General features: G+C 41.2%; 1 protein-coding gene across 1 annotated transcript; it reads right to left on the bottom strand.

Annotated features, from left to right (window-relative positions):
• Positions 1 to 3,607: 3,607 nt before the first annotated feature.
• On the bottom strand, positions 3,608 to 42,920 carry LOC133953180 (FERM and PDZ domain-containing protein 1). The gene is made up of 15 exons (XM_062386976.1): positions 42,808 to 42,920; positions 35,141 to 35,263; positions 34,135 to 34,298; positions 30,624 to 30,726; positions 30,444 to 30,489; positions 28,983 to 29,087; positions 19,027 to 19,122; positions 18,585 to 18,710; positions 18,325 to 18,444; positions 16,261 to 16,397; positions 14,670 to 14,889; positions 14,366 to 14,548; positions 13,669 to 13,813; positions 11,611 to 12,915; positions 3,608 to 9,551 (listed from the first exon to the last, which is right to left on the bottom strand). Exons 2-15 carry the CDS (start codon positions 35,257 to 35,259, stop codon positions 6,070 to 6,072), a joined length of 6,351 nt encoding a protein of 2,116 aa, XP_062242960.1. The 5' UTR covers positions 35,260 to 35,263; positions 42,808 to 42,920; the 3' UTR covers positions 3,608 to 6,069.
• Positions 42,921 to 60,948: the final 18,028 nt, after the last annotated feature.

The raw sequence follows: 60,948 nt of genomic DNA, 5'->3' as shown, positions 1-60,948 counted from the left end.
CAAACGAATTGAAGTTATTCAAACGATCCCAAAGCCGGAAACAAAGAAACAAGTCATGAGTTTTTTAGGGATGACTTCGTATTGTCGGCAGTGGATTCCACATTATGCTGAAATAGAGGCACCATTAGCAGCAATTGTGTATGGAAAAGGCCTCACTGCAAATAACAGAGTCACTTGGACACCTGAAGCTGAGAAAGCGTTTGTTGATTTGAAGTTAGCTATGCAATCTCCTCCAACATTAGGCCTACCAGACTGTACCAGGAGTTTTACACAGACTGTGGACGAAAGAGGTGGGTATATGACATCTGTGCTGCTGCAAGACCATGGGGGACGACTGAGACCGGTAGCTTATTTCTCCTCACGACTTGACTCTGTAGCAGCAGGACTCCCAACTTGTCTCAGAGCTGTAGCAGCTGCTGAGAAAGCTGTGATTGCATCACGTGATATCTTGGGTTATGCTGATTTGACGTTACTGGTGCCACATGCTGTTTCAATGATTTTGCTTGAACAGAAAACTTCTCACCTTTCAACAGCTAGATGGCTCAGATATAATACAGTGTTACCTGAGATGCCAAACATCACTATTAAGAGGTGCACTGTTCTTAACCCTGCTACTCTCCTCCCTACACCAGGTGATGGAGAGCCACATGATTGTGTTGCAGTAATAACTGAAATTTGTTCTCCCAGACCAGATTTACAGGATGTACCGCTGATAAATGCAGACATGGAGCTGTTTGTTGACGGCTCAGCATCAAGGGATCCAGCAACTGGTAGAAACCAAGTGGGTTATGCAGTAACTACTTTGTATGATACAATAATAGCTGAACCACTCCCATCACAGTATTCTGCACAGGCTGCAGAATTAGTTGCATTGACTGAAGCATGCAAATATGCAAGAGACAAGAGTGTCAACATATTTACTGATAGTAGATATGCATGGGGGGTGGCACATGATTTTGGCAGACTTTGGGCTAATAGGAAGTTTTTGACCTCTACAGGTAAACCCATCACACACCATACCCTAGTTGCTGCTCTTCTGGATGCTGTGTTGCTACCTAGACTGATTGCAATCTGTAAATGTGAAGCGCACACTAAGGAACTTGACTCAGTTTCACAGGGAAATGCAAGGGCAGATAGTAGCCTACCGGTGAATGATGTTTTTGTTTTGGATGTGCCTGTGACACCTAATGCTGATTTACAGGAGCTGCAAGCAAGAGCAACACCAGGGGAGAAACTTGTTTGGAAGAAAGCAGGCTGTTCTGTTTCTGACCAAATTTGGTGTGGCCCAGATGGAAAACCTTGTTTACCAAAATATCTGTTTCCTCATTATGCTAAGTTGATACACGGTAAGGACCATGTATCAAAAGGGGGAATGCAAGCAGATATACAGAAGTATTGGTTTACAAAAGGATTTTCAAACTACTCAAAACAATTCTGTCAGAAATGTGTAATTTGTGCTACAAATAACATAGGTAGAGGTATCCAGACTGCACAAAGTGCACATCCAGCACCGAACGAACCATTTGATCATTTACAAATGGATTTTATCGAGCTAACACAAAGCGAGGGAAAGAAGTATTGTCTTGTTGTGGTTGACATGTTTTCCAAATGGGTGGAGGCTTTCCCCACATCGAAACAGGATTCTTCAGCAGTGGCAAAGGCGCTACTTGGGGAACTCATTCCTCGGTGGAGAATTCCAAGAAAGATATCCAGTGATAATGGCACACCATTTGTAAGCGCAGCTTTAAAGAGTGTTGGTGAGTATTTGGGTATCGATATGAGACAACATTGTGCCTACCATCCGGCCAGTGGAGGGGCAGTCGAAAGAGAAAACGGCATATTGAAAAACAAACTGGTAAAGTGCTGTGAGGAAACAGGGCTGACCTGGACGAAAGCGTTGCCAATTTTTTTAATGTACATGAGGTCCAGGGTGAGAAGTAAGAATGGTTTGAGTCCTTTCGAGATTCTCTTTGCACGTCCAATGGAGACAGGAATTGGTCCTGTTAAAAGGCAGCTTCCTCAGACCAGTCAATGTGAAGATGAAATGTTGCGATATTGTGTAAATCTTTCCTCTGTTCTCTTTAAAATCCACAGGCAGATGAAGGAGAATCTATTGGAAATCCATGGAAAGGGAGCTGCATGCGAAGGAACCAGGAGACTGGATTGTACTGAAGGACGTCAGGAGAAAAGATTGAAAGAGGACGTCGATGGAACGAGTGCAAGCCAAATGCCTCTCACCAGAAGGATGACAAGTGAAGGTCGCTGAGAGGACAACCTGGAGACATGCGAGCCAACGCACGAGGATTTCGATAGCCACGGGTGGATTCTACAGGACGGATAGTGCTTTGTGCCAGTGTGTGAGCCTTCAATTGATAGGTGTTGCAATGTGAGGAAAACACATAGAAGAGGGTCACTGCTGGTACAACCGCACAGAAAGGGGAACAACGACAGATGATTTGGACGACTGAGGAGCAGTTCAGGGAAAAATGGTTTCCCTACTACGAATGTTTCATCATCGTCTTGCCACCAACAGTTTAAAATGTGTTACTTTGGCAGGAGGAATAATAAAATTCCTGAGCATCTAAGTTAGAGCAAATAGAACTTATGTTTGACTTTCCTGATGAACTGACAGAGCCTGAGAGCTTCATGGTGTGTGACCATGATGATAACAGACCAGAGATCTTTTACAAGATTCAACTCATTGTGTGCGAGATAGGTATTCCATAGTGTGAGAGTCTCCACAAGGAAGGGCCTGGGGAGCTCGTCCCTGAAATGTGGAAATAAATAAATGTGGAAATAAATAAAAGTTGGAATAAAAGTGGAAATAAATAAATAAATGTGGAAATAAGTTTAAGTCATTGATTCATTTAATTCTGCATTTATTTCCACATTTATTTATTTATTTCCACATTTATTCCAACTTTTATTTTTCGATTTCAGTGTCCTTATGCTAATGAGAAAGGCGGGCCTAACCTCAGTCTCGGGCAGGATTGGTCAACTGAGCTACACACACTCACTCAGGGACACAGGCAGTAACTGAGACTTGAGCTCTTCACAATGAAACAGCCGCTCAGTGACTTTGTAGAACAGTGGAAACACAGAGCTTCTCTGGTCACATCTGCTCAGAGATCAGCGGCTTGATGATCAGAGCAGAGGCTGCAGGTGGTTTGTACCGAGCTGGAGTTTCTGTTTCCTCCTCCTCCTCTCGGCTCGCTCCTTGTGCTCAGTACAACATGAGACGTGACGCTCACAGTCAGGACTACTGACACCTAAATCATCCCAATAAAAAACGCTGCAAACAGCTACTGGACACCAGTCAGAATTGAGAGGCAGAAGTAGTAGGGCTGGATCATTACACTCCTGTGACCAATCCTGCATGAGTCTGCGGTTAGGCCCGCCTTTCTCATTAGCATAAGGACACTGCAAATGAAAAGGAAATGTATCAGGGAATAAATAAATGTGCAAATATATTTAAGACATTTATTTTGACATTTATCTTGGTATTAACATATTTATTTATTTATTTCTGTATTTATTTATTTATTTCCTTTTTTGTTTATTCATTTATTTCTGTATTTATTTATACATTTATTTATTTATTTATTTTTACTTAGGTCATGTATGGTCCTCCATAGTTATGGTAGTTTTAAAGTGGAAAAAGTAAGTGGACCACTTTACCCCGTAGATGGGGTAAAGTGGGACACAAGACCACATTTTTTAAAACAGTCATATTGTCACTGTCCTGTGTCCTGAAGACCAGATAATTTCCATTGCTAGAAAACATCCTGAATTAATGGGAAATGGGTAAATTTTACTGGTATATCATTTTAGCTCGCCTAGAGGGGAGAAAATGTAAAAAATGTCCCACATTACCCCGCTCTCCCCTACAAGTCTATTTTTGAGTAACATACTGTGTAAATTGTGTAAAGATTTTCTGTCTGCTGACTGTAAATGAACTTGTCCTTGAGGGTTTTCGGCGGTGTTAGCAAAAGTGGCACAAATAGATGAAGTAATAAAGGAACCGCAAAAAGAAAATATTGAAGTTTTTAATGGTGACATGAGCATTACAAAGCAGGAGTAGACATCATCATTGATTCATTCACATATAAAGTCCCTGATGAAACAATGCATTGTATGGCTTATAAAAGCATGCTTTGTGAGCACAGATGATTAAAAAAAGAAGAAAGAAAATTTTCTATAATGTCTTTGGGGCAATTTCCACATTGAGATTGTGGTTAAAGGAATTCACATTTTCTCTGGTGCAAATCAGGAATAAAGTAGAGGAAATCGTATTCATTTAAAACCAAGGGAACACATCATTACACATTAACCAATAAAAGTCTTTCAATTTCTGTAGAAAATATAATTAGAAACACTCAAAAACATATTGTGTTCCCTGTATTGTAGAGGTGAAATTATTTCTGACTTTAATCCCTCCATTTAACATGCCGGTCCAGTGTGCGTCAATCCTTATCATTTTAAGATTCTCAGTGAAAACGCTCCAATACAACAGCTTTTCCACTACAATACGCTTCAGGTTAATCAGGTAAAACATGGTTTTGTGACCTAAGATCTGGTGAGAAGCTTTCGACCAATGATTGCATCAGTCCAACAGATACTTTCTGACACTGACCCCTCCACTCAATATGTCACTCAAAGTCTAAATAAGGAACATACAGATAGCCAAGAGTACTGCATACCTGACTCCTGCACTGCTTAAGGTATCTGTTCCCATATTCAGTTACAGTGTTAATATTATTTGTGGCTATACTGGTAAATCTGTAGTTATAATGCACTTTGTGCAAGCAACAGTGTAGTCTAAGTCAGCAGATGTGAGCTTCCCTCCTGGCTGATCAAAAAGCTTAGACACAAGTGTGAAATGTGAAACTTAAAATTCTTAAATTCTCACAAAACCATACAGAATATCATAAATAGCTGTTGGATATCATCTTCACACGGTCTCTTTTAGACTTTTCTTGTTCTCAATGGACAAATGTTAGTGCCAAATAGAAAAAACTTAAACAAATGTATTAAAAGGATCAACAGTTGTATTAGCATGCACTGGAGGATCGAGGGTTTCATCTGGAGGTGGAGAAAGTGCTGACAAACCAATGGGAGAAAAGCTAGGAAAATGCATTACATTTAGATAAATCATACCAAATGTCAAAAGGACAATAAACTGAATATGTGAAGGACTGCACCTCATTCAAATTATTGTTTTATAAAGTCATATAATGTGCATACTCAGCATTCTGCTACTATATTTATAAAATGGCAAACTTCAGGCTTGATTTGAGTGAATCCATCAAATAATGTCTCACTCCATTTTTTTGGTTTTGTAAACAGTAACATTCAAAGAAGTCCTGGCTGTCCGCCTATAGAGACTATAAAGATACAGTATGTAAGCATCAGTAAACTGCAGTGTTTCTAACCAGAAGATGAGAGGACAAAACGTTCACAGTCAGTGAGCCTGTTAATGAATGCATGAATCTAAGACGGATTCACTTCCTGTATATGAGGATGAATGTGCTTGCAAAAGGCCCATGACTTTCACACACCACTGTTCCTCTTTCCAAAGGTATGCCTTAAAACATTTCTAAACGTCTTGCATCCTTATCTTTACTTTCCTCGCTTGCACAGACACTCATTAATCAGATGAAATAAAAAATAAATAAACATGTTAGACTACATAGAATACATTCAAGTACATCACTTCCTCAATACTGGAATGCAAGCAGGGTCTGCTTAAGGAGCTTGCACCACTCTACAGTCTAGTTGTTGGCTGACTGTGTGGTTTGTGGGCTACAGTACTTGCATATAGGAATTTGGAAGTCACCACATGCATCTCAAACACCTCTGGCCTGATCAGTGCAAACTGACTCTATGGTGTTGAGAGTTTCTGTGGTAGTTTGAACAGTCGTGGAGCTCCCTGGTAATCTCATCTCCTACTTATCTGCCCTTCTAAACCCATTGACTGTCCCAGGTCACACTTGTGGTGACCCCCATCTATCTCAGGTGACACAGCGGTTGCTAGAAGGTCCCTTCAATATCTTCAGAGGCTGTAGTCCACTATAGTGCAGTGAGGGTGCGGAACAGCTGAGTGAAGCAGAAGACGGAAGCGGTGAGCGCCGTGCACTGTTTGGCGAGCAGCTTGGTGCTCAGGTCCTGGCAGCTGCGCTTGCTGCTGGCTCGTTCTGCTGCCAGACAGAAGTCCCTGAATGAGCGTGACACATCTACCAGCCCGGCAACTGCCTCCGCATTCCTCCGGTCACACCTGTCGCAACCAGAGAACCACAGGCATATGCTCGCCAACTTCACAAGGGCTCGGAAGCTGTCCCCCAGGGAGTGAAGCATTTCGACAGGGCTCTCCTCAATCCCCACTACCTTCTGGCAGCTTGACATCAGACTCCGGGCCTCCATCTGGAGCACCCGCTTGTTCTCTGTAAAGTGAGCAGGACAGTTGTCCCGGGAGTGACGACTTCCGTGACCAGTCGCTGATCGGTCACTACCGCTACTCTCTAGAATTGAGAGGAGCTGGTCCACTTCCACACGGAGTTCTTGAAAACCTGCAGGGGGTTCTAGATGGCGCTGCCGACCTAAACGACTGATGATTTCCTTGTGCGTTTGAGAAGGGAAACAGTCAGAGGTGTCGGACAGTGGGGAGAGGAGAGGGCTGAGCTCAGAGGTAGAGGAGGAGAAGAGGATTGAGCGTGGAAAGGAGGGAGAGTGGTTGGAGGAAGGGGAGAGAAAGGAGGGAACACAGGGAGAAGTCATGAGAGGAAGAACTGCTCCTGAAGTCTGAGTCACACTAGTGCTCTGTGTGCGGCAAGAGAACTCGTAGACAGTCAGCTCATCGTCAAAGCTGTCACCTCCACTAAAGCAGTTGGTATAGACCACTGGGCAGCCACAAGTGTCCAGTGGTACCTGCAACCCATCCACGACAGACTCACATCCAGATGATAGCACAGAACTGCAGCCAAACTCAGACTTTAAGGGCACGGTAGTCCCAAGCTCGTCTGGAATCTTTGTCTCAGATGGACCCTCACAGATCCTAAACACTCTGCAGCCTGAGGAAAGGATTTTTGCTGAGTCTGAACTCTGCTTTGAAGGCCTACAAAGACCCATCAAGGGCCTGTCGCTGCTGGTCCATCCTACTGTCTGTGACTGATTATGAAAAGGAAGTCCTGCCCTATTTAAATTCTGTGTGGTCACCACAATTGGAGGGGGAAAGGAAGGTGACTGATAGTTCATTTTATATCCTGAATTGTCTTCCCCTGGAGTTGCGACCATGTTCTTTTCAGAAGTGAGTTTTATAGGGCCAGGGGTGTCTACCGTCATGCCTGAAGTATCCCTCTGGAGGCTGTTCACAATGGAGGCTGGAGGCTCGGTTATTGGTCCTGGTGTGTGCTGGATACTGTGCAGGAAATGATGATGGTATTTTGGTTTGGGCTCGGTCAGGACAGGCAATGAAGAGTTTACATCTTTGATCTCTAAACCTGAATGACAAGTGTCTATTAGGGTTGTTTCAACGAAAAACTCACCGTCCACCTCTGATCCTGTAACTGTTGTATCTGAATCGTCTGAATCTACTGTTTCTGATATTGTGCCCAGTTCACTATCTATAGTTTGGGTATCATCATGAACGTCTGTAACTATGATGGCAATCTCAACATTGTTGCTGCTGCTGTCCTCAGGACTCTGGGCTTGATTCCCCAAACCAGTCTGGTGGAGGGTTTCCTGGGAGCGCGATAAATATAGGGGCAAATTCTGAATCTTCCCCCTAAGTGTTGAGGCAGATAAGCGGCCCATGATGCTTTGGGAACAGGCCTGGAAGCGGAAGTGAGTTGGAGAGGGAGGCTCTTTGGAGAGATCATTGATCATGTCTGTGTTTGCCTTTACTAAATTAGGACTAGCTAAACTGTTGTTGGCGTCAGCACTTGGCAAGGTTGTACCACTATGGGGTTTATCCACTTTTTGGTTTGAGCATGTAGCATTTTTATGTTTGACAGCACTTTGCGATCCAATAGCTGAATTAAATGTTGGAGATGTAATGCTAGTTGCAGCTCCAAGCTTTGCTGTGATGGAGTTTATAGTACGAGTGTAATCAGACTTAACTGAATGCATGCTTGTATGAGCTTCAGTGTTGGTTGGAGACTTTTTCCTCATTTGTGACTCGCCTGTCCCTGCAGTGACATACTTAGATATGAGGCAATGCTTTGAAGCCAAACTGCAGTCATCTTTCTTGTCACTTAAACTAGAATTTAAAGAATTACTCATCTCATCATCGTCAAACACATTGTCAGAATTGTTGCTGTCGCTTACTTCATCGCTTGTAGTCATAGCAGAACTTACAACACCAATTATATCATCTTCATTAACACTGGTTGTGACCTGTAATTCTAATTGTGCTTTGTTAGTGGGATTTTGTTTGCTAAATGGTGTCTCCTCAGAAGATGCTTTGCTCGAGGTCTCCACATTTTTACGTCTGTCTTCGTCACTCACCAAACAGTCACTTTGGGATTCGTGAAAAACTGCGAGTGGAGGTAGAGGAGAAGAAGGAGGAGGGGGTGGTGGTGAGTATGACATGTCACGCACAACTTCAAGCATATTTCCCTCTACACTTGAGTTTAGTTCTTGTGTAGTTAGATGAGATCCCAAAAAGCCATTACTACCTTCTATCAAATATTTTGGCAGTGTGTTGGCTTCTAACTGTTTATCAGGGCATACGAGTGGTTTCTGTGAACTGTACCCTCTCACAGCTTCCATCTTCTCCTCTCCCATGTTTTCGTCCTTCTGTAACTCATTAAAAATCTCTGGCAGAAACATATGACAAGTGAAAGGCCCCTTCCCGGTCATCTTCTCCTTTTCTTCCTCCTCTTTCCCCTCACCCATCGCCTGCTGTCCCTCCCCTTCCTCCTTTCCATCACCCCTCCGATCAGCACTTTCCTTCCCATCTGGATCCACCCGGCAGCGGACGACTGTAATACTTGGTGATGTAGCCAACTGATCTGTAACCGATTTGGATTCCATTGTGTCAGGTTCCATCTCCATTTCTTGCGTCTTGGTCCTGGAGGAGGGTTGTGCCTCTATGGCCGGTTCATGGGACCCAGAGGGAGAGCCTGATCCATTAGAACAGGCTTTTGAAAGGATGGGTTTTGACTCAAGCTGAGCTGGTTCACCTTCAGAGTGAGTCAGAGAGGAGACAGTCGGGCTGGGATTCTGGCTTTGCTCTGAAGGTTCAGGATCTGAACTCAACATCTGGGCATCACTATCTTCTGCTAAAAGGTTTACATGAACCCCATTAGAAACACAGTCCTGCTTAGATTCTGGATCTGGTTCTGGATATGACACCATGGAGGTATAAGCGGTTTCCATGAAGGAGCGACGCTTGCGCGATCTTTTTCTAAGCTGGAACAATGTTTCTCTGCCTCCTCCTTTTTCCTCCTCTCCTCTAGCGTCCTCTGGTGCTCTTCCAGCTTTGTCATGTGTCACTCTGATGTCACTGAGGCTGAATGTACTGAGCAAGTCCAGCTTCATCTCTGTGGAAATATCTGCAGGACAGCAAGAAAAGGCTCCGTCAGAAGGAAGTACGATGTGAATCCTAATAAGCTTTTTTTGTTAATTCGACAACAACAGAAAATAAGCTGAATTCTCTTAGTGAAAAAATGTATTGCATTTTGTTGGCTTTTTCAGTTTATTCCGCAGATTATATTGCTTTTTTTACGCATATGGCCTGACATTTTCCTAAGGTATGTAAATTTTTGTGGAAATTGAGTAGCTCTACCTTCCTCTGATATGTCTTTTTTCCACTGTGTATGAAACCCATTAAAACGTCATTTTACGATTTTGGCATATAGGTAAAATACATACTTTTTCCTGTATAATGGAACCCATAAACCAAATGAGTCTCATTTACCAATATATTCTTAAGACTTGAAGAGTATATAATCCTCGTGATGTTTTCACTAGTTTTTGATCCTCTAAATTCAAAGAGGATTTAGCATTTTGCACTTAACATTAAATACCTAGAAATGTACCTGACTAGTGGTTACAGAAGTGCAATACTTGGGACACTTCTAGGAACTTATCATTGAGGCAAAGTGCCTAGAAATGTCCCGACCAATCAGAATGAGCCGGACTCTTCTAGGCACTTATCATTGAGGCAAAAGGCCTAGAAAAGTCCAGACCAATCAGAATGAGCAGGACATTTCTAGACCCTTATCATTGACCAAACATTTTGTGAGATATCGGTGTATACATGAAAAAGTCACAACATTTAGTATTTAAGCTAACAATGCGAATTTCAAATAATACAGTATACCTTGAATTACACAAATTTATGAGACAATAGTTTGATTGAGGTCTTTGTCTGTTGTAACCCATGGCATGTACTTTTCCATTTGTAGCCAAGCATGGTTTACACTTCCCTGGCCTAGTGCATTATCCCGCCTGCTTCCCCACCGAACTTTTCAATTAGTATGAGAGAGTATGCCTGCTTATATTTTGAGCGTATTTCTTTTAAAAGCATATCTATTGTTTAAAACTTGGTGTAAATGAACGACATGAAAATATGAATATAACAAATTTCCATGACTTCTCCAAAACTTTTGGGATTACATTTTTTTCAAGCACTTATCCAGGCCTAGAAATAAACATTTAACAATTCCTTGACTTTTCCAGGTTTTTCATGACTGTAAGAACCCTGCTACTTAGCCACAGACGCGTAACATTGTAAATAAAAGCTGTAGCTGAAAAACTATGGACACATTTAATAAGTAAACACCAGTTTGTAAAACCTCAAGATGGCTGACTATAGTTGTGTCCAAAAAAATCTTCTCTTCAACGTGTTGGTGTTTCAAAAGCGTGATCTTTTGCAGCATAGGTCAAGTATTGTGTTGGTTAAAATTATAATGTGCACTGAAACTTCCATCGTGGCTGAGTGGAGCCTGCAGGCACTACTCTGGGCTTAAGAAGTACAGCTTCTCTGTCTTCTCTCCAGGTAAAAAACTGTTATTTCTGTTTTTATTTTCATTATATTTTCCCACTTGAACATTAAAACAGAAAATACAACATTTACCCTTTGTTATGAGGTATCAGGTCTCAATTAATACGTTAATATCATTGACATTGCCTATTTCACATGATTAGGGAGTGCACAATTAATTAATATATGATTTTAAGGTCATCGACCAGTCATTTAAATGAATTCCCTAAAACTGCTAAAGAACCTGGTAACTACATCAATAGTGGAGTAAATTTGTACCTGCAAAACTCAAGTATGTGCACCTAACACGGGGCAGTGGGTAAAAGATGAAGTGTTTTAGTAAATCTGGCAGGGGAGCATTGAGCTCTGAAAGCCGATTCTTGATAGTTATTTGGAACACATCCAACATCACTGTAACATCTGCTGCTTTCCTGGCAATGTTGCTACTTTAGTCTAAAATACAATGTTGTATCACTATTGAGAAGTAGATGATTTAGCCACTAGATGGTAGCAAAAGCTGATTTTTAAGCCTGTACTTTTTTTACCTTCAGGACAATGAAAGTACATCAGTAAATGTTTATGAATATTTGAATAAGAAGCTCAAACAGCAATGAAAGCTCAATCACCTTTTGGCAGGGCCCCTGAGGCTGGGTCTTCAGGCGAGGTGAAGCGATCTCTTGCATCAAAAAACTCTTCATCAGAGCTGCTGTCTCCAAAGCCTGGAGGTGGCTGGAGGATGGGGATTGGCTCCAGCTCTTGAGCCTTATCCACATCTCCCTCCACTTCTTCGCAGACCTCGCCCTCATTATGATACAGGGTGCGGGGTAGGCTACGGGCGCTGTCTGGGGTGATGCTGGAGCAGAGTTTGTAGTAGCAGCGAGCATCGCTCTTGTTGAAGTTAAACACAAAGTCCATGTGGGAGGAGTCAGAGGATGGGGAAAGGGACAATGGATATTCTTTACAACCATCCTCCCCACCTACACATCCTCCTTCACCTGCTCTTCTCACTGACTGGTCCATTTCTTTCAGCATATCCCTCCTCCTCCTCAAATCCTCTTCTTCATCTTCATCATCCTCACTGGCCTCAGGAGGGCTCGGCAAGAAGTCCACGAGGCGAGAGAGCTCAGCGAAGCACAGGGAACTCTCATTTTGGGCATTGTGAAGGTTCTGAGAGGTGGAGATAGGGGCGATGAGTTGAGGATCAGCTCCATCGCCTGACCTCCTGCAGCGTCCTCCTCCCCTGTCCTGACTTGTGAAGTTGATGAGGGGGTGGGAGTGAGCTGTTGGTGGGGCGAGGAGGTGAGGCTGGACATGTCTATGGAAATAAGGATTCAGCTGAAGGGGAGAGTTGCTGTGTGAATAAGTTCCTGAGGGATCATTTAGAAAGCTGGAGGAAGAGGAACACAACAGTAAATCATCTTCCTCCAAAGCATCAAGGGAATCGCTGGAGGGGCTGTTGAGGACACGAGAGTCAGTTTGACAAGAATCAGAGGGTTCGGATGGCTGCTCCTCTACTACTTGCACCTCTTCTCCAACCCCAACCTTCCCCTCTTCCCCGACTTTTTCCTGTTGTTCCTGTGAGTCATTGTCTGCTACTTCAATCTGTATTTGTCCAACATCCCACACTCCTTCGGTCTCCTCTATGTGTTCAGTGTTTTCAATCTTAGCCTTATTCGTATTTGGCAGATACATTTCCTTTTCCGTGTCAGCATCTTTTTCTTCATTTGGTTTGAGTTTTTTATCTTCCCAAGATTTAACTCCCTTTTCCCTATCTTTGTATCTCCTTTTGTCTTTTCTTTTTCTTCCATCTATATCAGAGGAGGATCTGACACGGGGGCACGGCCTCTCGTTGAAAGACACCAGGCTGACTAGTGGTTCCATGTCCAGGTCTGAGGAGTCATCTGAGTTGCTGCCACAGCGGGAGACATAACCTACGAAAATGATTGAACAAGAAGACAAACATCTGGATTAGAAACCAACTTTAATGATGATATAGTGTTTGGCAATGTATACAAAATTGGCAAATGACAAGGTGTCTACTGAAAAATCAATTGGACGATGGTATGGAAGGGAGGGTTTACTAACTTTTACACTGTGTCATGCGGTGACCAAGCTGTCTCACTCAAGTCCATGAACAGTAAAAAATGCTCAAGCCAGAACACAAATGCAAAAGCAACACAAAATATGTTGAGAATGAAATGAGCAGAGAGACCTGCTGCAGTCAATTTTTGGATGGTTGGGTCAATTGAGCCGTCCGCCCCTTTGGATGCTCCAAGCAGCTGTACGGTAACACCTCAAAATGGCAAGCATCTCATTTTAAGCGGTGACCGACTTGTCTGTTTTTTTACAAAAAATAGCTCACTGGTTGCATGAAGTAACTTTGCTCATTTCATGGTAAAAAATCGCTCAGTAGTAGTGTTGTTGTTTTTTTCATTTTATGTTTTTTTTGTTGTAGCCTTTGCAGTTGTTTTGTAGCTTTTGCGGTTGTGTGGCATTAATGTCACTGTCATTCTCCAAAGGTAACTTTCATTGATATCATGTCACAAGATTAATTTTGGGGTGGGCTCAACATAATGATGACTGTCACCATCTGCAACGATGATGGTATTGTCCATCTGCCCAACCGGAGAGGTAGGCATTCATTTATAACTGTATATTTCAGTGTAAAGGTGTTTTCCTTTTACCTTCCTCAGCAGACACTCTATGCTTCCTGGGGTCATCTATCCAGGGAAAGATGTTGAAGCTGGGGTCAACAAAAACTCGACAGTACCCTGCTATTAGGCAGGACATTTCTTTGGCTGCCACTGACTCCAGCAGCAATGTGATGGGCTTTGTGTAAGAGAGAGGAGACAAGATGACATGAGATAAGATGAGACATGGAAAAAGAGAAAATAGATAGATGATGTTGGCAGTGGAAAGACAATGAACATACAGTATTTATGTTGTCATACTGATGAAAAAGCAATTCTACCTTTGTATATACTGATGTTTCCACATCATGTACTCAAAATGAAATTTGCAGCCCATGAAAACAATTTAATGTCACTTAACAAGAGTAGGTCATTTTAAGGTGAAAAATAATTAGTGATTTTCTAAAGCTATTACAGACATCCGGCAGGTTTGATTAGTTAGCATTCAGACATCCATGAGGCAAAGTTTTCCTGCTATAGCTTCCAAACTGTAGGCGCATCACAAAAGCAACATTACACTTAATGATATGTAAAATTACCAACAGATACAAATACATACTGCACACAGGTGAATGAATAATGCTAATTGGTGCTCAACCTTATATGACCCATCTTTGCAGCAGTGTCTGGTTAAGTTACTTAAATGTAAAAGTGTTTAGTATTTTGTCTGTGTGTGTACTCCTGCTCTTACCTTGATGTCCTGCAGGTATATTTTGACCAGGCTGACCTTGTCTGATTCAGGCAGCAGCTCAATGCGTGTGATACAGGTGAACTCTGTAAGGGTAGACAGGATGCTAAGCTTGTGGTTGACCACCTGGCTAACCCCATACCGTGCCCCCACCAGCAGGGTCACCATCGACTCCCTGTCCTGGAGCTTCAGGGTGGGAGAGGGGTTGTTTAACAGAGGTAAGGAGGAGGAGAAATTATTGGGAACTTAATCAACCAAATCCCAACAAAATGAATATACATGTTCAAATAATAGTCTCAAAACCTACCATCATGGTGGCACTGAAGGATTTGCCTCCAAATGACTTGAGCTCTGCCAGCTCCTCCAGGTAGTTTATCCGTGCGTGATCGACTGCCACGCCCTTCTGCTTGGTATCGTGCTGCGATTGGCTCTTCTTCATGTGGTAGCCGATGGCCTTCCTAAGATCCTTCTCTCGCATGTTCCTCAACAATGTGGATGAGACAAAGTTCTCAATGCCCCACGTCTTCCTGGAACAAGCAAATACAGGTTTGAGTCTAAAAGACAGTGAGAGAGCTGGACCGGATGTAAGGATAGAGTAAATTGTAAGTTAAAAGTTGGAATTCTACCTGTATTTGTTGGGACTATATACAGCATGCAGCCTACAGTATTCCTCACAGGAAAAGGAGTTATTTGATTTGTTAAGACAGAAAGGAATTGCCTTTTGCAACTATATATTTTATACAGTAGGTTATTTAGTGGATGCCATGCCCTTAAAGGGATAGTTCACCAAAAAATGTAACTTCACTCATTATCTACTCACCACTATGACGATGGAGGGGTGGATGAAGTGTCCGAGTCCACAAAACAGTTTATGGAGCTTCAGGCGTAAACAGCATTGCAACCATCCAATAAAGTTGAATTAACTGGTAGTCAAGTTTTCAAATGTAAAATAACAAAAGAAACAATAGTGTAAACAACATTCTTTCTAGTCGAAATTTGAATGTCAGGGCTTCTGGACACTTGGATGACAACACAAGGGCAGTGTGGAGGTATTTCATGTTTTTTTTCTATTGTTTTTTACTCTTGTGGTTCCTTACAGTTTACGTGAATTGTATTGGATTTGGCTGCAATGCTGTTTAACCCTGAGACTCCACATGTGTTTTATTGGACTGAAAGAATTCACCCAGACCCCCATACTAGGTAGGATAAACACAGAGTTCTCCAACTTTACTCTGCACCATAGACTGTCTGTAAAAAACACTCTGAACAAAAATGTCCAACCAACAAACAATAAAAAGTGACAGTTTATTGTAGAATAATTCTGAAGTAGCTCGAGGAGGAGCATTAACAGTCTAAGCTAGAATGGTTAGGAAGGGGCACTGTACCAGAAATTCAAACTGTCACACATTGCTTCAGCCCCCTAATTATATCACACCTCTTACTCAGCGACTTCCTGGTCACCTGTGAACAATGCTGTGGAAACATGCCAAAAGTCCGCTTTGGTGACATAGTTGCTTTGAGGAAAGAAGCCAGGTATGCAAACATGACATTTCATTGGCAGTGTGTTATGGGGGAGTGGAGCACTACCTTTGGCACCTTTAGCAGACCTTTTATAAGAAAAACTAAAGGAAAGGGAAAAACATGAGAATTATATTATGGGCACTTAAATATTACCAGAGCTAGAAGTGTCTTATTGGATGAATGTTATAAATATGACCATTGCCTTGTATTACTTTAAATGTCCTAAAACACTGTCTGTGTTTTTACTTCATTAAATGTCCCCTAAACACAGTTGAACCAGCATGGAACCCCACTTTGTCCTGGGATCATGACAAGAGGAAAAACCTAGTTTCCCTGTAGTTTAAATTATGGGCTGTAAATATGTGTTTATGTCTCACGTGATGATTTTCAGGTTGGTCTTTGATGACTGTCCACAGCTTGCCAACCTCTCCTGGATATGCAGGGCAGCGAGTCGCAAGGCAGTGTTACACCTCATCTCTACAGCAAAGCGCTCCTGCAGCACATCATTCACCCCCTAATACAAAAAAGAAGTGACAAAAACAGTACAAGTAAATAAAAAATGGAAACATTATACTTTGAGGATATTGTTCTATCCATGTTTTTGAATCAACTGAAATCAAATGTTTCTTTCATACATCGTAGTGTATTTACAGTTCTTCACTTGTGAAGTGTGTATATAAGCACAACTAGAAGGGAATAACACTTTTTGGTATTTCATTAAATGTGTGTGTGTATGTGTGTGTGTGTGTGTGTATGACACAGGGAATTCAAAATGACTAAATCTGTCAATAAAAAAATAGTTAATTTAACCGCACTGCGGATGGTGTCCTTCATCTACCAATTATTTTTTCAGACTCTTATAAGGTCATCGTGACTTAGACAATTTCTAAAGTCCATTTAGAGACAATTAAGATTCGACATTCCAGAAAACCCATAGTCACACTTTGTGAGGCCACCTGGATCGTGACATTCGGCTATCAAAATCAAATCAATTATTCCCTGAGTCCAAGTTTGTGCCAAATGTGCAAGGATTCCCTCATGGCATTCCTGAGATATTGCATTCACTAGAATGTCCCAGCCCTGGAACCGCTGGTGCTTTGGCCCTAATAACCATTTCTAAAAGTTGAAGCTTATAGTCATAACATCAAACTGTTTTTTAATAATAATGTCACCTTTTTCTTTTTTTAATATCCCTCAACAAGCAGCTTGTAAGAGGTTCTGTACCCTCTACTGGAAGCATTGGAATTCCACACCCACTGCATATAATACCACATGCCATTTATGTAACAGTTCTACTGACCAAAGGCACATGCACGTGCGTACCAACATTCTGAAGACAAGAGATACTGGTGATGCAGACATGAGGTTGTGAATTGAAGCCAGATTAAAGATCCACTTAATTATGAACATTAAACTAGCAGCGTTATTTGTGGCTATATAGCTGATCCATTCCCCCTGCAGAACCCCACCAGCTGCAGCTTCCAAGTTACCAGATGAGGATCATACAGCTCCAGTAAAGTGCAGTCTTAACCTTTTAAAGCTCTGTATGGATAATCAGACATATAGTTACTATACTCTTCTGACATTTTTCGTACATTTAGTTTTTTCATGTTTTGCTGCAAATAAAATCTCAACCACTGTTCTTATATTGTTCTCTGTAGTTATTGAGCTAGATATACAGTATATACGGTGGTAGATTCCCCTTCTTACATTTACTTACACAGTAACTATAGGGTTTGCAGGGTGTACCCTAAAGCCCAGTTTTATTTCGCCTCGTTACATTTAAGTACCCCTTAGTTATAATGTGTACTAATATATTAGTTCCAGGTAGTGGCATTTATGACAAAGAACATACATTTTTTCCAAAATAAATGTAGCCTATTGACTTATTTACATCTTATAATTGTTCTAATGTGACCACATAAAAGCCTTGACCATATCTCAAACATTTATTATAAACAAGACATGAGCCACAGTTTAAAATATCAACATACAGTTCATTGAGTAAATAGAATAAAACCTCAGTATAAGACAAAAAAACTGATGTAATACAAATTAAGATTATATGTGATATATCTAGATGCCTTACACAGAAACAAAATGGCAAAATAAAGCTGATGGTTGAAATTGGTTGAAGTAGTCAGCAGGTGTAAAAATTTACGAAAAGCTGAACATTATGCTGAGTTTGAGAAAGAAAAAAGAGAGCAGCCATACTATGAAAGAGCTGTTTGATGTCTTAATGGTTGAAATCAAATTGTTGTAGGTATAACTTCAGTACACCGTCAACATTTTTCCATCACACTGTGCTATGTTAAACATTTCATTGCTCTGATTGGTTGTTATGCGACCAATGATGGAAATAAGAAATAAACAATAAGGTTTCAGAAACATTTAAAAATTTGAATTAGTCTGACAGTGCCAAACTAGTTTCATCTGTCTACCTGCAGGTAGAGGTATTCGAAGGCTGTGGGATCCTCCTGCAACAGTGTCTGGAAGTTTTTGGGCAGGAAACAAATGCGAAAGAGACACCTGTAGTCATGGGCCTGTTTCTTCTGGACCACCTGGACACACACACATACACTCTTTTCCTCAAATATCCTGTATTTTTCAATGCAGCTAAATACTGTCACAGATTATATTTGATGAAACATGTAAAATAATTGTTATTAGTGTGTGTGTGTGTATGTGTGCAAATGTGTACCTGCTGAATTCTCTCCTCGTCGTGTAGCAGCAGTAGTTTACTGATGCTGTGCTGCTGCTCCAGCACCAGGGAGAAGAGTTCAATACGGCTCAGAGAAAGCTTTTCCTTCAGTGTCATCACAATGTCCTGATGCACACAGAAGATGTTTTATTACATCATGAAAGATTTGCTGAGCAGTGGATGGAATTTGAATACTATTTTACAATATAATATGTTTTTATAATGTAATGTCTTTATTGTATAGTTTTAATTTAATATAGATTTGACAATAGTGCCTATAGTTTTTGACCTAGGTTGAATAAAGTTTTAAAATCGCTCTTCCACACCTCATAAGCACATTATGTATCTCACATGGAACCCCAGAAAGGAAAATGTTCAGGTATCTGTCAGTCTATGATAATTGTATGGATATCTGTATGGCAGACTGAACATTGTACAATACCTTGACCGTGGTGCTGGGTTCAAATTTAAAGGCCTTGGTCTGCCCGTTCTCCAGATAAACCTTCAGAACATTAGGCAGGAAGAACAGCGAATTACCCTGCAAACCAGATATGGGTCCAGGTCAGGGTCAGGGTTTAAAAGAAGGTGTCAGATAAAAATGTCTGCATCCTAAACCTGTTGGTTCAAGAGGATTATGGGTAACAGACTTACAGAGACAGATGACAATAAATGGATTTGTATATGTTAATGATAATTCTATCTTCATTATAATCCTGCTGACAAACAAACACATAAACCTGGAGAGGGGCAAAACAAAACTCTTTGGTTACCTGGGAGGTAAATATAAGATGCACAATCTACAGATTATAACATACTGTACTTGCAGTAAGTAACATGAGCACTGTCTAATTTTCAGCTCTTCTCACTGAGCATTTCTCTGCACCATATCATCTGGCCTGTTTCTGTCTACTGCGTTTGTTCTCTGTGGTGACTCATCTTTTCCTGCCTCATTCCTGTTCCCTTCAGTTTTTAGAAAGTGCTTTTATGTATTGACAGTGTCACTTTTAGACAACCCCCATCTTCCATCTTTCATTTCCATTCCTTTGTCTTCTTTTTAACGATGGTGACACAGCTCACCCCCTCTTTTATCTCTGTATCCCTCAGCCTCTCTCTCTCTCCCTAATCTGAGGTTTACTGCCTTGTAATCACAGACATAAGGACTGGAGGATGAGGCAGATATCGATCAGTGTTTTCCCTGTGATTAGTAATGGGCACTCCAGGCTCTGTGGTTTTCCTCATCCAGCTCATTTCACATCCGCTGAAAGGATCGGAACTCAGAGAAAACTGCATAAACATCACTCCTCACCTAAGTGAAAAGCTACACACTAAAAAAAATGAATGTCATTTCAAGCACTGTCTGTTAGACATTCGGATTCTATCAAAATCTAGGAAAGCTTAAGTTAGTGGTTTGTGAGAGGTTATAAGTCTTAGAACCTCCCACAAACCACTAACTTGACTAACACTAACTAACCCAGACAATGACTAACATGTTTGTCTTAGAATCTAAGACAACCAAGATATGTGAAAAGATGATTAAAGGAATAACAAAAAATGTATATGATTAACCTACACAACACAATATATTTCACTTCTATAGATCTGTCCGAATTCACTTCCTTCCTCTCTTCATCAAAAGCAATTGTTTTCCCAGCCAGTGTTTTACCATGAATTAACAGTTCCATATTATATCAATTCTGATCTGATTCAAACAGGCAACGTACCAAAGCCTACTCTTGACCCAAATGTTTCAGCTAATTAGAGACCCATATCAAGCTGTCCATCTTTTCTAAACAGCCTATTTAAACCTGTGCAATATTATGAACATTAGGGACATCCTGTATCAGAAGGATGCTGAGCAGCTCGTCCATGCATTTTTTTCCTCCAAACTGGATTACTGTTATTCTTTATGATCAGGATCTCCCAGTAAGTCTGTGAAAGGCCTGCAGCTGGTCCAAAATCCTGCAACACATGTGCTGACAGGAACTAGAATAAGAGATCATATTACACCTGTCTTTGCTTATCTACATTGGCTCCCTGTAAAAATACTCTTGTGGTTCCTGCAGCCAGCCAGAGCAGAATCAGAGGAAGAGCCTACAGTTGCCAGGCTTCTCTCCTGTGGAACCAGCTCTCAGTTTGGGGTCATTGTTCTCCATCTGGAGACAACTGCATCCTAAGGTTTATTTTGTTCTGCTAGAAGTGACATGTAATGATGCCATGCAGGGAGCATTCTGTCCTCAGCTGTGTTAATGTAGAATGGCACCATGAGCTGGACCTCAAGAGTCAGAAACAGAAAATTGGAAACAAGAAATAGATGGCAATTCTTCTGTGTGTTGTTTGTTTGTCCATAGATATATATATAAAGGCTAGATGTCTTCCAGCGGCGTCTAGAACGTCATCACAGGCAGCCATCTTGCCAGTGGGAAGCTTTCTGTATGGAAGTAAATCTGTGTCATCGGGATTTGAAACAAAAAAGACATTGAATTTCTAGCACTGAATATTTATGCATGGAAATTATGTATTTGAATGTTTTTCAACATTTAAAATTCAACCGCAAAAAATTCAACCTCAAAAAATTCAACCGCAAAAAATTCAACTGCAACATCCGGGGATCCAAGGAGGAGCAATCGATTCCAGATTCAAGATCGGGAGCGTGCGTGAGGTGCTTCGGTGAGTGTTTAAACTCTTCTATATGCCATCGGTGTAGTTTGTTTCTGTAAGTACATTCACGGACTTTATTGGACATAAACTAAGTGGAACTTAAACGAGATGACTTTCGGATTGTTTTTTCCGAACGGGCCAGTGACTGGCATGGGTAACGCCAGGATTTCAATTTTGGATGGGCCACTATTTAATAGGAAAAATAATACTTATTATATGATCCCTGCCTGACTTGTTTGTGTTTATCTGCTCAAGACGAGCTTTAACAGCGCGGTGCGCCGCTCTCTCTCCCGTTAAAAGTGAATGTCGCTCACCCAGCTCTCTCTCTCTCTCTCTCTCGCTCCACTGTCTCTCTCTCCTGTTACTACATGTGTTAAACCAAATGCACGAAAAGCCAAATCAAATCAGAAATACGTAGACCACTTCTTTTTAACTCGCATACATATTTATTTTCATCAATGCTGCCTACCACACAATCAAATCCGAACATCCCTTCCTCTCTTTTGAAAAGACGGTCGCTCGGTGTCGACGTCGGGACACAATATTGCTCTGATGTTGCATGTCGAAGGTGAGTTAGCTTCAGCGTTGTCAGAGCTGTCAAAGCGTCTTGGTGTAACGTGTCTCCCACATACCTGGGACACCGTTCTCCACCGGCGACGTGAGGGCGGAGGACGGGCACGGCTGGGCTGGGGAACTTTATTTTGAAAGGTTTCCCGGCCCTGTCAGCTGTTTTAAGATATAATATATTTTAATTTTTTGGCGCGGTTTTTGGCGCCCCCCTCTGAGTGGCTCCCTAGGCAACCGCCTATGTCGCCTGTAGGAAAGACCGGCCCTGTCCTTACTGTTTCGGCTGTAGCTTCAACGTTGTCAGAGCTGTCAAAGCGTCTTGGTGTGACGTGTCTTAAAACAGCTGAGGGTTACAGCTGACAGTGGAGCGAGAGAGAGAGAGCTGGGTGAGCGACATTCACTTTTAACGGGAGAGAGAGCGGCGGACCGCGCTGTTAAAGCTCGTCTACAGCAGATAAACACAAACAAGTCAGGCAGGGATCATATAATAAGTATTATTTTTCCTATTAAATAGTGGCCCATCCAAAATTGAAATCCTGGCGTTACCCATGCCAGTCACTGGCCCGTTCAGAAAAGAAATCCGAACGTCATCTCGTTTAAGTTCCACTTAGCTTATGTCCAATAAAGTACGTGAATGTACACATGTCAGCTGTCTATTACTACATCTTACAGAAACAAACTACACCGATGGCATATAGAAGAGTTTAAACACTCACCGAAGCACCTCACGCACGCTCCCGATCTTGAATCTGGAATCGATTGCTCCTCCTTGGATCCCTGGATGTTGCAGTTGAATTGTTTGAGGTTGAATTTTTGAGGTTGAATTTTTTGCGGTTGAATTTTTGAGGTTGAATTTTTTGCGGTTGAATTTTTTGAGGTTGAATTTTTTGCGGTTGAATTTTATACGTTGAAAAACATTCAAATACATAATTTCCATGCATAAATATTCAGTGCTAGAAATTCAATGTCTTTTTTGTTTCAAATCCCGATGACACAGATTAACTTCCATATTTCTGGAAGGAACTGTTGTTGTACCTGAGTTAGGGTCAGTGATCTGCACAAACGATAATACTCTTATCTCGCTGAAATCTTTTGACGGATTTACAAATGGTTTGGTTTCTTACAAACGTTATTAACGTGGTTAGAATTCTGGATGCTTGAACATGTTGAAATCGCAGCTTTTCTCTTCGAAAAATGACTTAATCGTGCAGCTTAGTTGTGTATCACGGCTAGGCTAGACTCGTTCCGAGTAATTTTACATTTATGGGAGAGGCAGAAAGAATTGTTCTTACTTTTCAATATTACCTAAGTTGTACATGATTAAACTGAAGTTTCACATGATTTCCGATCGAGTTGGTTTGTTAAAAACATCTTACATTATGATTTCTGACTTTATTGCCAATGAAGATGCCAGCCTTTTGTGCAGCCTACAGATGCTCCAATAGCCGTTGTCTCAAAATGAGAACCCGTGGGATCACCTTTCACCTGTAGGATATTGCAATATTATGATTTAATTTTAGGATAATCGTAAGTTACTCAGTGGAAGTATGTACAGGAACAGCGGGGCTATGACATAATAGTATTACTAGATTGTTGTTGACACAAGGCTTTTTAGAATATGTTTACACAATCACTGAATGTTTCTTTTGGACACCTTTTAATTTTTTTTTAGTGTGGTTATCTTATTCTTAATGTACATACATGCATGCATACATACATACATATACATACAATTACCCCAAAAATATGATAATTTAGGTGTGTATTTGTGTCCTTAACCTTAATGTAAATGGAAATACAGATTGAAAATGTTGACAACCATTTATATATCTGGGTACATTTCTCACTTTTTTAAGGTTTCCCAAAAACGGAGAGAGGAGGAGGATGTGGGAGGTTTCCCTAAGAAGGGACCGTTTTGCTGCCTCTGACAGTACTATGCTCTGCAGTGAGCACTTCAGGAGAGAGGACTTTGACAGGACGGGGCAGACTGTCCGGCTTAAAGATGGTGTTGTGACAACTATTTCTAACTTTCCAGCTCATCTTCAAAGAGTATGTGTATAATTAACCCTTACCCAACAATAATTTAAGGTGTATAAGATTGATGTATCAATATAAATATGTGATTAAATGTCACATTTTAGTTATATAAGTTATATGTGTTGTTTATTACATCACATTTAAGACTTTCAAAACTTCTTTACTGTTTATTTTAGTCGGTAGCAACAAGAACCACAACCACTTCTAGAAGGACGGATGACAACCTGCCAATGGACTTGATGCCTGATGTTGTGAGTATTTGCCTGTGGAATGTCACAAACTAATGAGAGCATCATATGGCTTGTTATATTAAATCCTTTATCTTGGTGGAACCCAGAAAGGTCTATGATGGTGTTAGTAGTCTAAGAGCCCAATATTATTTGAGGTGGTACACAGTGTAAAAAGTTTGAAAACCACTGGCTATCTCACGTTCCCTGTCACTCATACAGCGTTTTAGGCTAATCTCACCCGACACTTAAGAGGTTAATAAGTTTTATAGATTTTTGTTGATTTCACTTTTCTGGTCCTTTTTTATGTCTGTCCTCCGTGTCTAGTTCTCTCTAAAGGGTGGGGATTTTCAACATGCAGCATTTCTTTATGTATATTTGTAAATGGAAATCGTACACCTTTTTTTACTGCAAATAAATGTAACTTTTATAAAAAAATATTACTAATATAATACAATAATTTGAATTATTACTTGTTTAAACTAAACATGTAATAATTATAATTATTTTATTATATTAGTAATATTTTTTTATAAAAGTTGATTTGACATAAATACCTTGTGCATGTGTGTATTTATTGCACCTATCTGTTTTGTTTAATGTTATTTTCATATGAAAAGCCATGGTTATAATTATAATTATTCATAAGTATACATCTCTCTAAAGGGTGGGGATTTCAACATGCAGCATTTCTTGATGTATATTTGTAAAGGGAAATCTTGTACCTATTTTTAGAACATAAGAAATTTGTTTAGAACAAAACATAATTATTCATAACTATGCAGTGTCATAACTACATCTCTGATGTTTATAACAAACCAAACCTTTTAAAAATCGGTTGAAAATTGAGTGAGTTATAGTAAATTAATAAGTACATGTTCCAATACCAACACAATGTTATGGGTGGGCGAGCAACCTCTGGCAAGATGGCCGCCATGTGCGGACGTTTGACTCCGTTGGCCGGCAACGTGGATGAGACATCTAGCCTTTATATATATAGCAACAGCACATGCAGCATCACCAGTGCGGTCATCATCAAAGCAATCTTTCAATCCTGGTTTGAGGTTTTTGGAAGTTTCCTTGTTCAGTTTACAAGTTTAATTATCTATCTAGTTTCATATCCAGGCAAAATTGGTATTGTACAATGAAATATCCTGAAATCAATATTCGGTATTCAAAATCAAATTGAACCAAGCCCTAATTAAAGAATCAGTGTGTAAGATTTAGGTGAAAGGGATCTATTGGCGTAAATTGAATATTAAATAATACTGTTTTCACTTGTGTGGTTCATCTAAATTGTAAAAAAAATTATTTTCTTTACCCTAGAATCTCATCTCATCTCATTTTCATCCGCTTATCCGGGGTCGGGTCGCGGGGGGAGCAGCTCAAGCAGGGGGCCCCAGACTTCCCTTTCCCGGGCCACATTGACCAACTCTGACGGGGGGATCCCGAGGCGTTCCCAGGCCAGTGTTGAGATATAATCTCTCCACCTAGTCCTGGGTCTTCCCCGAGGTCTCCTCCCCACTGGACGTGCCTGAAACACCTCCCAAGGAAGGCGCCCAGTGGGCATCCTTACCAGATGCCCGAACCACCTCAGCTGACTCCTTTCTAAGTGAAGGAGCAGCGGCTCTAATCCGAGTTCCTCACGGATAGCTGAGCTTCTCACCCTATCCCTAAGGGAGACGCCAGCCACCCTTCTGAGAAAACTCATCTCGGCCGCTTGTACCCGTGATCTCGTCCTTTCGGTCATCACCCAGCCCTCATGACCATAGGTGAGGATAGGAACGAAGATCGACTGGTAGATCGAAAGCTTTGCCTTGCGGCTCAGCTCTCTTTTCATTACAACGGTGTGGTAAAGCGAACGCAATACCGCCCCCGCTGCTCCGATTCTCCGGCCAATCTCACGCTCCATAGTACCCTCACTCGCGAACAAGACCCCAAGGTACTTGAACTCCTTCACTTGGGCTAAGGACTCATTTCCTACCCGGAGTAAGCAATCCATCGGTTTCCTGCTAAGAGTCATGGCCTCAGATTTAGCGGTGCTGATCCTCATCCCAGCCGCTTCACACTCGGCCGCCAGCCGATCCAGTGAGTGCTGAAGGTCACAGGCCGAAGATCCAATGAGGACCACGTCATCTGCAAAAGCAGTGACGAGATCCTCAGACCACCGAACTGCAACCCCTCCCCACCACGACTACGCCTCGATATCCTGTCCATGTAAATCACAAACAGGATTGGTGACAAGGCGCAGCCCTGGCGGAGACCAGCATCCACTGAGAACGAAACTGACTGGCTGCCGAGGACGCGAACACAGCTCTCGCTTTGGGAGTACAGGGATTGGATGGCCCTGAGGATAGACCCCCTTACCCCATACTCCGGCAGCACCTCCCACAGTTTCTCCCGGGGGACCCGGTCATACGCCTTCTCCAGATCCACAAAACACATGTAGACCGGATGGGCATACTCCCAGGCCCCCTCCAGGATCCTTGCGAGAGTGAAGAGCTGGTCCGTAGTTCCACGTCCGGGGCGAAAACCGCATTGTTCCTCTTCAATCTGAGGTTCGACGATCGGCCGAACCCTCCTTTTCAGCACCTTGGAGTAGACTTTACCTGGGAGGCTGAGAAGTGTGATGTCCCGGTAATTGGCACACACTCTCTGGTCCCCCTTTTTGAACAGGGGAACCACCACCCCGGTTTGCCACTCCTTTGGCACTCTACCCGACTCCCACGCGATGTTGAATAGGCTTGTCAACCATGACAGCCCCTCAACACCCAGAGCCTTTAGCATTTCTGGCCGGATCTCATCAATCCCTGGGGCCTTGCCACTGCGGAGATGTTTGACCACCTCAGTGACCTCCACCAGGGAAATTGACGATGAAACACCATCAACCTCGAGCTCTGCCTCCAACATAGAGGGCGTGTTATTCGGATTCAGGAGTTCCTCAAAGTGTTCCTTCCAACGTCCGACAACCTCCTCAGTTGAGGTCAACAGAGTCCCATCCTTACTGTACACAGCTTGGATGGTTCCCCGTTTCCCCCTCCTGAGGTGCCGGATAGTCTTCCAGAAACACTTTGGTGCCGACCGAAAGTCCTTCTCCATGGCCTCTCCGAACTTCTCCCACACCCGCTGCTTAGCCTCCGACACGGCTGCAGCTGCAGCCCTTCGGGCCTGTCGGTACCCTGCAACCGAGTCAGGAGTCCTCCAGGATATCATATCCCGGAAGGCCTCCTTCTTCAATCGGACGGCTTCCCTGACCACCGGTGTCCACCACGGTGTCCGAGGGTTACCGCCCCTTGAGGAGCCTAAGACCCTGAGGCCACAGCTAGCCGCCGCAGCTTCAGCAATGGAGGCTTTGAACACCGCCCACTCCGACTCAATGCCCCCAACCTCCACAGGAATGCCAGAAAAACTCCGCCGGAGGTGTGAGTTGAAGATACCTAGGACGGGGGCCTCCTCCAGGCGTTCCCAGTTCACACGCACTACTCGTTTGGGCTTACCAGGTCTATCCGGAAATTTCCCCCACTCCCTGATCCAACTCACAACCAGATGGTGGTCGGCTGACAGTTCCGCCCCTCTCTTTACCCGAGTGTCCAAAACATGCGGCCTCAGATCAGATGACACGATCACAAAATCGATCATTGATCTTCGGCCTAGGGTACTCTGGTACCAGGTACACTTATGAGCACCCTTATGTTCGAACATGGTGTTTGTTATGGATAATCCATGGCTAGCACAGAAGTCCAATAACAAACGACCGCTCGGGTTCAGATCAGGGAGGCCGTTCCTCCCCACCACGCCTCTCCAGGTGTCTCCATCGTTGCCCACGTGGGCGTTGAAGTCACCCAGCAGAAGTACGGAGTCCCCTACTGGAGCCCCATACAGGACTCCATTCAGGGTCTCCAAGAAGGCCGAGTACTCTGAACTGCTGTTTGGTGCATACGCACAAACAACAGTCAGAGTTTTCCCCCCTACAATCCTTAGGCGCAGGGAGGCGACCCTCTCGTCTACCGGGGTAAACTCCAACACCGCGGCGCTCAGCCGGGGATTTATGAGTATCCCCACACCCGCCCGGCGCCTCACGCCTTGGCAACTCCGGAGAAGAATAAAGTCCAACCCTTATCCAGGAGTACGGTACCAGAGCTGAGACTGTGCGTGGAGGTAAGCCCCACCAGATCTAACTGATAGCGCTCCACCTCCCTCACAAGCTCCGGTTCCTTTCCCCACAGCGAGGTGACGTTCCACGTCCCCAGAGCCAGCTTCTGCCGCCCGGTTCTCCTTCATGTTTGGAAGGGGAGTTTCAGGTGAGGGGTATTCAGCTGCAACATGAAGCTTCACCACTAAATTCTACACACAGAAAGTTTAAGAAATTACCAATGTATATGTGAACTGTCAAGAAATGGTATGATGGGTGTATTGCGGTGCAAAATGCAGTGATTTTTTTTGTGAACCCTCTGACACTTGACACATGGAGCATTTCTTTCCACTTCTCTCTCCTCATCACATTAATGTCCCATCAATGCATGTTACTGACTTAACTTCTTCCCAGTTTCTGCCTTATCGTGGTTGCTGGGACATGCCAGAAATGGGGTGGTGGATCGTGTTAGCAGCTGATCAAGGATTATGATTACAAATAGGTTGCTTGAATACACCTCTCTATTTATGTTTTTTTCATTAATGTTTTAAATATTGTTATTTTTGGTGCCGTGCTAAGCTACACGTGGTATCTATTGCACTTCTGTCCGTCCTGGTAGAGGGATTCCTCACATGTCGCCCACTCTGAGGTTTTTACATTTTTTTACTGAATGTCAGAGGACGTCACATGTTGTTAAGCCCTATAGGACAAATTGTGTTAAGCCTGGGTTATTGCATCAAGGTAAACAACACCAGCAAAACATCTTCTCCAACTCACCTGACAGTGCCCATTTACTTCCACCTCCTCCGCAAAGTGAACTTTTACAGGGTTGGATCTGAGCTTGGCCCTCTTCTCCGGTGTGATGAATGATGACTTTGGGCCCTGTAACAAACACAAATCAAGTTGTCATAGTAATTTTTATATAATTAATTTTCATTGAATTTGGATATGTGGGGTTTCATTTCAGTGAAGTACACTGAAGTGGTACATATGAGGGAAATAAAACAATACATACAGAAATGTACCCAAGTATATTGTTATACAGTATATCAAACAAAAACCACAATGCTGATATCGCATATTTTATCTTGGTGCGGGATGTTAAGGTTAAGGTTTATCTGTATAAGTCAAGGCTGTTTAAATTTTGGGGTAAATAATGGGAGATTCCAAGTACAGGTACTTGCATCAAACTGATGCCTTAATTGTTGGCGTATCGAAGGCACTAGAAGCTGTCGGACTGCTACTCTTAAATCACCTTGTGCTCAAGATGAAAAGAAATCTTCAATTAGGCATGCCTAGTTTCAAAAGTTGTGTGACGTTGTATTACCATCACAACAATAAATATTTTCTGGGCAATGCTAATAAATCCGTGCAACTCAGTAATGATTTCTTGGAGGAGCTGTGGGCTATGAATCAGATGGTGATGGTGCCTCCATCAGCAGAGCTGCTGATGAGAAACACTGACGGGCAGCAGTTTGATTACCCATCTACTTCACCTTAGTGCAAATACATAAGTCAACTTCACAGATAGAGGCAGCACACATGCACACACACACACACACACACACACACTCAGATAGACAGCTCTTGTGTGTGTGTGTGTGTGTGTGAAAGTTAGTGGGGATGGGGTGTAACATGAGTGGTCGTCCTCCAACCTGAAGGTTGGCAGTTCGATCCCCAGACTGACACATCTGCATGCCGCAGTGTCCTTGGGCAAGATGCTGAACCACGAATGGCCCCCCGTAGAATAACTAAGTGCTGCGAATAGATGCACTGTATGAATGTGTGTGTGAATCGGTGAATGTAGAACTGTACTGTAAAGCGATTTGAGTGGTCATTAAGACTAGAAAAGCGCTATATAAATACAAAGCCATTTACCATTTAACATGTTGCTACTGTTGACAGTGATGTAGTGGTGGTATCTTGGTGACAAGATTCTTGTTACCAATGACGCTTGACCCCAAGCTGATCAGTGATGTACTGACAACAGCGAATTAGAATCCAGTGTGTATATTGAAAGTGTGTACAGTATCGATTGTTGAGTGTAGATACACTATAGAGGCTAATGTTTGTTTTTCTACAACATAAGGAAAAGAGGAAACAGGAAACTAAAGTAAAGTTCTGCTGGCAGTCATTATACAATTATCAAAGAGTCTTCCAGTGTAGCTTTGTGTGTTGATGTACATTTTTGCTATGTGTGTGTCTCTATGTGTGGTAAGTTTAACACAGCAGACTCACCAGCATTGTTCTGAGTACCGTCATTGTCAACATATCTTGACATTCCCTGAAATACAAGAAAGGGAGGGTGCTGTTGTTAGACATGATGTGCATAACTTATTTCAAACTGTTTTGTGAGGTGCGTGTAACCATAATCATGCATGTGCATGTTTGTTTGTGAATGCAGCTGTCAGTGTCGACCTGATTATCTCAGCAGTTTGCTCTGGGGTCAGGTCATCCACAGCGACGTTATTGATCTTCACTAGCTGGTCACCAGGGATGAGCCGGCCATCTGCAGGACCACCTACGCACACAAAAATGTCCTTGTGTTGTCAAGTCTGGGGGTGTTCTATTGTTCTGCATTAATATTGCAACAGGGGTGGATTAGAAGCAGTAGCCGTTCTTTTTTTTTAGAGCTCTACAAACCTCACTGTGCCACTGCAGGAAGATCAGAAATATAGGTTAATTAGCAGTCCACAGTCTCCCCTTACTTTTCTCCTTTAACATCTTTTAACTAAATATATTGCAAGATTCGGAAATGTCATGGACAATTCTGTATTATTTTTTTTGTAATTCTTTATTAATGTTAAATTGTAATTACCTGTGTTTGTTTCTATTGACTCTTTAGATTCATTGACAACTTCATTGCTTGGATCTAAAAAGGCTGAGAGGTAACTTCAACACATGACTTGCAAAATATTGAGATATCTACATGAGACATGTCACAATTTAGAACAATACAATTTAATAGACTCAGCAGTAGCTTTATTCTGGTGACCGACTTTGATACAGCCCGGGTACATTGTTGTTGTTCTAAGAACCTTACAGACCTAAACATCCTCTCCTTTTCTCAGAACAATAAACAAAAACCCCCAAATTCAGGCTATACTCACCTTCGCAAAATCAAACACAGCCATCAGATGACACACAAAGCGAGCTAATGCAGAAATCAGCAATCATTAAACTACAATAAGCAAAAATAATAAAAAACTGCTTTATATGATTTTACAATAAGAAATCATTCATTGTGCCTCAGCATAATGCCTGTGGGCCGGGTCAGGTCATAGGACTTCATCGAGATCACAGGTCATTCTCTTGCAAAGGATCCTTTTTCCTGCTGAATCAAGCCTTGACTACAACCAGTTAGAATCAATCCAATATATCCTATATCATCAAACGCAGCATCCATTGATGGATGAGATTTTCCCGGGTGGAGGGGATTCACTTCCTATTCCCCTTTCTGAGACAATACTTGTGTAGGGTCTAGGATGGGAGAGTATGGTGGAAGGCAAACATTGAGAAAACGTTGGTTATTGATGTATGTAAACAATTCACATACTCTTTGACCGCAACATAACATAAACACGATGCTCTAAAGTGCAGTAATAAAGTAACATGATTGCACACGTGTGTCACGAGTGGTTGTGTGTTAGCGATGACAATTGGGTGTTTAACCTGTGTGTGTGAGTTTCGGGTAAAGTGCACCACACTGCTAAATGTGTTTAGTCAGATGTTTTGAACATGGAACGATAAATATCTTCTTAAATGTTTCCTTATTTTGAAATCCTACTCTCTATCCATTGAAATGTGTTCAATTATTAAGTATTAATATGGAAACCAAACAAAACTGAGCAGATGTTAATGATTTAAACAGAAAAAGGTTCTGGAACCTTTCCTTTATGCATTCAGCTTAATTTTAGAAATGAGTTGTACATTTTTTTTTTCAAAAAACATTTATTTTCTTAATTGAAGTTCTAAATATTTGGTTGGATTTGTTATTTCTTTTCTTCTTTTGGTTATTCATGATAAAGTTTATGTTTGCCTTATAAAATATCAAGCCTAAATTAAAATAATTTGTCTTCAGGATGTCATTGAGAATGACATATTAGGAATCATTGCCAAATTTGTACCTTCGCCATGGGGTTTATATTCTTGTATGTATATATGTTAGTTAAAAGGATAAAGAAAAAACACCCCTCAAATCTGACGTGGCAAATCGGATATTTATATGACTTTTTTATATGACCTTTCAGATTCCCCTAAAAATCCAGATCTAGTAAATTTAAATGTGGCGCAATAAGGGGACTGTTGAGCCCTGGCAGAGGTATGCACTCTACTGAGTGTCATTCAAGTTTAAAAATACATTTTCTGATACTACTCCCTAATAAATCAGCATCGAACCCAATATTCCATTCGGTTGGGCTTTAGTGTTCTACCATGACAAGAGGAGTTATATAAACACATTGCAAGACAAGACAGCGACAGAGACAGACATTTGGTTCAACACAAGGTCAGCAATTATTATGTATTAATTATTCACTGAACATGGCAAACAGGTGAGCATCAGCTTTAAGAGGAAATTAATCCTTTATTGAGTGAGAGCTTTGAGAGCTGGATATTCAATGTGAGGGTGAATTATTCGGTTTTTGGAGAGTTAGTGAGAGACTCTATGTCCACCCTCAAATAATAAAAGATGTAGATAATATATGAATGGATGATTAAAGTTATAAAAACATGCTGGCAATTCATAACTCTGGATCAGTTAATTTTATCAGGGGGAAATCCTGATTTAAAAAGCTCTTGTTACTGTAGTATAGTCTCCTGGGGCTTCCTTGCCAGGCCTTCGAGCCATCTCAATCGGTACCTCCTGCCACAGAAGTACAGTACACTTATGCTTCATTTATTTCTCCGGTGGCTATTGAGAGAACAACTTTAGTTTTGGAGGGCTACTCTCCTGTCACTTGGATGGGCAGGCTGGTGCAAGGCTGCTCTCTTAGGTACTCAGGTACAATGTAGCAGCTGTGTCTTTTGGGCAGGAGATACTGATAAAGCAGACCAAAACACTGCAGACAATGCCAAGAGAAACAGTAGAATGGCCTCTCTATGGAAAAAGGAGTCGATGCCAATGGAAAGGTACAAGGGCGACAAAGCTAAACTGAACATGCGGTGTCAGCTATGAAACCAAACTCCCTAACACTGAAAAATATTTTTTTCCTCTACTCCAGAGATATCTAGGGTGAGGGCTGTGTTTTGGGTTTGTGTAGTAGAGGGTTACACATCTGATTATACAGATGCAGTCTTTAGTCTACCTATTTTTTCCAGACTCTTTTGAAGTCCCTGTAACCTTAACCTCTGACTCAAATCGAATCAGATCATCTCTGCGTACAAGTGACAAGAAATTCCCCTAAGGCAGACTTAAGATATCATGTTCAAGACGCCAGGTTTTCTGAGGCCACCATGATCTTGACCTTTGACCACCCAAATCAAATTTGTTAATCCAAGAGTCTAAGTGAACATTTTATCCAAGTTTGACGGATTCTCTTGAGGCGTACTTAAGATAACGTCTTCAGAAAGTAAAAGAAAAGTTTGTGGGAATTTGACCTTTCACCACCAAAATCGAATTAGTTCATTCGTGAGTCAAAGTGAACATTTATACTTAATTTGAAAAATTTCCCTCAAGGTGGTCTTGAGCTATCGTGTATTGGACGTACATAAGTACATAAGGATGGACGGACAACCCTGAAGCAGAATGCCTTGTGCCACTGGCTGTCACCACTGGGAGGCATGAGAACAACAAGGTTTGTACTTCAGACAATCCAGATTTTAAGTTTCATCATTTTCTCTTTCAAAGGTTAAAATTACAGATCTTTCTTTGTAGTATTACTTTGCTTTTTTCCTCATTAATAGGTTAACATTTATAAATCTTTCATACCTGGGGTGACCTCTTGTACCAGGATGGGGGCTTGGGGGGAGAGTGTGAGGCCATGAGAGTTGAGGGTGGGGTCTCGAGGAATCTGAATATTGAATCGAAATGGGTAATTCCTCTGATCAGAGCCACAGGACTCTGCAGTCTTCCCATTCTCTGCAACCCGGTCTCTAGAGAGGAAAGGAGGGCCAGAAAATAATAAGCTGTGAATTCTGACATCTTACTCGAACATTACACATTCTGTTGAAGCATTTAAACAATTCTTATTTATATATTTATATGAGAATAATCAGCAGCATAAGAATGGATACAACAAAGGGTATTGAAACATAACAAATAAAAAAAGCTAATTCAAAACATTTTACTTTGAGCAACCTAACTCTTCTGCTGCACTGAATTTGTATGCACATTATCTTGATTGTGGCAGCCCACTCCTCATAGGAACATCAAAGATCTTTAAGAAGTTTGGCGCTGTTGCTTCACTGTAGAGTTTACAGAGGTGAGATGGTAGACCTTCAAAATGTTCACAGTTTTATTCATATTTTAACACCAAAGTCACATCATCAACTCTCCCCTCATCATGTGAATAGACTAAACTCTTTGATATGACTGCTGCTGCTGTGTGCAGACACAGACAACAATCAGACATTATTAATAACTGGTGATATGGGCACTACCATTGATATACACAAATGGAACTAAAATTGGGGAACGTTACATAGTCGTAATGTGCCTGAACACAGAGTAACACTGATTACTGCCGAAAAACCCTAGTGGACATCCAGTCAGATGAAATAATGAATAAGAAATTAATAAAAAAATATATTCAATAGGAGGCTTTGCTCAAAGCTATATACCTAAAAGTAAACAAGAAATTACTTAAATGTGCACCTTACAGAATCAGGAATTGTGCATAGATATAATTGGCCCCTACGGCCCCTTTTATGGCAGTAGTTTAAAAACAATCTACGGGAGAATCTAACCCAAGAAACAGAACTAGGAGTATGTCTACCTGCTCAGGGAATGAGACCTGCTGCCCAAGTCTCGAGAACGTCTCAGCCATCGTCCCACCACCTGCTCCACCCGGCTGGTCTTACGGGATGGGGAGCGGCTCCTGTCCTCCACCTCCATTTACCTAGCATGGAAGAAAGTGTGAAAGAAATCACATATATTCTGAAACAAGCTCCACTTACTGTTTATGCAGAGTGTCAAGTAACGTGATTTAATATTTTGGTGCTAGAATAAAATTAAGAACATAAATAGGTTAGGTCATCAAATATTTACAAAATACAAATTTAAGAACTTGTAGTGCATTAGAGACACAACCCTCACACATTAGGCTTGACAGTGGGACCTCTGACTATCAGACATGGGCTGAGGCCAACAATGATGTCACTTCTGGGTTTATGCAGCCTAATAGGCTCTCAGTACCATTAATGAGCCAACTGCTCACATTTTGATTTCAAATCTCAACAAACATCAGAATCAGTATTCCCTAAATTGTAATAAATTACGTTCAATAATGATGGTGTCTCCATGTGTGTCTGCTGATTGCTGGTTGTTATCATAAATGATGCTGGCAGGCGGCGGTGGCTGCTGAAATGGCTGTAATGGACATGAGTTGTCTTTGGTTTCAGTGGGACGTAGTCAGGCTAATGCATGATCCTATGGTCGTGACTTAATGGGTCCTTGGGGAACCCCTCAATATTTTATATCATGTCATATCATCTTACATGCATGTGCTCTCTAACAAAAGGTTACAGGGTTTAGAAAATGTTACCTTTGACTACTCCATACATTTTCATTACTGAAAATCAATACTGTCATGCATCAACCAAAGTTAAAAACAGTGACCATAATGCAGCATGAGAGTCTGTTGTTTGCGTCAGTGCAATTGTGGAATCAGGGAAAATGTTTTGGTTAGTCTAACTTGATAAAAGCTTGTAACAATTTAAACTGAAGTTTTCAGTGTTATATACTTGTTTATCTGTAGGAGTCCTACATGCACCACTCCTGAAGACAGAGAACCCTAACAGTTTACTAAAATACTAGATGTTGCTGTTCTGCTTTTTGTGTAATCACCCCATGCACATAATGACACAAACTTTCAGAATTCAGTCTGGACTTGATTTCAATAGCTACAATAAATTATATTTGTATAAATGTTCTCTTCAATACTCTGTTGTTTTTTTTACATTTGACAAAATCGGTCACCAGTTATTTCAATTATATTGGATTTGGCTGCAACGCTGTTTACCCCCAAGACTCCAAAAGTGTTTGTGCACTCACCCAACCCTGCATCTGCATAGTGGTGACTAGATAATGGGTGGGTTTTCATTTTTCTGTAGACTATCCCTTTAACTTTGCCTTGACTTCAATCATCAAACCTTATGCTTTGAGTTTATCCTGGAACAGTCCTAAAGAGGTTACAATAATATTACATTTATACACATGTCATTTAGCTGAGGCTTTTGTCCAAAGCGACAAATATTTTGAGTACACTAGGGGTTCAGTCTCTTGCCAGGGACACTACGGCATGCAGATGGGTAAGAGTGGGGATTGATCTGGCAATGTCAGAGAATGCCCACTCTACCCCCTTTGCCACACCGCCCCCAATAATACAAGTGTATATACACTTACGCACACACACACAAACTCCCTCCCAGATGACTGAGGCGGTTAGACAAAGACTTGGTCATTAACCCATACCCAATACCCCTTTCACATAATCACAGACTGAAACTACCGGACTGTGACTGGGATGTAGAATCACTTCACTATGAACGATGGATTCAAGTGAACAATGAATGAATGAAGCATTTATTCTAGCAATAAAATAATCACAAAGGCGCAAAAGGATGGATGGAGTTGTTCATTCAGAAAATGTTAGATAAGCAGATAAGTGACAAATGAATGGATGAGAGGAGGAATTAAATGATCAGTGAATTGATGGATTAATGAGAAGGAACTTTTCAGCTAAAAGCAGTAGAGCTGTTGTCTTGTGAAAAGGGTTACAAGCAGAACAATGGATTAATAACATAAAAACATTTATGGACTAATGGATGGAATTAAAGACTGAATGATCTCAGCAGGCGTACTGTGTCCCTCGATGAGCAGCTGCAGGAAGGATTCTCCCCCAAAAAGATGTAACTGATGATGGGCATTAGCAAGATCCATTAAAGCAAACGAGCAAACAAGAGGGTGAGTAGAGGGAGCAGTGAAAGAGAGAAGAGGGGAGGAGAGAGGAAAGGACAGAGGAGAGGAGAAGAGTCTCTCAGGCACAGTGTGATGTGACCACCACAGGAAACTGAATGAGAGGAAGACAGTAAAGACACAAGTGTGATATAAGGTGAGACCGGAGGAGGGCTTAGTGATGAAAGTGGTGTGTGTCACAGCCAGACAGCAATGTCTCCTGGGAGATCTTGAGTCATAAGCACATTATCCAACCATCTGTCTGTGTATACCCCTCTCCTGCTCCCGCCTCTCACTTCTTTTTCATCCTATCTGCCCCTCTCTTCTCGCTCTTCCATATCTAATTCTTCCTGTTAGCTTGCAGTATCTCACTTCTCAGGTTACAGAGACACAACGTTTGTTAGGGTCAGAATAATCCAACTAGCTCAATCACACAGTGATCGTATGAGTGACATAGATACATTCACAAATGCAAGGAAACGACACAGAGGATTTACCTTCTTTCTAAGAAAAGATTATCAGGGATATATTACAACTAAATGTCTTTGCATTTTAAATGTCAAACACTGGCAACTGGTTTGTCATACATGGCCAATCCCCTCTTTTACTTTTGTGGCTTTCATTGGCTTTAGGGATTCACAATGGTTCTTGTTTTTCCACCACAGTGTTTGAGATAAGACATGGTGTAACATTAGATGAAGGTGGGTATATCCTACCGTACTTCCTTCTAACATCGATTACAAGACACATTTCTATTGTTTGGACCAGACCAGAATTTCAAGGAAAACTTTGACACTTAAGCAAAAAACTAATTTACAGTTAAACTGTGTTAGGTTGAGTCTGAAGGTGTTAATACAGTTAGTAACATAATAACATCTAACACAATTAGATTAGATTTGAATGACCTGGACGACCTTCAGAGTAAGGTCATTTTGCAGGGTCGCCATATTCAAGGGTGTGTTACTGTATCCACACGTACACAGTTGGACCAACTCGGTAGTGCAGCTAAGGGCAGACCCCCCCCCATATTTGCATCACGGCTAGGTCCTCTTCCAGAGCATCTGATTTGTCCATTCTTGGCCACTGTAGAAACATGGTGGTGCATCGCAAACAAACCTCAGCTTTAGTTGCCACTACTAGTTGCCTAGACTGATCCTTTAATAGAGTTTTTTTTATTCAGATATGAAAAGGTCAATTTGAGGTTCCGTACTAATGACTATATAACCCACTGATCGGAGCCATTGATGTTGTTGTCACAGACCTTAAAAAAAACATCCTTAATGTTTAAATTATTACTGAGGCTTATCCATATCTCACATCAATCTTCAGATTGATCCAAACCTTAATCGATGAATCATGACCTGACCATCTGCTTACACTGGTCTGCTTATTCTCAGAAACCCAACTCTCATTTTAATATACTGATCTGCAGAGGTGTGGACTCGAGTCACATGACTTGGACTCGAGTCAGACTCGAGTCATGAATTTGATGACTTTAGACTCGACTTGACAAAATGTAAAGAGACTTGCAACTCGACTTGGACTTCAAAATCAATGACTCGTGACTTCACTTGGACTTGAGCCGTTTGACTTGATAAGACTTGCTCCTTTCCCCAAAACACAAAGATTAAAAAGTATGTTATTAAGGAGCGCTCTGTATCTGTCATCGTGTTTGTGTGAGTCTGTGTGTGCAGCGCCGCCGCTCCAAAAACGCGCACTACACGCTGTGCGTCGGGCACCAAGTCCTGAGGGGGCACCAAAAAAAAGCAACTGAAAAATTATCATAGTTATTATAATTATGTAGCCGAGCGTTTGGTTGTATCATAAGTCCGGCTTCAGCCGACAAAGGACATGAGAGCAGGTCATGCGCTCGGGACAGCACACCCGTTTATTCTCCGTTCATTTTACAACTTCACTCATCACAGCACCCACTTCCTTTAAAACCCCCTTTCAAAATAAGAGTCACTACCAACAACCCACTTAAAACCGGAAATACAAATCAACCCTCAACAATAACGTCATTAAATAAATTAGCTTACAATTATAATGCCGATATCATTTCAGTATAGAAATATTAGGTACCTTTTAGCCATGTATATCACAAAAAAGGCAGAACAAGAGATATATTAAATTGCTCAAAAAAAGTTAAAGAAGATTGACTATTCTTGTTTGTACTTATTGATGATTATTTAATGTAATCATAGATGAGTTATGCTTAGGGCACCAAAATGGCTCGCAGCGGCACTGGGTGGAATCATACTACGTCCACATCGTGCACAAATGACAGACAGACTTTTGGCCAATTTGGTCTTTTGCAAATGCAATGCAGCATAGGGCCCTGACATATAAAAAGCACAACCCTGTTCATTGTTATGTTCAAGTATTTGTTATGTTTCTCACATGTACACACACACACAGACAATATGAGGTGAGATACATGAGATGAGATAAACACAGGACAGGACAGAAACTGCTGTGGAACTAGTTAAAATGCAAAATACACTGTTAGCACTTTTGTACAAATAATTACAGTTGCACTTGTTTTTTCAAATGTTTTCATTCTGTAGGAGTGGTTTAAAATGAAGAATATTCTTGCAAAATATGAGTTAAATGTTAAAAATGACTGGTTAATAGTGCAATAGGGAAGTGCAATGTTGGCACAATTTTTTTCTGTAATTTCAATTGCACTTGTTTTAATAAATAAATAAATACAGATTTTAAAAGCATACATGATCTGTATAAATATATTATTACTCAGTGATCAAAAGGACTCGAAAAGATTCGAAACTCAAACTGCAGGACTTGGACTTGACTTGAGACTTGTCAGTCTTGACTTTGGACTTGACTCGGGACTTGCCTGTCTTGACTTGGGACTTGACTCGGGACTTGAGGGCAAAGACTTGAGACTTACTTGGGACTTGCAAAAAAATGACTTGGTCCCACCTCTGCTGATCTGTTTGCCTTTGCTTTTCCCAATTTATAAAACTTACAAACTTTTCTTTTGACCTAACATTACATCAAGCATAATAAATTATAATCAAGTGGTAGGTGTTATTTATAAGTGTTGGTGGGCTTTATTTCAGTTGGCACAACTCTTCTATTAAATTGCTACAGAGAACTTTAATGTCATCTGCCAGAAATGTTGGACTGGAGCTGAGCAGCATAACAAATGCTGCAGAGAAACACACACACGCAAGTTACGGAATGGGGGTGCAGCAGCACTTAAATAGTAGACTATCCCCCACTGCCCACACTTATTCTCTCTCTTCATTAATTCACTAGGTCAACTGCTCTCCCTCTATCCATATTCCTCTCTGAATCTTTAAATGTCACACATATCACACAAATCCTTCGACACAACTGCGCGAAAAGCCGCAGTTGCAGAAGGATGCGCCGGCCTTAAGCACGTAGCCTACGCATGGGGCCCAGCATTCATAGTTGTGGTTAGGACTGTGTGAGTCATGCTGCAACAACACCATCGAAATACTAGAAGCGTCTTGCAGTTTCTGGTTCGCTTATTTACAAATGATCCGCGTCTCTGTTTATTTCAGAACAATGTTGAGTGTTACTAAGCGGATCATGTTGGAGTTGGAGCTGAGAGATGTTGAAGAGCAATTCGTTTTTCTTAATGAACTGCAATGAAAAAAAGGAAGACTACATCCTTGTTCGTTCCTTCAACCCAATTAAAAAATAGTGGCAAGTCGGCTGGAGATGCAAAGTTACCATGTGGACCAATCACAGCTCTTGACTTGTGGTCTGCGTCACCTCGACACATTGTTTAATTTTTGGGGAGGGGCATGTCAGGGTATAGTGTAGGGCTCTGTGTAGCATAAACGTCTACCCATAGGCTACAGCGTAGCTTCGACGCAGAACCATGAATTAAACACTATAGCTTTGTGTAATAAATTAACACAAATATTGAATCACTTTTAAAACGAAATATAATTTTCAAATACATTTGATAAATGAAACACAGATAAAACTGCATATTTTCAAATTACTCACACATTCCCTTACAGACAAAACACATAAGAATGAATACTGAATACTACTTCTGAACACTACTGAGTACTTAGTGTGGTACTGTATCCTAACAGTCATCCTCATAAAGCAAGTTGATTTGAGTGAGTGGGTGGGTGAGGTGCAAGGAGTGAAGGAGTGAGTTGCTTTTACAGTATGTTATAATTTTCTCATTCATCAAAGTGAGACTTAATATTTCAATGACAACAAATCAATGTGTTATCGATTTCTAAAAAAAACTTTTTATCGGAAACCACTGATTTACAGAGAGACTGGTAAGGGATGGAAATGCTTAGCAAAGGAGACAAAATTAGTTATACCAAAATATCTAAATCAGGAGAGCTGTCATTTAAAACTGCTGACCATGGAGAAAAAAGGATGGACATTTTTTCCTTTCTTGACTTAAGGCATAAAACATGGCCTAATAATGCAAACATCAGCAAATCCAATTTACAATTAGACTGACACATTAATTTGTGGATTTGGACTTGTCTAGTAGGTCAGCAAAACAAATACACACGCTCACTCAAGTCAAGAACAAACGCACACACATCAAGCCAAACTAGTCTCTTTTTTTTATCACCCAGTAAATAACCACTAAACTGGCTTCACATTTTATTACTTACTATATTTTTGGGGAAAACACAACACAGAAGTCAAAGGCTAAAGGATATCTCTCTACTTTCCCACGACCAGCTGGCTTTAATTCAGGCAGCCATCACTTCCCTTGACGAATGAGAATGCCGACAGGAAATAGCTGCACACATTTTAATAAGATAAATTAATGTAATGTTTTACCAATGAAATATAAATAAGTGATTTCAAGTAAATGAGTCCAAGGGAAGTCTTGAGTCATTGATGTTAAAGTCCAAGTTGAGTTGCAGGTTATTTTTGATTTTGACAAGTCAAGTTTGAAGTCATCAAAATCATGAATGGCGTCTGACTGGAGTCCAAGTAGTGCCAAGTCCACACCTCTACAACAGAGTTTGGTTTTGCATCATGATCTGAATACACACACATAGAGACGCACATTCTAGCATAGAGCAGACAAATAGGATTAGAGTGTGTGTCTGCAGACTGTGACAGGGAGTTTGTGCGTCACTCCTGCTGAGCCAGATTAGACTGAGCATCAACTTAACCTTACAGGGCTGATAAGGCGACAGACGGACTAAAACTATAACTCAAACACTTGTTCACTATTCACTTTCCTCTTTATGTCTGTGTGGCTTAGTCTCTCCTTATCTTATACTTATCTTACATGTTAATCCTCTAAATCAACCATCTTTGTTTTTATGTGAACATATTTATATTCATTGATTTATGGGACACAAACACACAGTTGTGGTTCTGTGACTTTAGAGGACTTTATATTGACCTACATTGATTACCTGATTTACATAATGTATAATGTGACTGTGAAACAGATATAAATCTCCCCAACATGAGAACACACACACACAAACACACCTGCTCTCTGGCCTGAGTAGCAGGGCTACATGAAGGTGCCAGTTACAGTCCCGCTCTGCTCTCTGTCTGTCCATCGTTCTGCTGAAGAGGACAGAGAAAGCTTGTCTTCATCTCCTGAGGATAGGGACACAACATCAGATCAAGTGTTAGGATTGATAATTTCACAAAGCTGAGGAGACACCATCAGATGGATTGATGGATCACACATTTACAAGCCGACAAATAAAGATCATAGATACAGGAGGAATGTGCACAAGTGTGTATAATATGAATGAAATCCATACATGATTTTAGTTTGAAAGAGAGATAAAAAGAGTTTTAAGTTGGAACCAAGTCGACCAGCTGTGAGATGAATTGTGACCATAAAACATTTGATCCAAAACCAAAAGATTGTGTGTATAATTATTATAAGAGCGAGGGAAAATCACATAAACAGTAGAAGTGAATCCAACGACATCCATCGCTTCCTCTTGAATTAAAACAAATATATAACCCAATAAATTGTTGAAATATAATGTGTTTACATGTTATGTATGTATAGTGTTTCATGTAGAGTATAGTGTAGTAACCTTGTGTCGCAACGCTGAATGATGGGATCGTACTCGATCGTAGCCAATACGATTCGTGTTGTGGTGGTAAACATTTCCGTGGTAAAGTCAAGCTCCACCAATCCTTGACATTGTGACTAACCATGTTTTTTATTGAAATGCAGTTGATGTCATACAGTGTTGTGGCTTCTACAGGATATTATAACATTGTTTCACAATCTCGAAGCTTGTGGTAAATCTGCCTTGGATGGTTCCAATACTAAGCCTGATAATCAAAATCTCAACAGAAAATTATGAAGCTTTCATGACAGGAGGGAACAATGTATTGAATGTCCCTCTTAATCCACCTGCAGTAATCAAACATCTTGATAATCCTCCTAGAGAGTTTGAAAAGCACAGAGGAAGGGAAAAGAGCAGTGATGAAAGGAAGATGCACAGAGCAGTATGGAGTGAGGGGAAGAGACAAGAACAGACAGGCCAGGCAGAAAAAATAGACACACTGTCCCATCAGAGAGTTTGATAGGCAGACACACATGACGGCAGAGATAAAGGTCGGAAAAGAGATACGTGGTGGGAAATAAAGGAGGGAGGGAGACAATGAACTGAGTTGAGGGATGAGAGGAGGAAGACAGAGAGACAGATGAGTCAAGTCAGGCAGGATGGGCCTGCCAGGCTGCCTGCGTTGCTTGGGCTGTTTGTGGAGTCCCACTTGCCCCTGCACTGCTCCAAACACCATCCATATTTAATGAGGCCCCTACAAAGCCCTGGGAAAAGAGATGCTGGGAACTCTGCTGTCCCCCCTGCCTCCCACCTCTGCCGTCCCACCACTCCAATTCTCACCCTTAATATATTTCTCTTTCATAATTCTCCCTCCTCTCAGTTTCCTGTTGTCTCTCTCTGCTTTCTGAATGTGTCTATTTTCTTCATTTAGTTATTTTTAAAGATTGATCATTTCCTCCAACTCCTGTGCCTCCAACTCCTCCCAAAGTAGTACAGGGTGTTAAGCAAGCACACAACAATAAACTATTAGCTCAGTACGAGACTGCGACTACAGTACTTGCTTAATTTGACTCTTTGCTTTTAAGACAGCATGGCTGCTTCTTTTTCGTGCTTATATCAGAGAGGACGGTAGGTAGAATCTGCTTTGATCTGTCAGCTGTAAAGAAACAGCATGAACATGTGCTGCCGTTCCTCTTTTTTCTCTTGTACCCACTTATATCCAAAAACAAATTGAGGTAAAAGCTCTTTGATAGTATGTATATGTGTGACTACATGCAACAATATGTTTGATTTTGTGAGTGTATGTATGGTTTGATTATGTGAGTGAGAGGATGGAGTTTGTGTGTGTGTGTGTGTGTGGGGGGGGGGTGCGCGTGTGTCTGCACATTAGTCAGAGTGCTGCGTGCATCAATAATGTATCTAGATAATGCAGTCTCTTCACTCTAACAACAACTAACAGGCATACCAACGCACAGAGGAAGACAGAGAATGAGGGGGAGAAAGGGGGAGAGACATAGAGAGGGAGAGACAGAAAACACATGAGGTAGCAAAGAGCGTAAAGATGAGAAAGGGAAATTTGAGCAATACATGAAGGGGGAAAGATTAAGGTGAGGGTGTTAGCAGTTTGCAGTCTGAAGCTTTAGTGGACAGATTTTTGCTTTAACTCTGATGTCCTGGTTGTGTTTGTCGTGTTACGTGCGTGGCAGGTGAACTGCTTGTGCACAAAACGTTCGACTTTCATGTCTCATAAACTTTAGAGCAAATCAAACACAAACTACAATTCAAGGAGTGTAGCTGTCCTAATAACTTCTGATTAGTGTTGGAGTTTGATAATGAGTAAAGTGAGCGCAGGTCAGCGAGGGAGTACATGCAGCAGGGTAATACAGTATGGTACAAGGCTGCAGAATAATCCCGGCATACACTGAACAGTTCATCGATGCATGCATTGGGGAAGTAACAACTGAGTTAACCGACATGAGGGAGATTGAGCCGGGTTCTCAATTTTGGTTTCGATTTGATTAACTTTATATTACATTACATGTCATTTAGCTGACGCTTTTGTCCAAAGCGACTTACATTTTAAGAACACTCAGCATTTATGAGGGGCCATTTTTTAGGGGTTCAGTATCTTGCCAAGGAAACTTAGGCATGCAGATTGGAAAGAGTGGGATTCGAACCCGCAACCTTCTTGTTGCAGAACACCCGCTCTATCCCCATGGCCACGCTCTCCCTTCATAGCCGTCAAACACATACAGAATAAATGTGCCGCCCTGCTTATGCATCTTAAAGTATACCAAAAGTGCCCCCCCATAAAAGCAAAGTCACAGGTCGTCTGTGTAAGCGGCTTATTGTAACCAATAGTTAAGTTTTAATGTTAGTGGCCATAGCAATTATGAGCAGAGTAAAGGAAGAAATTAGGTGACGCAGTATGATTTGAAGAGTAACAAAGCCCATGTTAGGAAGAGGTTGGGTGGTTGAAAAGATCCATATAATACATGACACTGCCACAGCAATCTTTTGTTCTTGAAACCAATAGGTTGAACAGAAACCATAAATAACTACAATGGCACTCAGTAGAGCACATACCTCCATTAGAATCCAATAGTCCCCTCAAATCCAATCAAGCTGCACCAAATTACGGACACTCATAGACCAGTTCACTAAATACACCAGATTTTTTCATCTATATAAGTATGTTTTATTCCCTTGGAAATACTTGAAAATGAGCCCTATCTTGCTATGTTTAAGAAAGTGATAAAAAACTTCCTGGACCTGCCCACTGATCCTGATCCACATCTACATATTAAGGGTTCTTCTCTAACAAGTACTGTGTCCTTCTTCCAAGGTTCAAAACATAATCTCCTTGGCAGAGGTAATAATAAAGGAGATGTATGTAAAAGCTGTTTGGGCAAATATAGCTTTGTACACTGTTTCCCCAAGTGAATAAAAGTTAAAGAAATTATTTTCCAGCAATCTATCACAGTTGACAGTGGGCAAGAGGCAAGGTACACCCCGGGCATGTCCCCTGTGTCTTAAAGGGCTGAAACAACTCACAGGAAATTTAGAGTCTGCAATTAACCTAAGCTGCATGTCATGGGACCCAAGGAGGAAGCTGGAGTACCCGCAGTAAACTCAGGCTGACAGAAGGAGAGAATGGAAATTCCCCCACTTAAAGGTTCGAACCCAGAAGCTTCTTGCAATGTGACGACAGTGCTCATCACTGCATCACCGTGCCGTCCACTAAAAAATGTATTAATTGAATTACCTAAAGGTCATGAACAGGAGCTTTCTGTTAATCCTTCTCATTAGACCTCTATCTTGGGTTGACAGAAGGTGGAACTATGCTGCAAATTTAATTGCTTAAAGGTCGCAAAAACCCAAGACCAAAATTAAGAGTCACCAAAGCCTGCATACTGACTACTACCAACAAGGAGAATTGGAGAGTATGGGAAATGATAAGCTCACTTTGAATACAGACCTAAGAGGACAATATCTAATTACTGGGGAATTATCATAATGTGATGCAACTAAACTTTATACGCGAGGAAGATGTCAATCATGTAACTTGGTCATCCCACACAGTCCGGAGAAAGGCTCTGAAGAGAGTGAAACCATATGGGTGTATGGTAAGAATGGGATATACAGCACCCACAAGCCTTATCAACTGCTAAATTCCAGATATTAAAGCTGCAACGTCATGTGGTGTAGTTTGTTCATAAACTCAGGCCTTTCACTTACTAAGTCATGTCCAACGTAAATATATCATTGGAGGACTGTGCAAATTTTATCAGTTGGATTTCTGTAAAAGGTTGCTTTGTCTCTGCTTGGTAGAAATATATGGGATTTCTTATCTCGATTCTAAAAACTAATGTTAATCGTGGTCTGTGTTGTTTGTTTATGGGTGTGTTTACCTATGCATGTGTTATTTGGGCCCACTCAGATACATCATATGGGAAACTGTCAGTCACCATCTGTATTTGCACCCTTTAAATTATTTTCTCAGATATCTGTTAATGAGAGTTTCTCCTGCATTTAAAATCATTATACAAAATTCTGCTACTACTGGAGATGCTAAACACCAAACCCAATGCAAAAGCTGTTTTGAAACTGTCAATATAGATGAAAGTCAGATTAATAATTTTAGCTCTCTTTCACACTGTTTGCATATGTTCACTCCTCTGCAGGCAGCAGAGGGGACATAATCCAATAAGCAGCTCACTTCTCAGGCACACGCACACACACACACACACACACACACACACACACACGCACACACACACATACATAAACACGCACATGGACACACAGCACACACAGCACACACATGCAACAAACAATCCTTGTAACCTAATAACTTTTGAGGTAATTGTAGATATTTAATTGACAGAGACAGTGGGTTTTGTGCACTGTGTATCTCTTATGTTGTACACGTAATTTACAGTTAGCTACAGGGATATAAGTTTACAGAAATTTCTAAAGTGTAATGGTTTTTTTGTGTCGACCCATAAGAATAAATGTCTGGATGATATGTTACATTTCACTCATTAGCTGATTAATATTGCATTGCACTTTATAATGAGCGGCAGGCAGCCGCAAGTTGGCTTTGTATCAGAAAACACAATTTCCTTTCGATTCTCCTCTCCATCAATAAGGTAAATTGGTGTTTACAGCAAATATAAGTATAGAATACGTGGTATGTTGATTAATCAATTACGTGAGAATTTTTTAACAATTTTGATAGTTCATTCTGATCATTTTAAAGCAAAAACACCAAACATATTTTTTTTCTGCAGTGTAATAGATTAAACAAATGTGCCGCTTTTCCAGAGCTAAAAGGAGCGCAATGCTTAACACGCCTGTTTGGAATGGACTGTTTGCTCAGCACGTGGTATTGCTCATGAGTCTATACTTGCTCACACAAATGTACCATATATTATACATCCTATGATCTCTAATGATGACTTTATAGTAAAAAAAAATTTATAATATGAAACAGACCTTATTATGTTCATGTGTGTGGTTTGTTATAAAGACATTTGAACGATTTACTGAACTGCTGTTATTTTTGAATATATTGTATGTCTGTTAATCAGAATTCAGGAATTTTGTTAATATCAAGATGGTCCGCCGGCGATTTTGAACACGTTTTGGACCAGTTGCCAACCACTGCCGTAGTTTATCTGTGGATGTAGAAGTGGGCATCCGGCCCTGCCCCCCACACTGCCAGTTATAGAGTGCTGGCCACTTGAATATTAAATTTGTATTCATATTGAAAGTATCACATGTCCAAATTGTATTAACCTCAGCTCTGCACTTCCGTGGGCCAATAAGAATGCACATGCAATGTGTGAAATTGATTAGATAAACGGCTTGCGAGATATGTGTTCCACATACAGACAGACAGACGCTTGTGAAATTGGTTAGTAGATTGTGTGCTTTTTGGGTTATTACATGTCTGCTGTAAAAGATATCAATGCATGAGTGTTCAGGCCTACATGAAGTAACGATGTAAAACTTCACATTAACCTTTAACTGCACTGCTGTCTCTTATGGCCAATTTACAGTGAGTCAGTAATAACTGGATAAGACTTTATGACATTCTATATATTGGAGGGTATTAGAGGCTATATGCTGAACCATTACTGATATATTGATATTGATGTTCATTTTCACTATTGACCATACTGCAACAACTTTGTAACAGAAATTATGGCGAACAACTTATCTTCTGTACCAAAATGAAAACACAAAGCCAAGGTTTGTCTCAAACTATGTAAATGAAAATGAATGTTAACCCCTTTATTACATTGAACTTCAGGAATTCCCTCAGCACAGCTGCACATTTTAGAATGTATGGAGGTCAAATCAAATGTAAAGAAACTTCAGTGATTCAGCAGGTATCCATTTATTGTCTAACTCTGTCCAGAACGAACTGATGGGGAGTCTCTGATGGCCGCACAGCAATAAAAGTGCTTTAAGAACTATTTCTGCTGTTGTTGGACATCCCTTTGACCATGAGTTTCGGATTGAAGCCAACTTGGCTAAAAGTGCTGTCTACACAGAAAGAGAGATTAAGAGTGACCTAAAACCTTTTTCACCGTGTTAGAGCAGCTCCCCTTTTCAAAGGGATCAACCTCTTACAATATTTAGGTTTAAGACGTAGCCTAAGTGAAGCACAGTGTTGGTCTTACGTTCTGGGGTCAAGAGTTCAATGTGTAACCTCATTAGTCTGGAGGAAAAAATAAAATGTGACTTCTTATTTTACTATTGCGTCTAAAGCTTTGAGCCTCTGACAGTGAAGATGCAGCTGAGGGAGATTTGGTCACATTAGGGAATAAAGCTGATCATTACACTTTTGTTTCATGTAAAACGCTTTGATAACATTTGTCTGGAATGGTGCTGCCCTAATAAACTTGATCATATTAATAGTAGATATAATAATACAGTTTTTTGTGCTATTATGGCTGTGTGCTTGTGCTGTATGTTTGGATTTGCATGCAGCTACATACAAAGAGGTTGATAGACACACCCCAAGTTTTCGCTTTGTATTAAACTTGACAAATACAAAGCATCAAAAATGTAGCTGGGCCTAAATATAACATAATAAATTAGTAAAGGGATAGCCGTCAGAACTCTGCCAGCCTCATATTCTTCTTCTTTTTCCTCTTCTATTTCAATTCTGTGCGAGTGACAGGGCTCGCTTTGTACTCTCATCTCCTTGTGATACACAGGTACAATACAACCATCAACACTGACCACACACACACACAAACACACACACACACACACACACACACACACACACACAGAGACAAACACACTGGTCTGGGCACGTGCAATTCACATGCAGATGGTGTCAGCAGCACATTGTGACCCTTATTAGCATGTTACAACTGCATCTGCACAGTGAACAGTGTTTCAGGAGGCTGGAGCATGATGCAGCAAAAACATCTAAAGCAATATCTTACTGTAAGTTGTGTGTGTGTGAGAGAGAGAGTGAGTTACTGTGTTTGCTCCTAATTGATGCATTAGTGAGATACACTTTAATTTCACACAGACTAAGAGGCATTAGTCTATAATATCTTCAGCGGTGGTTGAATATGGGAAATGAGTGAGTATCTCACAGTGAGCCCGGAGGGATACCGCAGTCCGTTTTTATCTACACTTAAGCTACTTTCAGACATGCACACGACTCCGCAGATTCTCCTTATTTTCTCAGGAGTGAATGTTTATGTCAGAATGAGACGCTCCATATTTTCTATTAGCTTCTTCCTGGCCTCCTACTATAATAGCTGTAACCCTAACCCTAAAATCCAGGAGAGTGTAATTTTAGAACAGCAGACATCGGTAGAAGACACTGATGAAGATGCCAAGAGAGTTTGTGGTGATATGTCGTGACGATGGTGTCAGGGTGCTGTAAACAATATCATGTGATCCACACAGCAGAGTTAATATGCCGATTCCGGTCTCAGTCTGCTGCACCCGACGGCTCCTCCCATTGCCTGAATAATTCAGGGGATTTATTTTGTGTTGTGTATGTGTGAAAGGCGAACTCTGGGTAAACTCCTTAGACAATTCTCTGCGTTTTACCCAGAGGTCACGTCTGAAAACGGCTCTACTGAAGCTCCACCTTCTCCTCACACCTTTCAGACATGAATTTTTTTCACTCTCGATTTCCTTCACACGTTAGAAACTTCATCCACGACCCCACTCGCTCCGTGGGATTCCAGTGGAGGATGCGATGCCGTGTTCTCACAACAGCTCACTTTTTCGGTTACTGACCTCAGAGCCTCTAACTCAGCCCCCAGGTCAACACATGTCTTAAAGCAGATTTACTCAACAGTAAAGCTGCCCCCCCCCTCCCCCCTTCATGTGCGCCCCTGCTTCACCACACAACCTATAGGAGTATTTAAACCGGTGAAGTTAGAGGGGGGCACCTCCCACCTGCTCCCTCCTAACCACGGAAGCCTTCATCAGTTATCTGTCTGCTCTACATGTACGAGATTAATGATGGACGATAGTGAGCTAATGCAAAGAGGCAAAACATAAACTGTCTTTACATTGTCTTGGTAGGCTAATGACATCACATGTTTTGTTAGCTAGCTCGAGGCGAGAAAGGGGAAACAAATATTATACATGTGTCTCTTCGAGTGTGGGAGGCTGTATATGAAGTATTAGCTGTAAAGACCTTACTGAGCAGCGGGTGTCTCCTGTGTAATCCTCTCCTGAGCGCAGGGCGGGCCGTGCCGACCGGGCTGGATGTGGGAACAACTTCGAAAAGCGCCGCTTAAGAATCCATCCAGAGCATCTTCGCAACGAATCAGGTTCACGCACGTTCCTGCGACCAGCCGCCAGGTCCCTGCTACACACTGAAGGGTGCGCTCGGTTAGGTTCCCCTGAGCAGGTGAGCGCGCGAGATGAAGGCGGTGTAAGTGACAATAATCTGCTCTCTCTCTCTCTCTCTCTCTCTCTCTCTCTCTCTCTCTCTCTCTCTCTCTCTCTCTCTCTCTCTCTCTCTCTCTCTCTCTCTCTCTCTCCTCCTCCTCAACACTATCCTCTCGCCATCTCTACCTCCCCCATTCTCTCTCTCTGTCTGTCTGTCTCTCTCTCTGTCTCTGTCCCTCTTATTCTACTCTCTCCCTCTCTCTCAATTCTGTCCATTAAAACATGTTGACAAATCCATGTTGCCAAATTACAATAATTATATTAAAGCAACAATAATGTATGAAAATATATTCTAAAGAGAAATTGCAAGGAATAACAGATTGGAAAAAAAAACAGCAGGAGTTGACAGTAAGTTAAAAAATATATTACATGTCCACTGGTGTCTCTTTTTTGTGTCAGGAAGTGACATATTGAGCTGCCAGCACTGCGCATTCTTTGTTTCCCCTAGATTAAGGGGGTCATTTATCTTCTTAGGAATTCTGGCATTTATTGTTGGAATTTTATAAAGAATTCCTCTCTAATGGGTGTGTATTTTGGACAGTGTGAGGAAGTGTTCTTCTGTGTCCACAGCTCCCTCATCACAGTGAGGGCACAGCCTGTCCTCTCAGGGGCAGATCTTTCAAAGAATGGTGTGACTGCTCTGAGGCTCGTTGGGGTGATGTCAGAGGGGGAGAGGTTAGCCAGCCTCAAGACAAGGTGGCTGAGGGGACTCTTTCTATGTTCAACTCCTGGTAGGCAAGGGCTTCACACTGCTAGCTTTCAGATGTGCTCCTTTTAATATGGCTCCACAATTTAATGGTTCTTTTGTGTATATTTAGTAATGGATATAATACAGTACTGGATATTGGTCTTATTCATGTAGTTCTCGCAGAATACTTCTGCAAACTTTCTGTACTTCAGTGAACTTTTTTATTACTGAAGTAGTCTACTGTAGGCAACTACATGTAAGTACACAAAATGCTGAATATGTATGAGAATACGTAGTACACACACTGGACAGAGAGACAGAAATACAGATAGATAGATAGATAGATAGATAGATAGATAGATAGATAGATAGATAGATAGATAGAAAGACTGATCTCTGTCGCCACCTATTGGGGTCAGCCAGTTATTGCGACGCATTGTCTTGCTTGTACAGATATGGTGGAAAACATAACGTTTTGGGTTTTGTGGCAAATCAATGAGGTGCACCACTGGATATTTATGACTTCTTCGTAAAAATTGGTGGTTCAGACATTTAATTATATCAAAATATGTAATTATATCATTATGCAGTGTAAAAGTTTGTGCATCATGGTATATTTTTTTCAATCTCTCTATCTTGCTCCTGCATATGCAGATTGGACTACACAATGACAACACTGCACACAGAGAGTCGTGCATTAACCTTCTTTCTGTTCATTTTGTGCTGTGATTTTGTTAGTTTATTTGTGGTGAGTTTTCACATTTTGGTCACAAGATGTCAGTGTTCCACAACTTTGCTGCTTATATGCTCAGTTTGTCTCTCCCCCCCCCCTCTCTCTCTCTCTTTCTCTCTCTCTCTCTCTCTCTCTCTTTAATCCACACACACAGCTTTCACACATGTACACCCTCCATGCTGCCTTTAATAATAATATCATAACCACACAGTCCACTTCCAGTTACTATTCAAGTTCCTTTACCTTCTCCAGGAAGCCCATGCGTCCACGCACGTCTATTCTAATTTACCAGAGATTAGGGGAAGGAACTTTTTTGTTGGTCTTACTTCGGTCATTATTATCTCTGTCCTTGGCCGTCAGCTGGTGCACAGAAATATTTTAGGTGAGTGTGAGGGATTTTTTGGCCTGTTGATTTCACTGAGTCATAAGAATTGGCTTCGAGGAGGGAGACGGGCTGTGGTGGGAGAAGAAGCACTTTCTCATGCTTAAACGAGGGAGTTTTATCCACAAGGAGGGATGATACAAACAAAACAAATTCAATGCTTTAAATAAAGAGAAAATTAAACCATAAGCAATGATGTGTAAAGACCAAGCGGAGACAGGAGGTAGGTGTCAAAGATTATTATGTGCCTGTCGACTTATTTAAACTTTTTTTCCCAATAACCTTAACTAAGTAAATTGACCTTAGCAGGAATTTCTCCATTTTGAAGTGTTTCAGAGTTTCAAAGGAAAGTCCAAAATCTATCGTATTGATGATAGAACTAAGCGTATACACATTCTTATTTCTTCCTCTCCCCTTTCCTCTCTATATGGAGATGAAACTATCTTTCATGTTGTTTCCTCTTGTTGCATTATTTATTGCCGTGTGGCGCTTTATTAGCTGGTTTCCTCTCAGATTTCCAGGCTGGTTTTGGGAAGCCTTTGAAATGTGTTTCTGACTCCAAACAATCCTTTTCCAACTCTCTTTTGCTTGCTCCAGTTGCATCCTCTCTCGTGATAAAAAATAAAAAACATCCCAGTTTTTCAAAGCGAACTGAGCTACCCTCTGAAGCCAAAATCCATTCAATGCTGTCCTAAGAAAGGGAGATGCTCTTGTTTTGTGGCTGGCATGAAAAAGAACAGAAGGTCTTCTATGTCATTAGCCTTATTAGAATTATTAGCACAGCATGGATGATCTTCAAATAACTGGCTTGGAGTAATTTGTGTAACCGTAGATGTAACAAGAGCGCTATATTATATCCTGTGTTTGTGAAGACTGCATTTAGAATGTAGTGGGTGAGATTTGAAGAAAGCTGACATGTTTCAGATGCCACCACTAGATGGTGGAGCTACTCCTGCCTCAAAATGAGATGTGATGGGGAAGAAGAGTAGAAAAACTGGAAGATATTAGAGATTTAAACTTATTAAATAAACCACATAACCCCATAATAAAACAAGTATGTTTCCATCAAGGACTGACAAACCTTTCCAATACATCTCCTCCAATATTTTTAAACATATACAGTTTATCCACTCGCCCTATATTTTTACTAATGCATATACAGTGGTGGGAGGTAACGAAGTACAAATACTTCTTTCCTGTACTTAAGTAGATTTTACACATTTCTGTTCTTTACTTGAGTATTTATTTTCTGGCGACTTTTTACTTTTACTTGCTACATTTTAACACAGATAGCTGTACTATCTACTTCTTACATTCTCAAAACTGTCTCATTACTTGAGCAGCGGAGGTTGGCGCAACGCGAGCCTGTATGCACAGCGCACCTCTCTCTCTCTCGCTCACTCGCGTGCCCGCTGCCTCGGGAGATGTGCAGGTCCGGCGGCGTGAGGGGGGGGGGGGGGGGGGGGGGGCGCGAGACCCCCCTCACGCGAGACCCCAGCGTCCGGAGGTTGGTCGGGCTGCCTTGGTCGACCGGGGTCAAGCAGGCTGTACCGGTCATGATCCCTCCGCAGGTTCACCATCAGGAACCCTGTTACGAGATTGACTTCCTCTAGATTCCAGTTTGATCGTCTTCTCGGCGCTCCGACTCTGGCGGGGCCGATCCTAGGACCTCACTAAACCATCCAATGAGGAATAGCGATGTGTGTTATCAGAAGGGGCATTGTGTATCACTCCTTCTACTGATGAAAGGTCCAGGTTTTGTGATATTTACACAATGTTTTAGTTGTTATACTGTGGTTTATTAATTTTCTTAGGCAGACACAAGAGGCACTTGTTTATTCTGTTGTGTTGATTCTTTGTTGTCTCTAGAAGTTCAGATGCACTGGTCCATTACTATTTGAACCTCAGTATCTAGGGTTCAAAATTTGTAAAATTATAGATTATATGCATATTGTTATAATTTTTCAGTCAGTTGAAATAAATCTTGAGGAGAAACATTTTTGGTAGTTTTCTGTCTGTATATACTATAAAAAGCACTTTAGATTTCTAATTTTGGTACTTGTACTTTTACTTTTGATACTTAAGTAAATGTCAACACCAGATACTTTTAATACTTAAGTACATTTGATATGAGCTACTTTAAGACTTTTACTCAAGTCATTTTCTGACAGGTGACTTTTACTTTTACCAAAGTAACTTTCAAGTAAGATATCTGTACTTTTACTCAAGTATGGTTTTCAAGAACTTTATACACCACTGTGCATATATTCACCACAAAAGACAGAGAGAAGACATCTAATTCATCAGGACACTAAAAATGGTTATAAATTACAATTATAGTTGTCTGGCACAAACCTTGAATGATTTGAATGGACACAACTAATATATACTTATATATAAAATGCTCACCCCTGACTTGTACAAAACGACTTCATAACAAAATATCCTCACAGTGACCACTGGTGGTATGTGCCATGCTGTAAAATATCTTAAGTGTTTTGATAGTAGAAAAAACTGACATAACAAGTTAAATTCATATAACTTCTGCAGTGGTAGACAGACTAAATGCTGGTGGTTTATAAATTAAAAAATTGTGCAATCTAAAACACTCATCTAATGCCTATTAAAGCAAATAAATGAATGAGACAGTGTCCTTTTATCTGAAAATGAAATAGACAGAGTAGGATGAAAAATCTCCATGGGCTCGTTAAGAGCTTAACGTCTCAGCCCGCCTCTGAATCCGAGGGTCCATCAAATCGGGTGGGAGCTGAGATGAAGGTAAAGGCAGAAAGAGGTTTTGGATAGCACGCAGACAATTGGTAGGGATTGAAACTTATGTAAACTTAATGGTTCAGCGTTTTTTTCTTCTCAACATGGTTTCTTGCATCTTTATCAGGAAGCTCCAACCACTCCGCAGTTGATGGTGGATAAGCCCAGCAGGCCAGATTTGTTTTGATCTCGTCTTTTATTCAGTCCATTACTCCCGGTACCCACACCTCCACCATGGCCCGGTTTCTCCTGGCAGGCCTTAATCTCTCTCCCTAATCGGCTGCAGACGTGAGGCTTTGCTATTCCCCACAGAGCTGTGTATGGGATATGGCCAAGATTTCAAAGCGAGTGCAGGAGTACCAAGCTCAACAATGGCAGAAGCATTGTCACGTTAGGGCAATGCTCATCTTTCTGTTTTGGGTGTTTTTTTCTTCTTATGAGATGAGGAGACAGAGAATCTTGGGTTTTGCCAGATCATGTATAAAGTCGGCAGATTGAATGTATGCTGTGTAACCTGCTGATCCCAGCATTTGGAAATACTCGGGTCAAGCATCAGACGTGGACCAGTACTTTGATTCTCCTCCATAGGATCCTATTGTGAACCCAGGTCATAATAAACACACGTAAACGGCTCTGTCTTTCATGTCAGACTTATAAAAGAGGAATAAATATGTACAATCCCTTTCAGCGCGGGCCTTTGTGGAGAGGAAGCAGCTGGAGATGGCATCGGGCCCTGGTATTGTTTGCCAGCAGCTCCCTACTGGGAACACGGTGCCTGGCTGACGTCTCCTGGAGAAGCGGGCAGGACACGTCCCCGCATGAAAGGGGCCGTCCTCAGTCACAGAGTGCTGCGATGGCCACTATTGGTCACTTTTTTTGTCAGTGATCTGACCACACAATGGATAAACGCCTCCTCACTTCTTGAAGACATTTGTACGTTACAGTGATTAATCTAATGGGACTAAGCGTGATCACATTACCTTTGATCATTTCTTCTGTATAACAGAGATCAAACAAGACTTCTTAAGTTAAGTGAGGATGAAAACAATTCATGTCTCCAAGGTTTACTCTGGACTCTTTGGATCATCTTGTGTGAAGGTTTCTGGGCCTGAGTATAGAACTGTGGTATTTGACTATCTCCCTTTCTCTGCCCTGAGATTTCTTGCTAATTCTGTCTCTTCCTTAGATGTTGTTCAGGCTATTTACAATTCCAACTTTTGGAATGAGTGTCCAACTCCCTTTCGTCTGGGATTAGATAGAAAGAGAGAGGGATGAGGGATAGGGGAGGGAGCGAGAGACGGATTCTCGCACTTTCAGTACTGCTGAGGACAAACTTGAAAGGATTATGGGGAAAAATACCAAATGTCTAGCAAGAAATAGAAGTACATGTCATTTGTTGTCTGCAACAAAGTGAGATCATTAGTGCTGTGAAGTCACCAGATACTGTCAGAGAAAAGCGTGGCCAAAGAATATTTACCGATACACAGAGCAGTGCTTGGGTTCCAAGCCAGCTGGCAACAGATCCTGAGACGCAGACAGAGAAATTGTAGCGGATGCCAGCAACAGCGATACAGCTTGAACAAAGCAGAGGTATGTTTTATGTTAAAGCAAATGCTCAGAGGGAAATACGGTGCTCATTAATGCAGAGGAAGCGTGTGAAGCATACATATTTTTTCAAATCCCCTAATCATTATCACCATTAAGTTGTGAAATAAAAACTCCCTCTTGCTTTCCCTTCTTCAAAGAATTCTAAGCAGCGACCATGCCACTGGAGGAAGGAGTCAGGTGCTTGAGAACCCTTAAGTATGCTTGAAAAATATGGATGAAGTGTCATCTGACCACATCTGAGGGCAAAAGTGTCTATGTATGTTATCAATGGCCACCAACCAAAAAGGGAGGGAAAGCCTCCCAGAGGACCCTTTTGGACTTTCTCCCAGGGCGTTGTAATTGTCTATATACACAAAGCGTGACAGAATGAGATTAAAATGGTGAGTGGGCTTGATAAAAACATCCCAGAATCTTCCCCACCTCTGCCTCTGTGACCTCACAATGACTGTTTTGGTACCTCACGGAAATTTTCAGACACAGGCCTCCCAAGGCAAGTGCTGGAGGTGTGAGGGGGGAGAAGTTTCCAAAATTGTTGTAGTTCCCCAAAGCATGTTGGTTTATTTTGCCCTTCAAAATAAGAGCAAATTGTGATTTACAGATTAAATTAGATATAAATAAAGCCTAATCTCACAGATTTTAACTCAAGATTTTAGAAACTCATACATCCAATGCAAAGGAGCAGTATTGTCCAGAGTAAGGCGGTTATTTCCAGTGGAGAGTGGAGCTTCTAAAGAGTGCTTCAATGGAGGTGTGCATCACTATGATTTTCCATCAGACATTTAAGCCAAAACTCAACTAAATTAAACTCAGACCCCAAATATGCTGACCATCACAAGCACAATGAAGTTATATGGGCATTCATTTCACTTAGAGGTAAGGTAAATCTTACATATAACAAGAAGTATCAGACAACAATGAAATCTAAGGTTGAGAAAAAGAAAAAAAAAGGATATGATTTTGCTCATTTCACTCGAATCTTTAGCATCCTGTTAGTTGTAAGGAATGGTAACAATGTAATTTTTTTGCCATGCTATCAGCCAAAAAGAGGTAAAATTTCATGTTACTGAAGCTGACACAGTGAGTGGAATTAGCTGACTGATGATGTGGCTGCTGTGCATGCTCACAGTGCTCGAGTTAGACACAAAGTATTCTATAGGTGCAGAATGCCAACACATGCTGACCTTATGTTCAAGAGACTGTCTACCTTCAATGCACATTGTCAGACGCTTTCTCTATCACACTCAGAAGAAAGAGAGACAGACAAAGAGAGAGAGAGGAACAATCATTTTCCTCTCCATCTGGTCAAGCTCTAGCTGGCGTGCAGATGGTTACAGTAAATCACACGACTGTGAGAAAAACAGTTTCTTTACCAGCAGGAAAAGCACTGGAGCTACAGAGACTCCTAGACTTCTGGTTACCTGATTGTTACCTGACATCTGACTTTGAGCTATAATTTTCACTAAAAGTGCATATTCAATATGTGTGGACTCAAGAACTCTGTCTAATGTCAACTCATTGTCAATGACAAAGCTTTAATTTTTGCTGAATTTATAAATGTATCCAAGCAGAAATTACATACAATAATTTGCATCAAAGGGTTAATTTCTACATTTATTAGTTGTATTACTATCTGAGTTAAGGTTAAACAAATGCTAGTGTCTTGACTCCAGTGCCAAGCAGCACCATGTGAATACATTAGTCATCAACAGGAAGCTGATACTAATGGCTCCTAAGTTGTGGTTTCTGAAGGACACATGTCGTGACAATTAACCAGAGCCTGGAGGAAGCGGGTTACTGGCAACACAATGCCCCAGAGTGGCCTGATATATGCCTGTCTGATAAACACTGTGGTCAGAGGAAAACCAAGTGTCAGCCGGATATTCTTTTGAAGTCTGTCTGCATTGTTTTTTGTAGATAAAAGAAACAGGTGCCTTTTTTGTCGGGAGTATGTTGGAATGTGAGAAAAGGAGCTGCCATTTTGTGTCATTATATCCTCTTTCATATTGTCTCTCATTCAATAAGGCACGTACAATATTTACAGGAAAGGCAAAGCTCCATTACCTGCTCGTGTTATGTTACCATGAGGTAGTGGAGGTTAAAAAGACTGCTTGGCTTTGATGAAATGGAGCAACAGTTAAGACCCACAGACCAAGGGTCTTTGATCACTTAACCTGATCGTCTTATATTTAATAGCAAGGCCCAAGGAACAAGCATGGGAATGTAATGCACCTCCTTTGATGATCTGAACAGGGTCTATGTACATGTGCACCTCTGCAGAGGAAACATCACAATGTAACGGTACAAATCACTCAGGGAAGGCTGTCTGTGAATAGGTACACCCGCAAATTGAGAGGTTCTATTCGATTTTTCTCTTTTAACAAAAATGAAGCTATACTTTGGGAATGAAATTTGAAAACAGATGAAGTGCCGCTTGAGTCACACATTTTTGGGGAATAATGTACAAATTACTGAAGTAGTATTGACTCAATGATGAATCAAGAGATAATATTTGGAAAGATTTCAAAGCAGCTAATACTTGATTTAAATAAATCTTTTTGAAGTAATTATTTAAAAATGAGTACCAAAATGTGACTTTACAGTTGGGAAAAAGTCAGGTAAGTAATGGTGACCTCATGGGAAGTAATGATGAACACTGTATATGTCTTTAAATCTTTTAGTCTCAGTTGTTGAACTTAAACATGTCTGATCATTCCTCTTCAATTTGCAAGAGAGCTATTATTTAGAAGGTAAAAAAGAGACAGGAGTTGGTGGAAACCAAACCAGAGCTAAAACTCTAATCATAAATCAATCCAATTAAGAATTGTACAGTCCATATCCACACAACACAATTTGCCTCAAAGGGCTTAACATCTGTCCTGAGAGATTTGATCACAAATTCATTTGTTCACATGTGGTATTATAATACATCCTGAATGCATCTCTTGTGAACACTTGTGATTGGGTATCA

This window comes from Platichthys flesus, chromosome 5 (assembly GCF_949316205.1).
Source record: "Platichthys flesus chromosome 5, fPlaFle2.1, whole genome shotgun sequence".
In the NCBI taxonomy this organism is placed as follows: Eukaryota; Metazoa; Chordata; class Actinopteri; order Pleuronectiformes; family Pleuronectidae; genus Platichthys; species Platichthys flesus.
The sequence above is the reverse complement of the archived record's forward strand: the minus strand, read 5'-3'. Positions and strand labels throughout refer to the sequence as shown.

Bases quoted from the DNA above. Each gene is read 5' to 3' on its own strand.
- LOC133953180 (XM_062386976.1), bottom strand. From the start codon at position 35,259: ATGGAGGTGGAGGACAGGAGCCGCTCCCCATCCCGTAAGACCAGCCGG. The intron at 14,890-16,260 runs GTGAGACATAAA...TGCTTGTTCCAG, and splicing joins ACCAACCTGAAAATCATCAC to GAAGACGTGGGGCATTGAGA. The intron at 13,814-14,365 runs GTAAGAGCAGGA...TCTTACACAAAG, and splicing joins TATACCTGCAGGACATCAAG to CCCATCACATTGCTGCTGGA.